Source organism: Sturnira hondurensis, unplaced genomic scaffold (genome assembly GCF_014824575.4).
Source record: "Sturnira hondurensis isolate 20B ecotype Veracruz unplaced genomic scaffold, ASM1482457v3 Scaffold0006220, whole genome shotgun sequence".
Lineage (NCBI taxonomy): Eukaryota > Metazoa > Chordata > Mammalia > Chiroptera > Phyllostomidae > Sturnira > Sturnira hondurensis.
Genome location: NW_028078851.1, coordinates 48396 through 120484, shown reverse-complemented (window position 1 = coordinate 120484; position 72089 = coordinate 48396). Strand labels below are relative to the sequence as shown.

Sequence of the window (72089 nt, the reverse complement as noted above, 5' to 3'; positions counted from 1 at the left end):
TGCACCCCAACTTTTTCCCAGTCGTGGCCTGAGCCCCCAGAGGTGAGGATTCTGTGTCTGGATCCACAACATCTGGGCAGGCTTTCATCTCCTCAGCCCCAGCCAGCCCAGCCTACATGAGTTGTATTTGGGACCAGCTTGGCTTTTGGGCCTTCGCAGTCACTCCTTCTTGAATTTTTTGAGGCTCGTTTTGTGTGCTATCATGTGGTATATCTTTGAAAATGTTTCATGTGCATTTGAAAAGAATGTGTATTTTGCTGATAAAATCAGCAAAGAATGTGTATTTTGGGCATGAAAGGTTTTATATATATCACTTATGTCTATTTGATCTAGTGAGTCATTGAGTTCCATAATATCTTTGTTGATATTTTGTTTGGAAGACCCATCCGTTGTTGACATTAGTGTGTTAAAATTTCCTACTATAAGTATGTTGCTGTCTAAATCTTTCTTGAAGTCCTCCAACATTTTGTTATATATTTGGGTGTTCCTATGTTGGGTGCATATTTCTTTGCAGTTTATGTCTTCTTGATGGATTCTTCCCTTGGGTATTTTGAAGTGTCCTTCTGTGTCTCTTTATATGGCCTTTGTTTTGAAGTCTATTTTGACTGATATAAGCATTATTACCCCAGCTTTTTTCCCCCGTCTGTTTGCTTAGAATATTTGTTTCCAGCCCTTCATTTTCAGTCTGTGTAGGTCTTTTGTTTTGAGGTGGATCTCTTGTAGGCAGCACATGTGTGGATCATGCTTTCTTATCCATTCAGCTATTCTATGTCTTTTGATTGGAGCATTTAATCCATTTATGTTTAAGGCTATTATTGGTAGGTATTTATTCATTGTCATTTTCCTCCTTTGTACCTGTGTTCCTCTCTCTCACTGTTTTCTTCCTCTCCTTAAAGCATTCTCTTTAGCATATCTTGCAATGCTGCTTTGATGGAGGTGTATTCTTTTGTTTAGCCTACTTTTTTCTGGGAACTCATTATCTGCCTTCCATTTTAATTGACAGCCCAGTTGGGTAGAGTAGTCTTGGTTATAGGCCTTTGGTTTTCAGTACATGGGATATTTCCTATTATTCCTTTTTGGCTTGTAGTTTCTTTGTTGATAAATGAGCTTACAAGCTTTAGCAGAGCTCCCTTATCTGTTACTATCTGCTTTGCCATTGCTTCCTTTAAGATTCTCTCTTGGTCTTTGAATTTTCTAATTTTAATTATGATGTGTCTTGGAGTGAGCCTCTTTGGGTTCCTAATGATTGGGATCCTCTGTGCTTCCTGGATTAGTATGACTTTCCCTCATCAAATTAGGGAAGTTTTCCATCATTAATTTTTCAAACAGGTTTTCTATCCCTTGCTCCTCTTCTCCTTCTGTATCCCTATTATACAGATATTATTACATTTCATGTTGTCATGCAGTTACCTTAACCCCTCTTCATTCTTTTTGAGTCTTTTTTCCTTTTCATGCTCTTTCTGGATATTTTTTTCCACCTTGTCCTCCAGCTTGCTGATTTGTCCTGTGCTTCACCTAGCCTGCTTTCGATTCCTTCTACTATGTTCTTTAGTCCAGAAATTGTATTCTTCATTTCCTTTTGGCTCTAGTTGATAGATTCTATGTCCCTTTTTCATGCTAATATAGTTTGTAGCAAGTTTCCCTGTAGTTTTTGGCAATTGTCAATGAGTTCATGGAGCTTCCTTATAACAGTTGTGTTGAACTCAATATCATCTGATAGGTAACTTACCTCTACTTACCTCTTCATTTAGCACTCTTTCTGAGGATTCCTCCTTTCCTTTTGATTGGGGGTTGTTTCTCTGGCTTCCCATTTTTTGTGAGACTCTTCTTGTTTTGTTCTGCTTCTTAAATTGTTGTGTTTTGACTCCCCAATTTTGTGGTATGAACTTCTATGGTAGGAGACCTGCAAGATTTAGTGGTGCAGTTTCCTTGATCTCCAGAACTTGATGCTCTTGGGATGCCCTTCATGATGTCTACATTGGCTCTCTGAATGTAATTGGGTTTTGGTTGTTGCTTAGTCCTTCTTTGCTGGTTCCTTCCCTCCAGTTGGTTGACTGAGGTTCATTCCATCCACTATATTTTGTATGCTGTTGTGCAGGCACTGCCAGAACAAAATCACAAAGCCCAAGAAACAAACCCACACCCACAAAAATAACTCCCCTCCTGCCTTCAATCCCACTATCACCAGCAATTTCACCTGTATTAATAAGGGTGAAAAGGGATTAATAGTATTATAACAAAATAAGACTAAATATGACATGACCTACTGAAAGAAAAATTATTTTGAGAGGGTAGAGGAAGGAGCACTAGTAAGAGTTGGGAGTAGGAGCAATGTTAAGGGAGAAAGTAAAATTTACATCATGAATAAAGTAGGGAATGAAGAAGGCTAATAGAGTATAAGAAGGAAAGCATATAGTATTAGGTTTAAACAGAAATTAAAATAAAATAAGATAAAGTGAGAGAGAAGAAGAAAAAGTAAGGAAAAAGCAAAAAATAAAAATAAAAATATAGGAGCCAAATTGGAAAGAAAGATCCACCAGAGCAACACCAACAACAAATGAGTTAAAATTAATTTAGATGGAATGGGAATAGGAAGGGAAAAGAGAAACAAAGAAAAGTCTAAGAGTGGGAAATAATTGCCTAGAATGGTAAGTGATTTTGAAATGATAGAGGGAGATGTAATACTAAGAATGAGGAATGAAAACCATGCTAGGGCAGGAAAAAATTATCATTTGAGAAAAAAAGAAAAAATTAAATAAAGAAGGAGAAAAGGGAAAGGTGAAAGGGAAAAAAGAAAGAAAAACATGCTAAGACTGGGCAAAATTAAAAATTTGAGAGAAATAAAAAGGATAGGAGAGGGGACCGGTAAAATTTGAGATGGGAAATAAAAAATTAGTGAAGATCCAGAGATAAAATTTAAATAATGCAACAACAGTTATCCTATTCACAATGAACAAGCAAATATTGCTAAAGGTGTGGAGAGAATGTGGGTATTTTAAGAGCCAGGGTGCATGAATATGAGATGACCATTGACAAGAAAATCGGTTTTGCGAGGCTGGATAGGGGAGAAATAGTAAAAGTCTGGCATGTAAATTAGTTGTAGCAGGGGTGAAAACAAAATTTAAAATGAAAATAATGAGCAGGAAGAAGGTAAAATGGGGTAAGAGAAGGGAGGGGCAAAGTATGTGAATTGAAATAAACTATAGTATAAAATCTAGTGACTTAATATGCACAAACTTGATGGACCAGATATGAATGTTAAAAAGCTATGCAGGAAAGAAAATATCGCAGTGTGGAGAAGACTACAGTAGATCTTGTGTCGGTAGCCTCTAGCATTTACCACTGTTTTTGTTTCTGGATCTGCCTCTGGTGATGTCAGATGTTGACCCCTTAGGCAGTCTAACCTTAGATGTCAGATGTTGACTGACCTTAGGCAGTCTGTTGGAGACTACTGGGGATCTACTGTCTGTGGCTGTCTTCTTCAGTTGTTAATCTAGTCACTCTGTACTCAGCAGTGAGGCTTAAGCCACATAGGGTGGTGCAGAATCCCTTCTGGGGTCTGGGCTATTGTTTCCACTAGGTTGCTCAGACTGCTGCTGCTCAGAGGGGAGTGATCTGCCTAAGCAGGATGGCTGCTTCAGAATGAGGGATGACTCAGCACTGGGATCCTGGTGGCTACTCTGTCAGTTCTCTCCCTAAAGTTTCTGTCCCCAGTCTCTCCTCAGGTGTCTCTGGCCCACTCTGTCCACCCACCTCCCCCCTTTGCCAGATCCCAGGATAAGTACCTACAAATGAAACTTTTTATGTTGGCCCTTTAAATGGCACTTTGTATCTCCAGCCATCCATCTCTGGCAGAGAGCAACCAGCCACTTTTCACCACTGGTTGTTATCTGTATACTTTTTGGGCTCTGGTACTCTAGGCTGGTGATCCCAGCCTAGGGTTTGGATCCCACTCTTCTCAGGGGGATCCAACTGGTTGCTTAATTATTTCTCTGGTGCTGCCACCTATGGGTGTCCAGAAAGCCTTCTTGAGTCTCCACTGCATTCCTTACTAGTGAGGTTATGCTGAAGCTGATTATTGTGTCTGTCCAAGGTTATACATCTTCTCTCTCACTATCGTTCAGTTGTTATTTCCAGGTGATTTCTCCACAATTTAGTTGTAATTCCAGATTGGTCCTGGGAGGAGGTTAGTGTGACTTCCATTTATTCCTCCACCATTTTGCCAGTCCACTAATAATTCTTTTCTATGTCAATGGGCAGCAACCTCTCCATGGCCCTGGCAATGCTGAAGGTGATGACCTGGCATGCACCTGCTGGTTGGAAAAGGCTCTAGCAGAAAACACAGTTGAGTGGTTCCACCAAGAGATGTGCCATGTGGGACAGAAGACTTTCTGGGAAGTGGTAAAAGCCTGAGTCCTACTTCTTCACTACTTCAATACAGTCAGAGCCTGTGAGCAATGTACCAACTATGCAGAGAAATATCCTCACTGGCTACCCCAAGATCTGGGAGGCCTGTGATGAGAGGACACTCCACTGACCTGTTGGTAGGTCAACTACATTGTCCCCCTGTCACTATCTGAAGGCTCATGCTGTGCCTTGGCATGTGTGGACATAACTACTCTCTTGTTGCAAGCAGACCTATGCCAGCAGGTCACAGAGAGAGCCACCATCTGAGGTCTAAAGCTACTCTGTGCTGCCTATGGGAGCCCGGATGTCATCGAAAGCCACCAATGTACCCATTTCATGGGACATCAAGTACAAGAATGGGCAGACACCCTCAATATAGATTTGAGATTTTATCTGCCATACAATCCCTCTGGAGCCTGTCTTACTGAAAGGTACAACTGTCTTTTTGAAAGATGCCCTAAACACTGACACTAGCTCAATCCAGGGGTGGATGACCCACCTTTCTCACTGCCTGTGAACCTTGAACAAATGACCTGGAGTAGGAAAAGGATCTCCTGTCACCACCCTCACTAAACCTTGGGTGGCCCTGAGCTGAGACAACAAAAATAACATGCTCTTGCCAGTGCCCCAAAACATACCCCCAGGGAAAAGCACCCTCACCTGGTAGGCGCAGGTAGAGTCCTGCTGGTGTTCCTTGGTGGCTGCTTGAAGGGAGGGCCTTTTCATGAGGTTGCAGCTGGCACCTGTGGTAACAGCCTCTTGGCCCCTTACCCTTGTTTGTTACCATGCACAGCAGACCTCAGTTCCTAAGGGAACCTACATAGCCTCAGTTTGGCAGGTATACACACATCTCCCTTGGCCCTTTGAGTACAGGAGACCCTTTGCCCAGGGCCAGATAGGACATGGTACCAACCAACAGCCAGGACATCCACCAGTCATTGTAGCCATATTAACCAAAGACTGGACTGTAGCATGTGTATTCCCAGACTGCCAAGACCTACCTTTGTTAGTTCCTATTAAACATCTTTCTTATCACTCTTAGGCTCTGCTTTGGAAACTCCTTTTGACAGTGGGCTGGTAGGCTAGTAGCCATCAGCAACTTTTCTGATTGCTGGGTCTGCAATGAATTTCCCACTGCTGCCTCCTCCGGCCTACCATGGTGGATCTGCCCTATGAACCACACACCTTGGGATTGGTGGCAAACCTGGAAGGCTCCTGACCCCTCTTTGAGCAGATACATGAAAAGGTGTTTTCCCTCATGAGAGAACAACAGGCCAACTGCACCAAGCCATGGGTTTTGTGTGCAGTCTGGGACATTGTTGGGTGGCTGTCAGCATTACATGTAGAGGTATTACCACCTGTGCGCATATGTATTGAATGTAGAAACAGTACTATAAATGAGACTATTCAGCTCATGGGGTGGATGTCAGCAGCCTTATGCAAGAAGACAACAGTAATGACTGCTACTGACCAGTGGGGACAGTATACTAGCAGGGCAAAGGCCCACCCAGTCCCACGGGGAGCTCTGTGGGCCTGTGGCCAATACGGTTGGCATACCTCCCATTTAAGTGGACTGGGTGTTGCACCTGGGGTAAACCATACATCCCCAGGCAAGTGTTACTCTTCCAAATGTCCCTATAAATTGGGACTCATTTTAGGCATACTGTTAAGTCAAGCACTTTGACTGGTGGTTGTGTCCTCTAGCCACTTTTGTGCCCCCTGCAGGTACTATTCTAACCCATGAAGCCATTAAAACCCTAGCAAATCACACTGCAATAGCTCTTAATCACACTAGATACACTGTAGTCCTGGTTGCTGATGAGGTAAATCAAATGAGGAAAGTTGTACTGCAGAATGGAATGGCATTAGACTTATTCACTGCTGCCCAGGCTGGTACCTGTGCCATTCTGCACACAGACTGTTGCATACACACCACTGATGATCCTCACAATGTATACCAGGCCTTAACTGCCCTAGGAGCTGAGATTAAACATATATCAGCCATAGCCTCTGATCACTTTACAACTTGGTGGAATTCTCTAGGTTCCTGGTGACATTCCCTTCTCCTAGGTCTCTTTGGGTTTTGTCTTACATTGTTGGTCTTGGAGTGCAGCCTTTACTATATTTGTGGTATATGGATGCCATGTGCCAACAGGCTCACCACACAGATCCCCTATTGGAAGAATGTAACATGAAAAATGTGAGGTGGAAGAGCAATGTTGGGCTGGACTGTACAGTTGTGCTGGGCACGGCTCCTCCAAACCCCATAATGGAAGGCTGGCTGGAGGGTCCTTGGCCAGAAGGAATGGGTATTGCTTTGGAAATGGACTGTAACTTCCTCATTTCCTTTTGGGAGTGGCTTCTTGTCTTTTGTGACTGCTTTTTGACCTTTCCCCTCTGCATGTATACACTGAGGTAATGTACTTTAGAGTCATGTGTAAGACACATGTCCTGTTTGTGTGGGACCCCCTAGAACAGGGGTGTCCAACCTTTTGGTGTCTCTGATCCACACCAGAAGAAGAGGAGTTGTCTTGGGCCACACAGTAAATACATTGTGACACATAATCACACACACACACACACACACACACACACACACACCCCTCAATATTTTAAGTAAATTTACAGTTTTGTGTTAACCTGCATTCATAGCCATCCTGGACTTCATTCAGCCCTCAATCTGAAGGTTGGACACCGCTGCCTTAAAACAAGTCTCAGACTCAGGGAGGTGTAGTCCTACTTTGCCACCATCAGTGCTCCCTCTAATGTGAGTAGTAAAGGCTATGTCTGTTCCACGTGGTCCTCCTCGTGATTTTTTTGGCCTATGTGAATTAGCAGTCGAGACCCTCAGGCTTGACCTCCTGTGTTACATGTAGTATGGACTTTATTATTTTTTCTATTTTGAAAAGTAATTTGACATTCGATTAAATATGAGTATTTGCTGGCATTGTAGAAATTCAGGATTCTTCTCCCTGTAAATTTAACAATCTCATCTTACCAGCCCCTTTAAATCTAACAGTCTTCAAGGAGTATTTTCTATGTCCTGAATTTCATTGACTTTCACACAATTTTTTTAGGTGTTGTTGGCACACTTAGCTTTATTGTCAAACACTTTTATCCCTCCAACTGATCCCTTTAATTTTCCTAACCACTGCCCATACCTAGAGTCCTCATGATGTCAGAGCTGAGTGCTGGTCCACATTTTAAAGCCATGTTGGAGAGGAGGATGTTTTCCTCTCTTTAGGCTGCACTTTTGTAAATGGAATTTGCACACCACAATATAACAGAGTTTATTTGAAAACAGTACTTTCTGAGATACTTTATGAATTTGACTTTGTTATGACAGACATACAGTTGAGGGTGTATGTAGAACAGACAAAAATTGGAGTCTTAATCCCAGGGCTGCAATTAGAATAACTATACTCCCCTAATGACAAGACATTGCTTCTGGGCTGAGGTCATCGTGCCCAGTTTTGTTTTCCCTCAGGATTCATTCTCTTAAAACAGAATCCACCCCAAATTCAGAATAACCTGAAAATATTCTTGGGGCAAGCCTACCCACAAATTCTCCAGATGTGCCTTGTCTCAAGTAGTAGACACAGGCTGAGAGGCTCTTTAGCCTCTACTGAAACTACACATCTGTTGAGACAATTTTATCAGAAGAACCCAACCTGGTTTGTTTGGTTCCAACTGCAAGAGACTTGAGTTCCGTGTAAAGCTCCTGAAACTCAGGGATAGAATAATGGACACATTCTAAGAATGCACAGGGTTTGACTCAACCTTGGACAAAAGGGAGACCACAGGAGAGTTTGCCTGAAGCATATGAAGGAGAGAAGAGAGGTAAGTTAAACTAAGTGGCCATAAACAAGTCCATGACCACTACAACTGAAAGGGACAAGTGATAATCTGAGCTGCAGAGGCAAGTGATATTCTAATGTGAAATTTCACATGAATGCTATGTGGGAGGTGAGCAGGGGTGTAGGCAGAGCTGTAGATATGATGAAGCATCATAGCTGTTTCTATATCCTGAACTAATGCTTGGGAGAATATTTACTTCTGAAAATATTCCATAGGTCTTTAGACTATTGATGGTAGCACCCTCAGTTAGGAATGCCTGGGGTGGGCAAAGGGGAGAAACAACAAATCTGGGGCTCTGGCTTTATTAGGGTCCGAGGGTGGGGAGCCTAGGGTTCAACAGGCTTTACTGTTGGCTAATTTAAAGTATAAGAGAAAGAAGGAAGGTGCGGGAAGGATAAAGTGGAGTCATTCAATGGCTCAGTTATGGAGGTTACTCAGGACTTTTTGAAAAAGAAATCTTTTATAGGGTGGCCTCATTCCTTATCCAGTTGTTTTGCTAGTAGCTGTGTCATACAGCTGTTGATGTCTATTCAAGATGGATGTCTTTTGAAATGGATACCTTGGAAATCTAAAGATTAATGTCAGGCACTTACAATATGATAAAAAAGGTATAATGTCAGGTACTAATAAGGCAGGAGACAACATAGGAAGAACTCTGAGACTGCAATACTGTGACTGGCCAGCATCTAGCACCTTGGTTGCCAGGAAACACCTTTTACCAATTAGGTCAAATAAATAGTAAACCAAGGCAGGGAGGAGGAAGGAGACAAGTCTCACATGCTAACTCAGCAGTCCTGAGCCTGGTCTGATAATATTGCCAAGGTGTTCCAACGTCACAAGAAACACTATGCTAGCAAGAAAGAAAGGAAGTCCTTGAAATTCTATGTAGCATCTCCACTATCTGGGAGAGAAAGCCTTGAAACTGTGCTTTCATCCCAAGGCCCAGAATGCAGGACAGAGTCTACAGTGCCCAAAGAAGTGCATAAAACAACTTCAGTTAGTTGTCTACCTCTGGTCACTATCTGTTTTATGAGGGAGTCCCTGGTGCTTACAGAAAGAACCCATAACTAACTTTGGAAAGTGCCCCAATTTTAATTAACTGCCTCCAGTCACATATTTGTTTTACAAGATGAACAAATGGAGTCTGGAGCAAGATAAGGATTCAGGCTAACAGACCCCTACACATACCTAACTTTGGGTAGTCACATTCCCCCAGGAAAGCTGGTACCGCATTTACCTGTTAATCAATATGTAACTTTTTTCCTCCTATCCCACCAACTACTTAAGTCCTCAGAACAAAGGACTCACCCTCTCCCTTGAGGACTCGGGGTGCTCTTGGCTCCTGGGCCACTGGGCCTCTGGCCACTGGGCCTTAGGCTGCCTGGGGATTTGCCACCCTAATCTTCAGCCACTCTTACTTTTGCTGCCCTGCTCTGCCCTGAAACTTTGCCTTTCACCCCCTGCTCTACCCAATCCCGTTCTCTTCCATGGGAATGGGTCACTAATAAACTGATTTGCTAATAGATTTGCTTATTTGTAATTCTTTTTTAAAAAGATTTTATTTATTTATCTTTAGAGGGGAAGGGAAGGAGAGAGGGAGAGAAATATCAATGTATGGTTGCCTCTCATGCGTTCCCTGCTGGGAACTGGCCTGCAACCCAGGCAAGTGCCCCAACTGGGAATCGGACCACAGTTGCTTGGTTCACAGGCCTGTGCTCAATCCACTGAGCTACACCAGCCAGTGCTGATCTGTAATTCTTTACATGCATCAGCATGCTATTAGAGACAATAGGGAGTGGAACAATGTCTGTTGCAATCACACGGGAATCCATTTTTAGGAAGAAATCAATAGAATATTCATTAGCAGTCAGACCCACTTCAGTCACTTGCATCCTGTTTCCATCTTTTCTTTGCTTTCTGATTTTAAAGATGATAATTAATTTACCTGGTATATACACATAAAGAGCTAACACATAAAGAGATTAAAATAGGACTTTTCTCAGTTCAATGAATGTTAATCAGCATAGAATGCCTGTTCTATAAATGAACTGAGAACAAATTTCACAAGATATATTTTGAAGTCTCACAGTGAAATCATTTTTTTTCAGATCCACTCCCCTGTCAATAAATGTCTTGGAATCAATATTCTAGCACCTTGAGAATTACCTGAGACATTATGCTGGTATGATTGTAAACATTTAGTTATAGAAACCACAATTGAATGTAAGCTCAGTAAGAACTGGAATTTCTTTTGGTAAAAGGCAAAAGATTTATACGATCTGAAGAGAAACCAGAGTATGGAATTTCTTTTGGTTTTGTTCACACTGCATCCCCAGTGTCTAGAACAAGGTATATACTCAATATATAATTGTAGAATGAATGAAAGACAAAATTAACTTTAAGAAAGAGATGGAGCAGTTCAGGGAGTCAAAGAAATTCACACACACCCACAGATCCCAGCAGTGCTTAAATCATCAGAAAGGAACCCAGACCAAGGTGGGTCTGCCCCCAGCACAGTCGGGAATGTGTAAATCATTCACTCCTAATTATCCTTAGTTAGGGAAGATAAGACTGTGCAATTTATTATCTGGCTGTAAATTGATCAGCTGTTTAACTATCTGTCTCAGTTTCCCCATTCCACTTGCTGAGGAATTTTCTTAGCTTCTTACTAACCTGCCTCACTAAGACTGCCTTCTTAGAGCCTTGTATTCACCAAGAGAGTATGCTTCGGAACAAAGAAAAATCCACAATTCACCTAAAGCCATTTAAACTGCACGGTAAAAGTTAAAGGGTCAGGCCAGTTTTCCAATCCCTCTGGACTGCTCATGACTCAGTTATCCCAACTCAACTGATAGCCCGAGGCTTAATCAAAACTGTCTCCAACCTCTCACAATAGACATCTGGCACCAGCCACAATGGCTGGTGGTCAGACTGACCCTCCTGTACCTGGGAACAGCCCGCCCTTTACCTAACCCATTGTCCTGGCTCACTTCCTGAAATGCCCAAGGGACCTCTCCCATGAAGAACAAGAGACTAACCCCTCCCCTATCCCCTCACAAACACAGCCCTTTTTCTTTCAAAAACCCCACTCCTGCCTTCCCCTGGTGCCGGAGTAGATCCTGACTCAGCCCCACTATGCCATAAGCATAGCATCAAATAAAGGCACTTGGATCAGATCACCAGGCTCCTCCTGCCTATATTTCTTGAGCATTTGTAACAAAAAGTGGCTGTCCTCTGATAATTCACATCCATTGTCTCCAAATACTATATATACAATCATCTCCAGATTTTTTCTGCTGTTAACTAAACATTGCAGTTATAATAAATATCTAAAAACAAGGGGACTTCCGCGAAGATGGAGGCATAGGTGGAAACACTGTGCCTTCTCCCACAACCAAGTTTGAACACAACAAAGGTCTGGAGAACTAGGACACACCCAAAGACCAGAAAACGGAATTATACGGAAGTCCGACAACTACAAACCGTTCAACCGGGATGGTAAGAGAGGCGGAGCCAACATCGGAGCAGGGTGGGCAGGACAGATGCCCCGACCTACGCGCACAGGCAGCCCGGACCCAGTCGGGGTGTGGGGCAGACTGACCGCGGTCGCACATTCGCGCACACTGAGACGGACCACACAGGCCACAGGGGGCGAACCCAGTGGTGGAGGGCTGACGGCGGTGGCACATTCGCATGCAGTGGAACGAAACACGTGGGCCTGGTGACGGTGGTGGCTGTAGCGCCAGGGCTGCGGCGGCAGGCGGCAGACAGGAAGCCATTGTCCCTCTTGACCCCGCCCCCACATACAACGTCACAACACAGCGACTTAGTTGCCCTGTTCTAGTGAACACTTTAGGGCTCTGATCCTGCTACAGAACAGGCACGAACAGCCCAAAAGATGGTGCAAGAAGAACTCAAAGTCCCAGAGCCAATAACTCTAAGCGACCAAGAAATTGCCAGCCTCTCAGAAGCACAATTCAAGACACTATTTATCAGGATGCCCACAGAACTGGTAGATTATAGTCACAAATTAAAGGAACACAGTCACAAATTAGAGGAACATATGAAGGCTAAACTAATTGAAATGAAGGGAGATGCACAGGAAACCAATAGTGATGGAAAGGAAACTGGGACTCAAATCAATGGAATGGACCAGAAGGAAGAACAAAACATCCCACCAGAAAGGAATGAAGAAATGAGAATTCAAAAAAATGAGGAGAGGCTTAGGAACCTCCAGGACATCTTTAAACGTTCCAACATCCGGATTATAGGGGTACCAGAAGGGGGAAAGAAACAGCCACGAGTGGAAAACGTATTTGAACAAATAATAAAGGAGAACTTCCCCAGTCTGGCAAAGGAAATAGACTTCCAGGAAATCCAGGAAGCTCAGAGAGTGCCAAAGAAGTTGGACCCAAGAAGGAACACACCAAGGCACATCATAATTACATTAGCCAAGACCAAAATGAAGGAGAGAATCCTAGAAGCATCAAGGGATAAGGGGACAGTCACCTACAAAGGAGTACCCATCAGACTGTCAGCGGATTTCTCAAAAGAGACCTTACAGGCAAGAAGGGGCTGGAAAGAAGTATTCCAAGTCATGAAATCCAAAGACCTACAGCCAAGATTGCTTTATCCAGCAAAACTTTCATTTAGAATGGAAGGACAGATAAAGTGCTTCTCAGATAAGGTCAAGTTCAAGGAGTTCATCATCACCAAGCCCTTATTATATGAAATGCTAAAGGGACTTATATAAGAAAAAGAAGATGAAAAATATGAACAGTGAAAGGACAGCAAACACACAGTTATTAACAACCACACCTAAAACAAAAGCAAACCAAGAGGACAGCTAGATCAGGAGTGGAACCATAGAAATGAAGAACACATGGAGGGTTAGAAATAGGGGGGTGGGAGGGGGAGAAGGGGGGAGAAGGCACAGAAAATAGCATAGATGGTAGGTAGAAAATAGGGGGAGGGCGAGAATAGTGGGGGAAATATAGAATCTAAAGAACTTGAGACACGTGGTTATAAACTAAGAGGGGGAGAATGGTGGGGGAGGGAGTATGCGGGTGGAGGGGAATGAAGGGGGGGAATAGAACAACTGTAATGGTATAATCAATAAAATATATTAAAAATAAAAAATAAAAACAAATAAAAGCTGCTATGAAGTTTCATGGTAAGAATATACTTCCCTTTTCATCCCAGGAAACATCACTAATTTTTAGCAAACAGGAATTGTCTGCAACATGAGCCTCAAAAACCCCTGCAAAAATATATCTTTTTTAGAAAACAAAATGGAAGGAATTGCTGGAGAGGGTAGTTACAGTGGTAAGAGGTGAACCTCAATACTGATCCTCCCGAGGCTGAGGCCCAAGAAAAGAAAGTCAAGGGAAATAGGTTTTATCAGGATGGTCAGTGAATTTGGCTCCTACTGCAGCTGTATCAAATTACCACAGCCTTGGTGGCTTAAAAATAACAAAAATTCATTATCTTACAGTACTGGTGTTTGGAAATACCAAAAGGTCTTACTGGTCTAAAATAAAGGTAATGTCAGGGTTCATTCCTCCAAGAGGTTATAGGGAGAATCTGTCTCCTTGCTTTTCCATCTTACGGGAGCTACCTGCATTCCTTGGCCCCTGGCTTCTTTCCATCTTCAAAACCAGCAAGGGCTTGTTGGACTGTAGTCTTTCTCCTGCTACTTCCCTGTGACACTGACTCTTCTACATTTAAAGTACCTTTGCAATTGTTACAGAGCAGAGGCCCAAGACGGGGGCAATATTTGGCCCACCCAGGGATGCCAAAGAACAGATACACTGGGGCCCTGGACTCCAGAGGATGGTATACTAATACTGTCCGGACCCCCCTACTGGGCCCGATCATTGGTCATTGGTCGCCAATTGGAAAGACATCTCTCAATGCCAGAGATTTGTGAAAAGGAAATGAAATGTTTATTTAATGCTATTCAGACCTAATGTCTTCATTAAAATATCAAAGTCCTTTAGGGTATCTACCTATGCTCACAGCGCACCCTTCTCCCCCTGTCCTAACTCCAGGTACTGTAAATAAGGAAAAGAGCACACATCCGTTCTTTCCAGGCCACTGGTACTGTCAGCTGTGTTGACGTGCAGGCAGGATCTCCAATTAATCCAAAGTCATGTGGCACCTTGCACTGGCAAGAGTTCTTTGCACCAGTTTTTCCAGTCAAAGTCTCTCCTGCTTTCCAGGCCACGCGGCCAAAGGGAGAACCCCAAAGCCCCGTGGGCCTCTTCTACCAAAGTTGCAGGGGTCCGCACTCCACCAAAAGCGTGTGTCTTTCTTCTTCACTTGGCTGCAGGGATCTCCATTCTGGCAAAGCTTCGTGGTTTTCCCTTTCACCTGGGAAAGAGGGGGTCTGCACTCTGCCAAAACCAAGTGGCTCCCTCTTTCACCTCGCCAAGAGGGGGTCTTCACTCTGCCAAAAACCACATGACTCTCTCCAATGGCTGTCGTGTCCAGGTTTAAATCCCTGCACCAATCTTCCTCTGTACCCCTATTTCCGACTCCTCCCAGGATCAGTTACACCTGCCAGTATTTCTGTATTATTGCAAGTTTACTGGGCTTCGCTTGTGAGTCTGGGCAGGTATCGCCCCACGTCATGGAGCCAATCTTCTCCAAGCTCCCACACAGGTGCTATAACTTGGGGGACCTGCCCCCCAGTTATATCCTGGGGGGGAAGTGACTTCATCCCCTTAGCTCTAAACCTGGTCACAGCCATTTAACATATCCAAGTGACCCCCCAAAGGCTATAGATATGTTAAATGACCATGCCATGGATTAGCTGCAAGGCTGTGGCTGTACAAAACAGCCCTGCACGTTCCTGCTTGGTGTGTCCCTTCCCCCAACTCACACCTGTGGGGAAAGGGGTGAGGACATCTTATATGTCTCTCCAATATTCCTACACACTTTGAGTTCCGGACACCATTCCAAATCTTTTTGGGGGCCTCCCTCTTGGCTGCACCCAGTATCACAATCACATTGGCCAGGATAATCCAGCCTATTCTTAATCTTAAAATTTGACTATATAGCAATCTTAATTCCCTTAGCAACCTTAACTGTCCTCTGCATTGTGACATCATATATTTACAGGTTCTAGAGAATTAGATGTGGACACCTTTGGAGGACCTTCATTCAACTTATCACAGTGGGGGGGGGCACTGTTTAATTGGGTTTTAAAAGGAGAACAATGCCAACAGGTTTGTGTTCAACCACAGGTGTGCCTAACCACGATTGTGCTGTTTGCTCATGGCACAGTAGGACTCAAGACTAGAGGAAGACTGTGGGGGTGAAGGAACCAAAGGATCCAAGAACTGCCAGGTTTCTCTCTTGGGACGTGTGCTCACGCTGGGACCTTCCTCAAAGAATGACTGGGCAAACTAGACAGGTGTGTATGGGAAGCACTGCGGTCCAAGCTGGTTCAAATCCCTGCCACATTTCCAGACAGCCAGACATCATGAGACCTTGGATGTGACTGCAGGAAACTTGACAGAACACGGAGGAAGAGAAGCCAGGACATGCCCTGTCTGCTGTTTGACACTTGGCTGTGGGGCCACAAGACAAGGAGGACTGCAGGACCAGTGTGGGTCCTGACAGGGAAAGGAACTCTTGGACAACTGTGCGGACCGCAAAACGGCAACAGACGTAACTAACCATTGGGAATGAGAGAAAAAGCAGTGCGACAGAAAGAATGACTCTGGGCGCAGAGCAGTGGATTATTTTCCAGAGTTAGAGAGCTAGGTCTGCCCTCCATGGGGTCTGATGGCAGCCCCCTCCAGACTTCCTTCCCTCCCTCACCCGTGAACAACAGAGGAAAACCTTGGGGGCTATCCCAGGACGNTTCAAATTGTTATTAAAATGTTTCAAAATATCAGTAACATTATAAGAAATGGAACAATGGCCTCAGTTGATGATGATTTCAGTCTTGAGCCACTTATTTCTGCATTCCACGAATTTGAGAGCTTGGCTAAGGAACTACAAACCCAAATAGACAATCAAAACAATCCTGAGGGGGGGCAACCAAACTAATATGTTTGGCCCGTCTGTGATCAGCCTTATGTTCCCCAAAAGCCCTCAGTAGTGCTTTGGTTTTCAGTCTGATGGTATGTTGTAACTTATATTTTTATGCTGTTAACTTTGTCCAATTCTTGGCTTGAGCTGGATCATTTTGTGGATGCCAAATGAATATTAGAGCTGAAAACATCATTTGTTCATATTTGTCTTACTGTCCAGATTGCAGTGTTTTTCAGTATTGAGCATCCAATGAACTCAGTCTCCTATGTAAACTACACTGCTTTTTGTTGTTTAAACATGTGGTTCTGTATTTGAGTGTATTTTCAATAAAGTTCTGTGTGAAGATTGGCAGAAGTGACCCTTCAGTTTAAAATCCAGGTGCAGATTGTGCACACTTACCAACATAGATAATTAGAAGTATCGTAGACATATCCTCATTGGAAAATTCCATTCCTGGAGTTTAAAGAGATTACTGAGGGCTGTGGTACTTAGAAAATGTTTCAGAGAAAAGGGACCCACTTAAATTGGTCATTGAAGGGTAGGATAAGACAAAGCATCAGATCATTCTTGTAAGTGAGCAGCGGTGGTATGAAGAAAAGTGTGTGATTGGAAAATCTGTTTTAGTAACCTGGATGTATCCTGTCTGTCTGGAATAGGTGAAACAAGTTTATTGAGGGATGTGGTTAGAATGAGGGCAGTTTGGATAACTAAATCAGCCAATTTTATAACTCAAAGTGCAGTTGTTGCTTCAGTGCCACAAAAAAAAAAAAAAGAAATAATAGGGTAGCACACCAATTAAATGCAGTCAGAAGTAAGATTTTTTTGTGTGATCCTAGTCCAAGGCAAGTAAGTATTAAAGAAATACTATGCATCTATTTAAAAGTGATCTATGTATTGGCATGAAATGGCACATGGTTTTATGTCTGGTAAAATAGAGAAGAATATTATCATCTATGGGAAAATTGAGCCCTGGCTGATGTGGCCTAGGGACTGAGTGCCAGTCTGTGAACTATAGGATCACTTGTTCTATTCCCGGTCATGGGCCAGGTCTCCAGTATGGGGTGCTTGAGAGGCAACTGTACGTTGATGTTTCTCTCCCTTTCTCCCTCTCTCCCCCTTTCTCTAAAAATAAAATATTTTTTTAAAGAAAAAATTGATACCATTTTAAAATTTGTGTGTGAGTAAAAAACTTCTATGCAATTTCAAAATGACTTTTTAAGAAATTTCATATATTCCATAGTCGAATAAAATCTACAATGCAAAAAAACATTTCAGAGACAAACATCAGGGAAACAAGACAGGAATTTTTAAAGTAAAATATTTTTCTAAAACCTTAAGTTACAGGTAGACATGTTGGAAAAGATAGTTATATAAATGAATAAACTATATGTGTTACAAGAAATTTCTAGAGATAAAATCAGAATAAGTCAGAAAGCAAAGTAGGCCTCCATGAGATTTAAGAAAAACTAGCTTTTTAATTGAAATGCTTTAAAGAAAAATAAGTTATGAAGGTTGCTAAGTTTATATTAGTCTCTTGACTATACAAAGATTGCAACATTTAAAAAAAGATTTTATTTATTTTTAAAGGGGAAAAGGGAGGGAGAAAGGGAGAGAAACAACAGTGTGTTTCTGGTGCGCCCCCTACTGGGGACCTGGCCCACAACCCAGGCATGTGCCCTAGACTGGGAATCAAACCCGGAACCCATTACTTGGCAGTCCCGCTCAATCCACTGAGCCACGCCAGTCAGGGAGGATTGCAACTTTTTTACATAACTTACATTCAAAAGAACGTTTCCTTTTGAAGTGACAGCAAAGTTCTGGAAGTAGATTGCAGTGATGGTTGCACAATATTGTGAATATACTTAATGCCACTGAGTTGTTCACTGAAAGGTGATTTTATGTTATGTGTATTTTCCACAATAATAAGTAAAAAAAAAGATCATACCATACTTTCAGGTAGAACTTGTAGAAGTCAGGGATAGAATTGGTTTGGACAGGGAGTCCAGATGTGTGAGAAATATATTTTATTATCTTTAGTTATGGTGGAAATGTTTGTTTTGTCTGAGGAAGATGTTAATTTTTGAAAAGGTTAAATTATGACTTATAAGTTAGAAATGAACACACGAAAGATTTTTCAACACAACGAACTGCTAAGAGTATGTAAATGAGATGAGTATGTTATTTAAAATATAAAAACAAAGTATAATAAAAAAATATAGTATGTTAAGTTTCATACATGCACAGAAAAAAATTAGGATAACATTGCTGGATTAAATACAAAATGATAGTATCTTAAGGGCAATAAATTATAGCCATTGATGTTATCTGTTTCATTGGATGGAAATCATTTTCATATCTATTGGACAAAATATAGGTTAACATCAGCCTTTCAGAATGGAGAACATGCTCAATCAAAAGAAAGTGAAGCCTAGCCTTGCACTGAAATAATATCCAATAACCTATGTTGTCTTTACTCAAGTTTTGAGTAATTTTCCTAACAGTGCAACATGCTTTTTTCTCGTTATAATATGGAAGGTTTATGACAGTGATTTCAACCTTTTTCATCTCATGGCACACATAAACTAATTATTAAAATTCTGCAGCACACCAAAAATATCTTTTTTGCTGATCTGACAAAAAATAAGTATAATTTTGATTCATTCACACCAGGCAGCTATTGTGTTGGCTGTTGTTGCAGACCCTGACCAGCAGGGTCCGCCTGTTGTGGCTGACGACGAGAATCAATGCACAGGCGACAACAATCCTGTGTGGAAAAGGGGAATAGGCACGACTGACTACTCTCAAGGGGAGAGTGCCTATGGGTGCCTCGGCCACTCCCTCAAGAGGGGAGTGCCCAGACCCTTGCCTAGACAGGCTTTTATTGTTTTCCTGGGGTCTTACATCATCGAAAGATTTATTATCTATCACATAGAACATTATTGTCTACATTTTAGGTACAATCAAGGAAATAAAAATAACATGCAGAGGTGGGTGGCAATGAGCTGATTAGCTCTGTCCTTGGGAGAGCTCACACAGGCTTTGGAAATTACCTTGAAGATAAACAATACACATTTGTTGCTTTAGACCAGGGTGAGGGAGTTTTAGCAAGAGCAAGCCATAATAATCTGTAAGCATTTTCTAGGCCTGATTCCCACGGGAAAACTCGGTTTGAAGGTCAGGTTCCTGCCCACCACTTCACTTCTGTAGGTTTTCCATACAGAGCTGAGTCACATTTGCCAGTCCAAGACAAACTGGTCCCCTACAGGCTGTTGTCATTTTTTTTATTTGACAATCTAAGGGAAAATAGGTCAGTGCCCCTATTTAGTCAGATATCGTATGCTTTAAAAATTCTTGCGGGATGCCAGTTGAAATCACTGGTTTATGGAAATAAGGCAAAGTGGCAGTTTTGCCTCCCTTCAAAAACCAACCACAAGTGTTAACAGGAATCACACTTGTAGTGGAAACTGGAGTTTGAATATTTATTTTGCCTAGCAATATTTTTCAGGACAGATCCTGTGTGTCTGTTTAACATGTCACTGAGTTTTAGACAGAATATGCAATATCACTTCATCTCCAAACTCCTGATTCACTGTTTCTTGTCAGCCCCGAACTCCCATAGAACAAGGCCCAGGACTTGGGCTGGAAGCTTTGGCTCCAAATCCAGCCTTCCTTCAGCTCTCTATCTTCACCTTGGTCAGGAGCTGTAGGTTCTGCTAGCAAGCAACTCAACCCCAGAGGCAGAAAATTATGCTCTTTGGTGCTTCAGGGATGTAGCCAACACACTGACTGCATGGTCATGTGCAGGCAGATAGGGGGTCATGTGAGCTGACAGTGGGTCACCTGACCATGCTTACCCTTGGGCTGGCCCAGAGGTGTATCCCGTGGAAAAGGGACAAAAAGAGACAAAGAGATGGGGAAGTACATGCACACCTGCTGATCCACAGACTGCTGAGGAATGAATGGTAGGATGTTAAGAGTGGGTGTGTGGCTGTTACCCTGTGCCACACTAGCCTGAAAACTAGTCTCAGGTGACCAGAATTACAGCATTTATTGGTAGAAGAAACAATACTGCAGGCAATCACAAGCATCTTAGCTGGGTGTATCTTTTGCCCAGAAGCTCAAGAAGCAGAAAGTCATCCTGTGGGAGGCACACTTGGAGAGAAATGGTGGTTGCTGGCAGAGGATATGGGTAAGGAGGAAGTGGGTGTGAGGCTCAGAAATGGCTTCTGCAGGTGGTGGCTGAGACTGGATCCTGGTACAGGAAGTGCCTGGGACCTTCCTGCCTTCCCCTGCCTCCTGAACACCAGTCCCCTCTCCCCAAGCTCCCTGTCCAATGCTGTGTGATTCAGTGTTTCTTTGTGTGGGTGGGGGAAGTGGACACATGGAAGGAGTTGGCATCAGGGGATCTCAGAGAAAGGAAACTGAAGTGACAGTTTTTGAGCACGCAGTTCATATAATCTATTGATGCTGGCTCTGGAAAAGCAGGTGATAGGATGGGAACTCTGTCCTCCCACCTATTTGCCACTTACTCTATTTTCTGTGTGTATTTTCCAGAGGATGGGAATTGCTGAGACCAGCTCAAAATTGGGAGGGGGTGGGAGAGAAGGAGTGGGGAAACATGTACCTAATGCTTCGAGGCTCCAGGTGCCTGGAGATGCAAGAGAATGAATCTTAATTTGAGCAGCTCTAGGGAAGGGGGTTGGGAGACAGACTCAAGAGGAGGGAACCTAGGTACTGTTGGCCCCTGACAGAGGATTTTTCATTGGGATAATGCCAAGCTTCTCAACTCCCTAGAGAATCTCTGGATCTCAGCCCCAGGCAGCAGGTCCATCCCATCAGGGAATATAAAAGTTGCTACTCCATCTGAGGTTCCCTCCATTTACAGTCGTGGGCCTCAGAGTAGGATCATCCTGGGAAACATCTGCAGAAACTGCTTAGTGGATGGTCCCATGGGTTCCCCTCTGCAGACACTTTGATGTTTTCTATGTGTTCCACTCTCTGTCCACTTACTTCTTAGGACTTGTTCCTTTGGTCTCACTCATCCCAGGTAGCATCCCTTTGTCACAGGTGGGCACAGGTAACCAGGTTCTTGGTGATTGCGGACAAAGAACCAAACACACAGAGAGTTTATAGCAGAAAGACAGAGAGCAGATTTATTAAGTGATAGTACACTCCACAGAACATGGGAGCAAGCCAACTCTGAGCAGAGACTGCCCTCTGGTGCTGGCGGAATTCTATTCTTATAGGGCAGATATTTCTTCGCTAGTTTGGGCAGGCTTTTATTGCACATGTACAAGTATTTATATTACTTTAAAGCTACTGTGCATGTGGCCTCCCATAATTTACCTTGATTGGCCACCCAAGAAGGGGGCTCACACAATGTTAATTTATTATAATGCTATTATAATGAAGCAGAATTCATTATATATCTTCTGCTCAGGTGTATTCACGATTCACCATGATTCAGTGCTTTTCCAGAAAGCAGGAACAACTGGTCTTAGAAAAAAGTCTCTGTCCTTTATTGGTGTCCTTTATCTTAGCCCTAGGGCACCTCCAGAGTTTCCTCCTTCCTGACTATCTTCTGCCTCACCTTGATAAGTTTGTGTCCTCTTTCTAACAGAATATTCCCAAACCTGAGGGGCTCCTGGGAATCCCTGCTGCCCCAAGGCTGGATACTATGGCAGTTTAGGAAAGTGTCTGTAGGAAGTAATTAATTTCCCTAAGCCTACACACATCCTTATATTTATTGTCAGTATACAGTTGAAATTATGCTGTAATACTACTTCTGGCCCTTTTGTTTACATTTAAAAGCTAGGATTGAGCAGTGGGCATGTGGGGTAAAATTACAGAGATTTGAAGCCTAGGACTACATCCTTCTCTCTTACCCTGCCACCTTTGTTATCCTCTTTCCTCCACTCTCCAGCAATATGGTAACATAAGTATTGGAGCCAATTTTCAGATCATGGTCTTTCTGCTTAAACTCTTGTCTCTGGCATGTGTCTTTGTTTTTAGAGTTTGAAAAAAGAGAGTACCTCAAACATGGTGTGGTACAGAAAGAATATATCTAAACTATGTCTCTGGTTTCTGGCACAGACCTTCAAAAAACCTTTGGAATTCTTTGGTGATAGGAGTATCTCTGTAATGCTAATGCACTGACTTATGGTGGGCCCTGAAATACCTTCATGATGTGGGCTGGTCACTAGAAGGACTAATCATAATAGCAGTTGGAACTTTAGGCCACAGAGGGAAGGAGAGCTGGATTTTTTGTAAAATCAGGTGGCCAATGATTTAATCATGCATATGTAAGGAATCCTCAACAAAACTCAGGGTTTTGTGTGATGTGGACACTGGCCCACAGTGTCCACGGTGTTATGGATGAGATGAGACATTCACGTGGACTACAGAGTCCTGTGGAGGAAAAGGGATGGCACAACTACTCTCTCAAGGGGAGATCATGCCAACCCTTGCCTTGACAGACTTTTACTGGGTTCAATTTGCACAGGAATATAGGTAAAGCTCATTAATCATTGTCAGGCAGTAAAAATCAAACAATAGATAGCATTCAAAGAACTACGAGGGCTTATTCTGAGTCAGGGTCTGTTAACTAAAGGGCTACAAAACTTTGGGAAACAAACTCATTTCCTGCTTGGACCCTTATCATTTAATTGAGAGCATTCTTAGCAAAGCAGGTTTCACAGGATATTATGTATTCTTTTTTAGGCCTGACCACCCTGGGGAACCCGCCCTTTCCAGCACATGGCTGCACCACCCTCTGTCATTGTTTCAGGCTTAAGTCAGGCAGGGAAAGTAAGGTATCCTAGAGATTAGGAGACTTCAAGCATGCAGAATAAGAACTGAGGCTATGTCAAAGCCAAGGGGCAAGGGTCCATCACCCCCTTTTGCTATAGCCCCGCAAATCCTTCCCTGGGGGCTCCCGGTGATCGTGCCTGTCTTAGGTCGTTCCTCCCTTGAGGAATCTTACCTGTCATTGGCTATTTGATCAAGCTTTGGGAGCCAGGCAGGGTGAAGTAAAAGGAACAGAGGTGGCACTTCTGACAGGGAGATAAACTTTGTCTCCTTAGTGGCTTATGGTCCAAAGGTTGCTCACTCAGCCTTAGCATGGATGGAGGGGGGTTACAGCTTCTGAAACAAGGCAGGGCAGTTCCCAACATTTGTGGAGCTTCCTAGTTAGTAAACACACTGATATCCATGCAGGGTTATTTGCCCTGAACCCAGGGGAAGAAGGCATGGAAGCTGCAAGTCTAATATCCCTCCAGATCTTTTCCTATGTGTAGCCCTTATAATAAAAACTACAGGTAATAATTCATGGTGGCAGAGTAGGTGGGAGTAGAGCCCACTTCCCCCTGCACCATGCTGGAACATCTAGCCAATCTTCTGAGGAACAGAGTGAACAGCCAACAGAACCCCATTTTATATGAAGGTTGGAGGCCAAAATTATAGAGGACATTGAAAAACAGAGAGTAAGGAGATTGTGTTGGGATGGAAAGGTCCCTGGGACCTATGCAGGGACCAAGGCTGCTGTGGCCACTGGCCTGGTGCCTGCCACCATGGTCAGCGGTGGCTGCAGGATCTTTGGAGGAGAGCCAATTCAGCAGCTCCCTCCCCTACCAAAGCAGGAAAGACAGCCTGGCACTAGGAGTGACCTGTATGCCTAAACTCACTGAGGGTAATAAAGATGAAGTGAGAGATGCACAGAGGCAGTGTTCACCTGCTGGGACTGTGGACACCAGCTAAGTCATTACCAGAGAAATTAGGTGACAGCTGGAAAAGGCAGAAGTGTTGGCCTGTGTGGCAACTTTTCCCACAAGTCCCCCCATCCGCCACAGATGAAAGTAACACTACCAAGACATGATCTGCTTAAGGAGGAGAGGTGGCCAGTTTCTCTAAGGAAAAAGAGGCCAGGAGCGATGGCCAGTTTCTCAGAGGAAAAAGGACTTAAGCCCCTTCCTCAAGGGGCTTTTATTTGGTTGTAATACACAGGAATATAGGGCAGCAAGGATCAAACAGTAGATAACATTTCAAAGAAATCTGAGGGCTTAGTCTGAGTCAATGTCTGTCAGGAAGGGGGTTTTGCAGAAACTTTAAGGTTTCCTGCTTGGACCCTTAACATATGAATGAAAGCACTCTTAGCAGAGCAGGTTTCATAGGTTTATCAGGAAGTCTTTGTGATGCCAGATTTTTTTCCCGGGATACGGTCTAGCAAGGCAAGGAGCTGCACCCCTCCCCATCAGGTTTTCAGGCTTAAGTGGATTAGAGCCAGGAAGTGCTTCTCCCAGAGTACATGGGGACTCGGGCTATATCACATAGCTGGGGGTGGGGGCAAGGATCCATTGCTCACTCTTTGTTGCAGCCCCCACCCCCGAGTCCTTCCATGAAGGCCTCCCAAGTGATTGAGTCTGGCTTAGCTTGCTCTTCACTGTGAGGAGACCTACTTGTCATGGACTTCTGAACATGCTTTGGGGACAGGGAGGAAACTGAGATAGCATTTGCTATCAGAGACAAGCTTTGTCTCCTGTGGCTGGCATTCCAGAGGTCACTCGCTCATCCTTAGCCATAGGAGGTAGTTACAATTCCTAAAACCAGGCAGAGTGGTCCCCAACATTGGGCTGTGCCAGACCCTGACCAGGATAGTCTTTAGTCTAGTTAGAAAGTTGGGCTGTGTGAAAAGCTCGGCACTTGTTAAGAATTATGCACTTAAACAAGAGAATTTTACTAAAGAAAAAAGAGGCTCTCAGGCACTGTTCAAGGAACTTTTGCAGCAGCTGACTAGTGAAGAGGAAGGAAGAGGCACACTGCACAGAGCGTTCAGAGGAGGGCGTCAGGGCTCAGTGAGTAGCAATCCCCAGAAAGACTTAATTTGTGAGGGAGCTGAACTGCCCTGAAGAGACACTGAGTGCACAACACTCAGGCCAGCAAAGAGGGAGGTGTGTGAGTTGCCCCTAATCAGTGCAACTCACAGGCTGCACAACTGGTAGATTAAAGGCACTGGCCTGGCACAGATTGACAGTGGGGGCCCGGCAGCACACCAAGGATCTGGACTGGAGACTGGGCAACTGTGAATATTGTAGCCCAGATCTGGCTCCCACCTTACCAAATCACAGGAAGGGAGAGAAACAAAGCACAAACCTCCTCTGCCCGCAGCATCCAGGAAGACCAGCAGAACTGGCTTAGCTGGTAGAAAGTCAGCAGAAGGCTTTTTTTTCTTTCCCTTTTTTTCCCTCCCAAGTGAGACAATAAGACCTGGAGCTGTGAAAGTTCCAGAGACAGACCCAAAAAGGGAGCACAAGGCTAACCCCCAAAACTGAGAAGCTGAGACAAATTTCACTTTCCTTTCCAATAGAACTTGCATTTCATTGTTTATTTGTATTATTATGTTTACTTTTTAATTTCATTAGTATTTTTTATTTCTCATCTTTGTGTTTAGGTTACTTCATTTTGTTTGTTTAATTGCATTGTTCAAGTGGTTTTCCTTGTACTCTGATATTTTTTAAATTTTCCTTCTTTCACTTCACTCTTTTTCCAATAACACTCTACTCTTGGGAATGTACTTACTAGTCCTGTTATTCAGATCATATATTTCTTGGCATATTGTTGTTCCAGTATTATTGTAAATAATTGTTGTTCCATATAATTGTATATACTATATAGCACTCCTCCCTGATCTTAGTCCATTTCACTATCTTCTTGAGCTTTATTTCTGTTGTGGTGAACTCTATTCTATCACACACTATGCCTACTTTCTATCCTTTACTCTCACTATATCTCATCATCTAACCTCACACAAGCACCCTGTCTTCTGGATTCAACTCACAATCCTCCCCAATAACAAGAATCTTATCTCTTTTTCACCTTTCATAAAAAGTGGCTAGTTGGGTGAAATATCATAGGAAAATGCTTACAGATTATTATGGCTTGCTCTTGCTAAAACTCCCTCACCCTGGTCTAAAGCAACAAATGTGTATTGTTTATCTTCAAGGTAATTTCCAAAGCTTGTGTGAGCTCTCCCAAGGACAGAGCTAATCAGTATAACACTATACTTATCCGAGGGATCTCCTATCTGTTCTCTACTTGTTGGTGCTTCAAATCCCGTAGAATACTCTCCCACTGTCTTAATCCATTTTTGCCTCCCCCCTCCAACTGATCACATACAAGAGTAGATGGGAGCTGTGAATGCCAATATACCTGTTGGAAGAGAGAACCCACCAGCAAAGGAACCACCAACAGGTAAAAACCCAAATACAACAAGAAATCCCACACAAACAGAAAAAAGAACAACCCTAGAGCATCCAGACAAGGAAATCAAAGAGACCACACCACTGAATCCCATAGAACTCCTACCATAGAAGCTCACCCTACAAAGACAGCTAGCAAAGCAAAATATCAGGAAGCACAGAAACAAACAAAAAGAGTATCTAAAATGGGGAGACAAAAAAAGAACCTGCAATCAAAAGGAGTGGAAAACTCCCCACTAAAAGAGCTGAATGAAATGGAGGTGAGCAAACTATCAGATACAGAATTGAAAATAATGCTTATAAGGATGCCCAAGGAACTCACAGACAAGGAACTGAGAGAGAACTACAATGGTATGAAAAAGGAAATAGAAACTATAAACAAAACCAAGGAGGAATGAAAAATACAATTTCTGAAATAAAAAAAAAAACACTACATAGAATTACAAGCAGGTTGGAGGAAGCAGAGGACCAAATTAGTGATCTGGAAGACAAAGTGGAAAGAAAAACTTGGGTAAAGCAGCTACACACAAAAAAGACTAAAAAAATATAAAGATAGCTTAAGTAAACTCCAAGATAATATGAAACAGAACAACATTTAAAGCATAGAAATACCAGAAGGAGAAGAAAAGGAAAAAGGGATAGAAGCCCTATTTGAAAGTATAATGACAGAAAACTTTCCAAACCTGGAGAGGGAAAAACCATGCAAGTTCAGGAAACACAGAGTACCAATAAAGATAAACTTAAAGCAGCCTACTCCAAGACACATCAGAATTAAAATGTGAAGTTTTAAAGACAAAGAGCAAATCTTAAAAAGGGGCAAGGAAGAAACAACAAGTAACATACAAAGGGGTTCCAATAAGGCTAGTAGCTGGTATTTCAATAGAAACATTCCAATCTAGGAAAAAATGGCTAGAAATATTCCAAGTAATGAAAGACAAAGGCCTACAACAAAGACTACTATACCCAGAAAGACTCTCCATTATAATGGAAGGGGAAAGAAGGACTTTCCCAGACAAAAGAAGGCTGAAAGAATACACCTCCACCAAATCATCACTTCAAGATATGCTAAAGGGAGTACTATAAAAAGAGGGAAAAATGAGAGAGAGAGGAACAAAGGTACAAGGGGAGAAAAACAAATAAATACCTACCAATAATAGCCTTAAATGTTAACAGATCAAATGCTCCAAACTAAAGACATAGAGTAGCTGAATGGATGAGGAAACATGACCCACACATATGCTGCCTATAAGAGACCCACCTCAGAGCAGAAGACCTAAACAGACTGAAAGGGAAGAGGTGGAAAACAGTATTTCAAGCAAATGGACAGGCAAGACAGCCATGGTAGCAATACTTGTATCAGACAAAATAGACTTCATAACAAGGTCCATAAAAAGAGACCCAGAAAGACACTTCATAATACTCAAGGAAAGAATCCATCAAGAAGACATAAACATAAACATATATGCATCCAACATAAGAGCACTCAAATATATAAGAAAAATCCTGGAGGACTTCAAGAAAGATATTGATGGCAACACAATTATAGTGTGGGGTTTTAATACCCCTCTCTCAAAAATGGATAGATCTTCTAAACAAAATATCAACAAAGATATTGCAGCATTGAACAATGCCCTACATCAAATGGACTTAATGGATATATATGGAAACGTTCATCCCAAAGAAGCAAAGTACACATTGTTTTCAAATGCACATGGACCATTTTCAAAGATAGACAACATAGCAGAACACAAAACATACCTCATCAAATTCAAGAAAATCCAAATCATATCAAGCATTTTCTGTGACTACAAGAGACTGAAACTAGAAACCAACTTCAAGGAAAAAAACTCAAAAAGACTCAAACTCATGAAGATTGAATAGCATACTATTAAACAATGAATGGGTCAAGAATGAGATCAGGGAAGAAATCAAAATGTTTTAGAAACAAATGAAAATGAACTCAAAACAATCCAAAACTTGTGGGAAACAGTGAAGGCACTCTTCAAAGGGAAGTTCATAGTGATACAGGCCTACCTAAAAAAGACAGAAACATTTCAAATAAACAACCTAACCCTAAATCGACAAGAATTGGAGAAACCACAAATAAAGTCCAGAGTGAGTAGAAGGAAAGAAAAAAAACAAGATCAGAGTAGAATTAAACAACATAGAGACTAAAACAACTATCCAGAGGATCGATAAATCCAGGAGCTGGTTCTTTGAAAAGATAAACAAAATCAACAAGCCTTTAAGCAGACTTATCAAGGCAGAAAGAGAAAGTACCCAAATAAACAAAATCAGAAATGAAAGAACAGTGATTACAACTGAGAACAAGATACACAAAGGATTATAAGAAATTACTACAAAAAACTATATGCCAAGAAATTTGAAAAACAGGGTGAAATTTACAAATTTCTAGAAAAATATAATTTCCCAAAACTGAATGAAGAGGAAGCAGAAAGCCTGAATAGACCAATAACAGCTGATGAAATCGAAGCAGGAATCAAAATACTCCTGGCACACAAAGCCCTGGACCAGATGGTTTCACAGGAGAATTTTACAAAACATTTAAGGAAGAGCTAGCTCTTACACTTCTCAGACTATTCCAAAAACTCCAAGAAGAAGGAAGACTCCCAACTTATTTTATGAAGCCAGCATCACCCTAATTAGAAAACCAGATAAAGATACAACAAAAAAAGGAAGCAATAGGCCAATGTCACTGATAAACATAGGTGCCAAAATCCTCAGTAAAATATTGGCAAATTGCATAAGAAATACAATGAAAAGATCATAAACCATAATCAAGTGGGATTTATCCCAGGGATGTAAGGATGGTACAACATTTACAAATCAATAAATGTGATACATCGCATAAACAAAAGGAAAGATAAAAAATCACATGATTGTATCAATAGATGCAGAAAAAGCATTTGATAAGGTATAGCACCCATTTATGATAAAAAAAAGCCACTCAGCAAAGTGGTAGTAGAGGGAGTATTCCTCAACATCATATAGGCCATATACCAGAAACCTACAGCCAGCATCATACTCAACAGGCAAAATTTAAAAGCTTTCCCACTAAGATCAGGAACAAGACAAAAATGTCTTTCACCACTTCTATTTAATATAGTATTAGGAGTCATAGCCACAGGGATAAGACAAGAAAGAGAAATAAAAGGCATCCAAATTGGAAAGGAGGAAGGAAAATTGTCACTATTTGCAGATTTCATTATGGTGCACAAAGAAAACCCTATAGATTTCACCCCAAAAGTACTTGACCTAATAAGTGAATTTGGCAAAACAGCAGGGTTCAAAGTCAATATTGAGAAATCAAACACATTTTTTTAAAAAATGCTTTAAAGACTTTATTTATTTATCTTTAGAGGGGAAGGAAAGGAGAGAGGGAGAGAAATATCAATGTATGGTTGCCTCTCGTGCATCCCCTGCTGGGAGCTACCCTGCAACCCAGGCACGTGTCTTGACTGGGAATCGAACCTGTGACCCTTTGGTTTGCAGGCCTGCACTCAATCCACTGAGCTACACCAGCCAGAGCAAAGGCATTTTTATATACCAACAATGAAAATCAGAATCAGAAATCAAGAAAAAATCCCCTTTGCTATAGCAAGAAAAAAAATAAAGTGTCTAGGAATAAAGCGTACCAAGGAGGTGAAAGACTTGTACTCAGAAAACTACACAACACTGAAGAAAGAAATTAAGGAAGACACAAATAAATACAACTGTATACCATGTTCAAGGACTGGAAGAAACAACATCATCAAAATGTCCATATTACCCAAAGCAATTTATAGATCCAATGCAATGCCTATTAAAATACCAATGACATATTTCACAGATACATAAGAAACATTTCAAAAATTTATATGGAACTGTAACCAACCCTAATATAGATGAAGCAATTTTTAGAAAGAGGACTAAAGTAGGAGGGATCACAACACCTGATATCAAACTATATTACAAGGCCACTGTAATCGAAACAGTCTGGTCCTGGCATAAGAAGAGTCATACAGTCCAATGGAACAGAACAGAGAGCCCATATATAAACCAAAATTTTTATGGTCAATTAATATTTGTCAATGGGGGCAGCAATATAAAATGGAGTAAAATAGCCTCTTCAACAAATGGTGTTGGGCAATCTGGACAGCTACATGCAAAAAAATGAAACTCGACCACCAACTTACACCATACACAAAAATAAATTCCAGATTGGATAAAAGACTTAAACATAATCACAATGCCATAAAAAAGTCCTAGAGGAGAATATAGTCAGGAAAATTTCAGATATTCCACACAGCAATATTTTCACCAATACGTCCCCTACAGGAAGGGACGTAAAAAAAGAATAAACAACTGAAACTTCATGAAAATAAAAAACTTCTGCATGGCTAATCAAAACATCAGCAAAATGAAAAGAGAACCAATCATATAGGAGAATATATTTGCCAATGATATCTTGGACAAGGGTTTGATCTCCAAAATATATGATGAATTCACATGACTCCACTCCCAGAAGACAAACAATCCAATTCGAAAATGGACAAAGGACTTGAACAGTCACTTCTCAAGAGAGGATATACAGAGGGCCCAGAGACATATGAAAAGATGCTCAACACCACCAGCCATTAGAGAGATGCAAATTAAATCCACTATAAGATACCACTTCACACTGGTGAGAATGGCCATCATAAACGAATCAACACAAAACAAGTATTGGAGAGGTTGTGGAGAAAAGAGAACCCTAGTGCATTGTTGGTGGAAATGCAGGCTGGAGAAGCCACAGTGGAGAGCACTATGGAATTTCCTCAGAGAACTAAAATGGAACTGCCTTTTGACCCAGTAATACCACTGTTTTGATTATGCCCTAAAGATACTAGAATACCAATTCATAAAAACCTATGCACCCCAATGTCCATAGCAGCACAATTCACAATAGTCAAGTGCTGGAAGCAACCTAAGTGCCCAGCAATAAATGAGTGGATCAAAAAACAATGGTACATTTACACAATGGAATAGTAAGCAGCAGAAAGAAAGGAGCTCCTACCCATCATGACAGCATGGATGGAAGTGGAGAGCATTGTGCTAAGAGAAATATGCCAGGCAGTGAAAGACAAATACCATATGGTGTCACCTATAAGTGGAACCTAATCAACAAAACAAATGAGCAAGTAAAATATAACCCGAGAAATTGAAATAAAGAACAATCTGAGAGTAAACAGAGAGGAGGAGGGAGAGGGATAATAGGGCATTATGGAGAGGGGGCCATCAAGGAACATGTATGAAGGACACATGGACAAAGACAAAGGGGGTGGGTTCCAGGTTGGGAGGTGGGGTTGGGTGGGGTGGAGGTGCATGGTGGGGTGAAAATGGAGACCATTGTACTTGAATAAAAATATATTTAAAAAATCAATAAAACTATAATGTGAAGTATAGCACTTTTAGTGATATCTGTGTTTTTCTAGTAAATTATCAAACCTGAGGGGGTCATCGGAATTCCAGACTGTATAACTGGTCAGTCAGAAGTATGGTTGCCCCCCACAAGACTTGTAACCAGCATCATATGGGGGGACTGTACCTTTAAATCTGTGGAGTCTATTGCTAATTCCCAGTAGTTGGTGTCAAAAATTGATGTCAGAACAATGGTGCCAGTCTTTCAGCAGGCACCCCTGGATTAATATCTGTAAACCTACCTTTGATCCTATGTATCATACATAAATAAGTTAAAATGAAGGGTGCAGCCCTGGCTGGTGTGTCTCAGTGGATTGAGCACTGGCCTGTGAACCAAAATGTCAGTGGTTCTATTCCTGGCCAGGGCACATGCCTGGGTTACGGGCCAGGTCTCAATGGGGGTATGCAGGAGGCAACCACACACTGATGTTTCTCTTCCTCTCTTTCTCCTTCCCTTCCCCTCTCTAAGAAATAAATTGAATCTTAAAAAAAAATGCCCTGGCTGGTGTGGCTCAGTGGATTGAGCGAGGGCCTGCGAACCACACCATCGTGGTTCAATTACCAGTCGGGGCACATGCCTGGGTTGCAGGCCAGTTCCCAGTGGGGGATGCATGAGAGGCAACCACACATTGATGTTTCTCTCCTTCTCTCCATCCCTTCCCCTCTAAAGATAAATAAAATTTTAAAAAATAAAATATAAAAAATGAAGGATACAGAGCCCACTAGTATATTAGAAAGGAGGAGCAGCACATGATTTTGTGACACCCACCTGCATAAAAATGATTTTTAAAGTTATCTAAAACTTTTATTTCTTATCAGATCTCTCTCAGCCTTGAATTCCTATTGGGGGTACTATATTTGTATTTTAGCAGCTTCACATTATGGCTGGCCAGATACCTCTTAGTCTCACATGCACAGGAAGTAGATACTTAAGCAGTTTTCACCTGTGGATTTTTTCAATATCAGCCAAAGGGCAGGGTAAGTAGTGTGTGTGTGTCCAAGAATGAAGATGATTGGCTATATTCTGATCACTTGTTTGTCAGGATCATTCCTCTTTTTTTTATGGGATATAGTTGAAGTAAAAACCTCATCACTCATGTGGCCTTTTTGTTTCCACCCCTTTTCTGGATAAATATTATGGGCCATCTCATGTAATAAGATAAGGGTTCATTCAGATGTCATTTGACCTAAAATGTTGCCTGGAGATAAAATTAGAGTGGATATGTCATTTCTCCAGTCGTGAGTGAAAAGAAAGGTACCTTCTTACAGTACAGCTGGACTCTTAGCCAATTTGACACTCTCTGCCCCCAACTTCAAAAGAGCAACCCTCACTGGGATTTCATCTATAAAATACTATCAGGTTCCCTATGGAGGGTTTCAAGGCCCTGCACCCTTTCATACGTTTCCACCTTTTATGTCCATCTCCCAACATATTCTTCCAAGTCAGGGTGAGGACTGGAATGAAATAAGGACACAGTTTTCAGAGGCCCTCACTCTCAGGTGCTCTACCCTAATCCAAACCCTGCTCCACTTTGACTGCACTCAAGCCACATTGAGCTGTCTGCTATTTCCCAAACCAATTATACTGTGGTTTACTACTTCTGTGCCTTTTCCTGCTGTTCACTTGATCGTCACTACTCTCACAGTCGTTTCTCTGCTGGGGAAACACATTCATCCTTTTAGGCTCAGCTCAAATGTTAGGGTCTGTTTGAAGTACTTCTGATATCCTCACCTTTACTCTTCACCCCTCAGTAGGAAGTAATTCGTAATTCCTCTGTCCTGTGTACTTAGTCTTTTATTTTCTCCTATTTTAGTATTTGTTTCTTTATACTAATCACTGGAATCTTTTTGTTTTATGAATAAGACAGAACTATATAGAGGGGCAGGTAGCATGGAGGACAAAACTTGGACTCTGGAAGTATGAATCTGACCCATCTGTCTGAATGCAAAACCTGAGCCTTTTATCTCTTATAATAGTAATTTTTATTAAGATATATTGGGTGTTTGATATGTACCAGATACTCTTCTAAGGGTTCTAAATGTATTAATGTGTTTAATCCCCCAAACAACATATGGAATAGATGCTGTTGTTGTCTCCATTTTACATATGAGGAAGCTGAGGCACAGACTGGTCAGTAACTTGGCCAAGCTCACTGAGCTGGTTAACAGAAGAAATGAGATCCAAACCTTTCTAGGTTGAATCTGGAGCTGGTGTGCATTACCATGCTATGTCTATGTCACTCTAGTGCTAATTATCACTAAAAGCTGCTATCATCCTGCATATCTTCAACCTCAGATTTTCTGTAACTTACAGTTTGTACTAAAGTACTCTATTCATCATAAAGCTGCTTAAACCTGTGTGTTGTTCGATCTTCTGTTCTTTTATCCCTTTCTTCCTGTGTATCAGTTTATTCTAGCTTTTCCTTCCTTTCCAACTTAATGGTTAATTATAGTCCATCATTTTTATGACTCTTCTACCCTATCATTTAGTGCCTGGATCCACTGTCCTAGCAAAATCCCAACTCTTAATCAATCCCAAATATTCACCTGTTTTTATACTTGTGTTGCTTAGTGCAGTGTTCCTGGGAAAACTTAGTATCTTTCTGACTGTTGGAGCCATGAATTTATCTTTCTCAAACTCAGTATAGCCCTCTAAATTGAATACATAATGGACATTTTATAAGGGTGCACTTTTATATAGTACCTCTAAATTGAAACCAGTTTTCTCTATAAGCTCAAGTATTTAATGTACCTATGAACCCCCTAGATAAGTAAGGGTTTAAGTTTTCTGCTTGAGGCTTTCCCTTTAAATCTAGAACAGAAGGCAATCACAGTTGTCAAACCTCTCGCAATTATTAGGCAAGGCATTCAGAATCTACAGCGTTCCTCTTCACATGGAAACCGAAGTTCTGCCACTGGTTTGAAGGGGTAGATGCTCAGTGACAGACAAAAGTCAGAAACTATTACTGAAGAGTTCTGTGCCTGAGCCTACATATCAGTTAAGATTGTTCCATTTTCACAAAACAAGTAACTCAACTAAAACTAAATAAGGACATTTATGATCCACAGATTCGAAGTATTGAGGCCTTGATGGCTGTTTGATTCTGGCAGGAACTCAGTTTTTTAACATCTCCTGCCAGTCACAATATCAGCTTTCATCCTAAGGCTGGACGCTCGATGGCTGCAATGATTGTAGGAGTCAAGCAATTTCCTGAAAAAGCAAAGGAGACAGTTATTCCTGATGGCATTTTCTTATGAGCGAGGATACTTTCCTTACTTTTTCTGCATACCTTCTCCTAATATTTCATTGAGCAGAGTTAGATCAATACTTCCTAAACCAGAGTACCAAGGGGATGGATTACTCCTAGACTTTGCAGACTCACTCCTGAAGCTGAGATCAGCCTCCCTGTGGTACATGACCATGAGGAAAATGGAAGCATACTTATGAAAAAATAATGTTCTTTTAGTGAGGGGTTAGTTATGGTAGGCACAACAGAGTATTATGAAGCACTGAGGTTATATTAACACAGAGCACAGGGCAATGTCTTAGCAATTAAGACCACTATAAGCCACCACAGAGTTCTTATCAACTCTTTTCTAATTAGCTCAGCCTACCCCACAATGTGACTAGATCACATTTTTTAAAGGTAGAAAGACTTGATACATGAGGTATTTCAGAATACCATAAATTTTCTCATTTAGTGTACACAGGAATCCTGTGAGGTAGTTATTATCAGCTCCCATTGAGGGATGAATTAACTGACTTACAGAAACATGAAATACCTTTTCCAAAGTGAAACAAATAGTTAGTGGCAAAGTCTCTGTTCAGACTTTGGACTCAAACTTTTGGACTTGAGTCCAAAGTTTGAATAGAGAATTGCTTGGCTCTGAAGTCTGGTCAAGTCCCAGAGCAGACAGAGTCCAGAGGAGAAAATCCCGACTCCACCATGCAGCCTCCTTTTAGAGTTTCCAGGGCTCAGAAACTGGTTACTCTAGTCTAAGAGAGCCCCCAGTAGTATAGTGCACTGACTCTTGGTGGAGGTGGTGGTGGTGGTGGTGGTGGTGGTGGTGGTGGTGGCGGCGGCGGTCACAACAGAGATTTTCTGCTCCTAGGGTTAAATTACTGTTGCTCAGACCTCATGACCTGGAGCTTTGATTCAGGAAGTCTGAATTCTAATCTGCACTCCAGTTTAAGAATCTGGAGACTGCAATAACAAGTTTAGGGAGCCATGTAAATTTCCAATATCTAGGAGAGAAAAGAACTAATATTTATGGAGAGGCTAGGTTTGCAAGAGCAACTTTATTTCCACACCTGAAGTTCAGCTGAAAAGAAAAGGACCAAGCTGTTTACTGGACTTCAGCTACCCAGTTAAATTCCATAGTCCAAACTTCCAGAGTCAGTTGACATGTAAAGAGCTTGGAAGCCATTGCTCCTGTACTTAAAACCAGAAAAAAAGCTGAACAAAACTGAGAATCAATGACTTACCTTAGATGTATCAGAAAAATGAGGTCACAGGGCAAATAGCCACCCCACATTCTTGAGAAAAGACAAATCCAGAGACTCACAGCCTCTCTCTCTTTACACAGAGCACAGAGAGGCTAGAGACATAAACAAGGGAGAAGACTTAAATAGTAATTCTGACAAATTACTGGAGACTGAGTGTGAAATAGTATGAATGAGAAACCCAACCTGCAGTCTTAGAGGTTTAGTGGGCTTTAAATCCAGGAATTCTAGCAGGTTCTTACAAGGGAGATCCCAGAAAGATTTCCTCATGGCTCTGGCAGTGGGAGGAGCAGTGTGCTCATATGAAACATATCCAGAGCCTTCTCCACGGAAAGACCTACTCTGCAGTGGGAAACTTTCCCAGGGCATCAGGCCTGCTGAGAGAAAGGCATTGCTCATAACCAGCCCACTCTAGTTTTCCATTTTCACATAAGGTGGAGAAAGAAGCTAAGAAATATTTGTGGAGTACACAGCCTAGGGACACAGGCCCACAAAAGACTGGAATTTAATTTTAAGATTATAGAGCATGCTCTCCACACATTTTTACCACATCGCAAACCTGCAGTATAATAGGAGGGAAATACAGCTAAAAGAGCTGTAACATGCAGACTCTCTACATGGAGTACTTAGGGAAGCCCCCAAATAAGAGGTAAGACAGGAGGAAAAAAGGATAATAAGGGAATTTGAAGACTCTGGTACCTACAGCTACAGCAAACATTACACACAGCTCAACAGCTAACCAGCCTAACATACAAATTCTTGCTAGTTGTCTATTCAATTCAGTTCCTGTTGCCCAATGGATTATATCCAGCTTTCAACCACAAATTAAAAGGTATGCCAAAAGGCAAGAAAAAGCAGTTTGAAAATACAAAGCAAATGAGAACCAGATTGAAATATCATGCAGATAGTGTAATTATCAGTGAATCAAAAATGTATGATTACTGTTAATAGTTCTAATGGATAAACTAAACAGGCATGTATGGGAAGTGCTGAGGTTCAAGCTGGTTCAAATCCCTGCCACATTTCCAGACAGCCAGACATCATGAGACCTTGGATGTGACTGCAGGAAACTTGACAGAACACGGAGGAAGAGAAGCCAGGACATGCCCTGTCTGCTGTTTGACACTTGGCTGTGGGGCCACAAGACAAGGAGGACTGCAGGACCAGTGTGGGTCCTGACAGGGAAAGGAACTCTTGGACAACTGTGCGGACCGCAAAACGGCAACAGACGTAACTAACCATTGGGAATGAGAGAAAAAGCAGTGCGACAGAAAGAATGACTCTGGGCGCAGAGCAGTGGATTATTTTCCAGAGTTAGAGAGCTAGGTCTGCCCTCCATGGGGTCTGATGGCAGCCCCCTCCAGACTTCCTTCCCTCCCTCACCCGTGAACAACAGAGGAAAACCTTGGGGGCTATCCCAGGACGCCTGGGGTGGTCTGGCTTCGGATGGCCTCTGCTCTCCTAGCCGACATCCCTCGCAGCCCCTCCCCCATCTGCGTCCAGGAAGGATGGCTGGTGGGATGGGGGAGGGGTGGTAGGCAGAGGGAGAAGTCTGGCGATTCACAGGAACCCAGGGGCGGTTTGTATCCATCCGCTGCCGCCGCCAGCGCAGCTGCTTCTGACCTCCCGATCCCGCACCCGGAACCCAGCCCGCCGGTCCCATAGATTGTAACGCCGAGAATGTGAGGGTGACGGCCAGGTAGAGTGTTGCGTCGGTCCACAAAGACAGGCTGGAGATCCTTTCGCCCCCGGCCTGGGTCCCGGCCCCGCCTCCTCCGGGTCGGAACTACAGTGGGCTGGGAGGGGGCGTCGGCCCACTTCTGCCATATCCCTCCGCCCCTCTTCCCGACACCCTCGCTGCCAGAGGTTTGTGTCGCATCCTGCGCAACCTCTACCCAACACCTGCCTGCTTTGGTGCAGTGGCCTGCTGGAGAGGTTGGTGGCGGGGCGGGAGGCCTCTTTGCAGTTCGGAGCCCACGGAGGGCGGCGGAAAGCTGTGTGAGGAGCTTCGAGAGGAGCTCCGAGAGGAGGGAAGACGACCATTCGAGCTGTGAGCCTGTAAAGGCAAGTGGGGGTATGGTGGGGGCGGGGAGCGGAGGGTGGTGCCCCACCCCCCACCAGTTTACAGCCTGCGCCCAGGCCCTGGCAGCCTGGCGAGGAGGAGAGGACCCCGCCGGTCGGAGCTGGTTCGCTAGAGAGGTGCGCAGCGCTGCGGGAGCCTGGTGAGGAGGAGGAGGTGGCGACTGGCGGGGGCCGGGCCCAGGGTGCTGGGGTAGCCAGAGAGGCTCCCCATGGTCCGTGGGAAGCGAATCACGCTGGCTTCTCCCAGCCATCTTCCGTGGCGCCCGCATCCCGCCTTCGACCGTGTCTGTACTGGGAGAGGGCTGTGGGGGAGGGAGGCTGCTGCGGGAGAAATGGCGGAGCGGGAGCTGCGCTGGAGGGGGATGCCGAGGAGGGGGCATTGGCGTTGGCTACTCCGGCCTCTGATTCTGGAAAGGGGGCCTGATGGACCCCTCATCCTGGGTACTCTCCCTTCCAACAGGCGCCTCGTCGATGCCCAAGTCTCCTGTGTGCGCAGTAGGTCTGGCGATTTCAGGCGGCAGGATGCACCTGTAGAGGAGCGGCTTGAGAAAAAGTTGGAGCAGGAAAATAGCGTGGAACTCTGGAGGTGTGAGGGGTTGGGGGTTGGTGGGCAGCAGCCATTGACTGGAGCCCCCAATAGGGGGGTGACTGAGACCATAACATGTCAAGCATCCAGGAATCTTAAAATTTCCCTGTGTCCCAGCTTCTAGGCAATCCCCTGCCTTGTCAACACAAGGGGGACCGAATACGGAGATTAAGAAGACACCAAAATGAAATGTTTACCTGCTTCTTAATACAACAGTTTTGTTACCTTCCATGTTTATGTTTTGCACCCAATTAAATGCAAGCAAATGACGGGGTGAGGAGTCCATGTCAATAAATAGTGTGTTATTAATCCATCTTTCTCATTCAGGATCTGATTAGTCAACATCCCAGCCCACTTTAATAAGTTAAGGTAATGGCAATTCAGAATAGAGGGCACAGTCCATTTTGAAATCATGAAGTCACTCTGGTTATTTAATTTCTAATCCAGGAAACCTAAACTCCGTGTCCAGCTACCCCTCACATCTCATTTTGGTAGTGACAGTCTCACAAAATATTTTGTAGAGAGTTGGGCCGGGATGGGAGTAAAAGGCAGAAAACTGTACTTGAACAACAATTAAAATAAAAGATTCTGTAGAGTTTATGAGAGTGGATACCTGAAGAACCATGGGAATTGAGAGACATTTATTTGCTTATGTCCTGATTCTTGAAAAGGAGGTGTTGGGACCTGAACTCTGGGTATCTATCCATTAACCTGAAATTTTTATATCATTGTCAACATATTTTCTTGGTGTTTTGCTGAATACTCCCCCCTTTTCTGTGTGATGTGACTGTTCTCCAGTAGAGGATTGGTCTCTGGCGGGAAGGATAGCATCTCCCGAGATCTGCCGTGTGGGTTGGCCACCATAGGTGGTGAATAAGGGAGGGTCTCTGTATACAATGGAAAAGGGGAAAGGGCAGCAGCTTGCAAAATTCTATTGAAATAACAGTCCCCATTATTTTTACTGCCTACTTTCTAAATATAGTTGGCTATTTTCTACTACCCACTCTTGCATCTCATACTTCTGTTCAAGGAAAGAAGTGTGGCTTCTGCTTGGAAAATGACTGACTTCAGAGTTGGTGGGTGTAATTAGACAAGCTGCAGGTCTTAGAGGAATGGATGGGGAATCATTTGACAGGGGCAGACAGGTGGGAGACATTTAACATGACCTTCAGTATTAAAAAAAACACGTTATAATGCTTGTCATGGGTGTTGGCCCATTTCAGTCTCTTTTCTCTGCCTTTTTGTGTATATGTACGTTTGTTTCTTTATAGGTTCCTACAGAAATCTGGAGGTAGCTGTTGACTTTGAATTTCATTAAGAAAGAGGACCAAAACTGTTAATCTGGATCCAAGGTGAGTGTGAGCATGAACACCCTTATTGACTAGATATGGGAATTGGCTGTTGGTAAGTAGATGAGACCAGATTATAGCTTGGAGTTATTGTCTGCTGTCATTCTAGAGATGGCTCTGCCCTCACATTTGTGTATAGGAAATGGGGATGCGGTGAACCAAGATTGTGCATATAGGGTTATTGGTAGACACCTAGGATATAGGAAAGGAAGCCATGAGGAGGACCAAGGAGGTGAGAAACATTTAGTTGACCCTTGAACAAACATGAGTTTGCACTGTGTGGGTCCACTTATATGTGGATTTTTTTCCCAACTAGCTGTAGTTCAGTTGACCCACACAGTTCTACTGACTGCAGTTCAAACTTGCATTGTACTAGATTCAACTTTTTGGTTGGAGATCCGTATGTGTGAAGAGCATATTTTAGGTGTACATGGATTTTCAGCTGTGGAGGAGGTCATTGCTGGTAACCTCCACATTGTTCAAGGGTCAACTGTATAACCAAAGCCCCAGGTTTGGAAATGTAGGTATTGGGTTTAAAAACTGAAGTACATGTCTATCTATCAGAACTCTTATTTCCATTTCCTCCTGTGTTTTTGACCATAGGTCTGCCTGTGATTTCAGCTGTATGGCTCATTAACACTGGAAGCAAGAAAGGAAGGAGGGAAACCAGTGCAGGTTGGTTTGAGGCCCACCTGGATAGATCTATATAGTGGTATATATCAAAGGGACTGGATACTCTGTATCCTCTCTTACTTTCAGCAAGCTTTCCCATCATCCCTGCTCTTATTTAATGCAGAGAAGAGTGTGGTAGTGCCTGGGCAGGACTTTGTTGGGCATTAGTGGGAGTGTGGAAGGGATAAAGTGAGGTAAGAGTCATCTACAATTCCACTTCCTATCACCCAGTCCATCTCTATTCTCTCACATCCTTTGTGTCTCTCTACGTAGATAAGCACACTTGGAAGAAGCTCAAAGTCCATTTCCTTCTTCCACCTCAGGTGTATCTCCAGCGGTGGCTGTACTGGCCTTGGAGTGGCAGAAGATTACCACTTTTAACAGGTCTGCACTTAGGAATCATCATCTTTCCTCAGTCTTGAGTGCCTCTGCCTCTTGCCTGTATCATTGAAGGAGGCTTTGTGTTTAGAAAGGGGACTGTGTGACTACTAAACCTGCAATTGACTCTAACTCTTGCTACAAAGTTTATCTCTGACTGAATGAAAGTGTGTCAAGATACATCTGGGACACATTGAGAACAAAAGCCCTGACTCTATAGGGTTATTGATATAACTGGGCTTTAACCATGACTAGGAATAGAAACAAGGCCAAAACTGAAAAAACGACTGGTGTAGAAGCTAAAACAAAGAGGGAGGCTACTGGCATAGTTAGACCTGTAGCCAAGACCCAGGCTAAAGCAGTAGCCTATCCAGGGTTTCAGGCAAATAGAGTGGCAGAGATGAAGGCAGTGTCTAAGAAGAAGATTGTTACTGAGATGAAAGAAGGAGCCCTGGAAGATTTCAGTCCCAAAGTTGAAGATGAGGCCACTCAAGTGTCTCAGTGTTCTATGGCTGGGGCTAGTGCCAACTCCAGGTCCACATGTAAAGATAAGGCTGGTAGTGATGCCTGGTTCTGGGCTGGGGAAGATACTAGTGTTGGTCCCTGGTTCTGGAATGAAGAAGAGACTAGTAATCATTCCAGTGCCAAGGATGAAGGTAAAGTTGCTGTTGCTCTTCCACTTTGTACTGAGAAATTAGAGCCTATGGCTGGGGCTACCTGTGAGGCTAGGCCAGGGGCTGAAGAGGAAGAAGAGATTGTTATTGGGAACTGGTTTTGGGATGGAGATGAAACTAGTTTTGACCCTAATCCTAAACCTGTGAGCAGGATAGTTAGGCCCCAGCCTGTGATAGAAATTAATGAAAAAAATAGGCCCAAGGACTGGTCTGAGGTAACTGTCTGGCCCAAAGGCCCTGCTGTAACTCCAGCAGTGTTAGGATTTAGATCCCAAGTCCTATCTGAGACAAGGCCTCCTTCATATATTGTCCTGGCCTCAGCTGAGGAAAATACTCAGTCTTTGCCTGAAGCAACACAGTGTCTGTCTAAGAGCACACCCTCATGCTTACAGTCTGTCCAGGAGTACCCATTTGGTTCTGATCCTTGTGTTCAGACCATAGAGGAGATTAGACGCCAAATCAGGATCAGGGAGATGAATGGGATTAAGCCATTTGCTTGTCCTTGCAAAATAGAATGCTACATGAATTCTGAGGAATTTGAAAAACTTGTTACCTTACTTAAGTCAACTACTGATCCTCTCATTCATAAAATAGCTCAAATTGCAATGGGGATTATTAATATTAATCCGTTTGTCCGAGAGTTTATTAATGAGGTAGGTGTAGTAACGCTTATTGAAAGCTTGCTCAGTTTTCCTTCCTCTGAAGTGAGAAAAACAGCTGTAATTACTCTGAATCCCCCTTCTGGGAATGATAGACACCACAAGATTGAATTACATGTCAAACATATGTGTAAGGAAACCATGTCTTTTCCCTTGAACTCACCTGGACAGCAGTCTGGCTTAAAAATACTAGGGCAACTGACTGCAGATTCTAACCATCACCATATTGTGGCCAGTTACTTTTCAGAACTTTTTAATTTGCTTTCCCAGGGTAATTCTAAAACCAGAAATCTTGTTTTGAAAGTACTTTTGAATATGTCTGAAAACCCAGTTGCAGCCAGAGACATGATCAATACAAAGGCATTAGCAGCATTAAAACTGATCTTTAACCAGAAAGAAGCAAAAGCCAATCTTGTTAGTGCCGTGGCCATATTTATTAACATAAAGGAGCATTTCAGAAAGGGCTCAATCGTGGTTGTCAATCACTTGAGTTATAGCACACTCATGGCCATTTTCCGTGATGTTAAAGTGATTATTGAAACAATGTAGAATGAGCCAGAAACAAAAACAGAACAATCTCCAAAATCCAATTTTCTTTTCTCAAAGAGCTGTGTATAATGCTTTGTTTATTTCACTGTGTCCATTAAAAATTACATCTTTAACAGCATTACCTGTGATAATCACTGGGTTTCAGATAGACCATTTGGGGGGTCAAATAAATGCTACATCATGAGCTAAAAATGCCTGTTGATTTTTATCTTGTGTAGATGGGGCACTACTCAACATTGTACTTAAGAATTAATGAACCTGTTTATCCTGAGTAAGCTAACTTGTTCATTTATATCTGCTTAGATCGATTTGTGGCTTCAAATGGCAAAAAAAAAAAAAAAACCCAGAAAGCATTAAGCTTACAATCTAGTTGTAGAAATAAGGCATATATACGCAAAAAGATAACTGATTATACATACACATATATTCACACTCTCGCACTCTCCATATGTAAAGAAGGTAGGGGTTTCTATAAGCTGTTTAATGTAAGAATTGCTATTTCTCTTAATCTCCCTGCATTGCATAACTTGTTCTTCAACACAGAAATGGCCTGACTCCTAGATAAATGTAATACTCACTTTCAAATGTTGCTATTATATGGATAACTCATTGTTAGGGTATTTAATTTATGTCACAGTCATCTCACAGAAGAGAAGGGAGGTAGGTATAGGGAGGAAACATTTCCTGAGTGCCTGCTCTTATATTCCTTTCTTCCCACAGTGTTCCTGTGAGCTAGGTAATGACACACACACACACACCACACCACCACCACCACCACCACCACCACCACCACCACCACCACCACCACCCCCCATTGTATTGGATCACCTCTAATGAGAATTAGGGAGGTTAAATACTTTAGATTCTCAGAGCAGGCAGGTGGCATATCTGTTTTGTATGAAAATAAAACCCATTCACTATGCTACCTTACAGTTCTAACACTTTATTAGGTAGTGGCCTTGGAGACTCAGGTTCTGGATTTAATGAGTGAGTTTGCTGTAGATAATGTCCCTTCCAGTCTTGCAATTCTTCACTTCTTCCAGATGCACATGTCCATTACGCATTTGGCTATATGTGTTTGGGTTCAGGAGAAAAGTCTGGGTTGAGTGTGTGGATATGAATTGACAAGTGTCTGGAAAACAGTATGTACCCAAAATTGTTGAATAAGATGTAAGTTTGGAGTCATCAAGTGAAATATGTTATATATCCATACCTTTGTCAGTCCGATTATACTTTTTTCAAAGAACTGGAATAATTCTGTATATTGTTTCATATATTACATTTAAAAAGGATAATTGCTTTCTTCCTTGGAAAATCAATCTTTTTACCATTTATAATTTTTATTTCATATATGTATCATGAAATGTCAAAATGCTCTATCTTTTACTAGTAGTCTCGTCTAATTTCTGCTTTTGTACCAATTAAAACTATAAGGTAAACTTAACTGGAAAATTATAGACCCAGAATTGGAGCTTTGGGTCCAATTGCAGCTTTATCAACACAACAGGAAAACCAGGAGACTAGCTGCTGTCTCGTCTGACATAATAGTGATTCCTGCAAGTCTTTATGGTTCAGAAAACATCCCCAGGACTTTTGGATTATTGGATGTATTATCCAAGGCTCATGGTAGGAATTACAATCCCTGGCCTGAGCTGAAGAGAATGTCTGTGAAAATAATGGGCTATATGTTTTGAACAGTTTAGAAACTAACACAAGATCATACTGTAAATATTGTTTGTAACTTGCTTCCCCCTGCCACCATCTGTGTATCGTGAACATCTTTCCATGTCAATAAAGATGCTTCTGCAACGTATTTTTGAATCACTCAATGTTTTTTGCGTGTGTCCACAGTTGATGCATAGTGCCTAATCTTCTATTGCACATCTTCTTAAACCATATGCACAAATTCTTTTGCAAAAATACGGCTATAGTGATCACAACTTGCTAAAGCATTTTCAACTTAGTATTATACAGATCTGCCACATGCCTTTCATTTAATAGCTTTTTAAAAAAGATTTCATTTATTTATCTTTAGAGGGGAAGGGAAGGAGAGAGGGAGAGAAGTATCAATGTATGGTTGCCTCTTGTGCGTCACCTGCTGGGAACTGGCCTGCAACCCAGGTATGTGCCCTGACTGGGAATCAAACTGATCTTTTGGTTCGTAGGCCTGTGCTCAATCCACTGAACTACACCAGCCAGGGCTCATTTAATAGCTTTATTGAGATATAATTGACATACATTAAACTGTGCATATTGAAAAGATACCGTTTAATGTTTTGATACATGTATACACATGTGAAATCATCATAGGCAAGATAGTGAACATATCTAATACCCCTAAAAGTTTCTTTGTAATCCCTCTCCCACCCCTCCCTGTGCCTCTGCCTTAGACAACCAGTAATCTGCTTTATGACAACGTAGAATCATTCTCATTTTCTGTAATTTTATATAAATGGGATCAGTATATATATACTTTTGGGGGGTCTGTTTTCTGTCACTGTAATTTAAAATCCATCCATGTTACACATATCAAGAGAGCATTGCTTTTTATTACCAAGTAATATTCCACTATATGACTAAACCATAGTTTCTTATTAGTTTACTTTTTGGTAGATATTGGTAGTAGTGCTCTGACTTCATTATTTTTCATTTTTGTTGTTGTTCTATTACAGTTGTCCTAATTCTTCCCCATTGCTCTCCCCTGCCCTGCCCAATCCCCTGTTTACACAGTCAGTCCCCACTCTGTTGTCCTTATCCATGGGTCACTAACACTTGTTCTTTAAGTAGGCCCTACCCCTTCTTTCCTCGCTTATCCTGCTCCCCCCACCTCTCTGATTCCTAATAGTTTGTTCCTTGTTTCCATGCCTCTGGTTCTGTTTTGTTCCGTATTTTATTTTTGTTCATTAGGTTCCTGTTAGAGGTGAGATTATAATGGTATTTCTTTCACCACCTGTTTATTTCACTTAGCATAATACTATCTAGTTCCATCCATACTGTGGTGAACTGTTGGGAGTTCCTTAGTTTTTTCCTGCTGAATAGTATTCCATTATATAAATGTACCACATTTTTTGATCCACTCATTTACTGATGGATGCATAGGCTGTTTTTAGCACTTGATTATTATAAATAATGCTGCTATGAGAATAAGAGTGCATAGGTTCTTTTGAATTGGTGTTTCAGGATTCTTAGGGTATGTTTCCAGTAGTGGAATCTCTGGGTCAAAAGGCAGTTCCATTTTTAGTTTTTTGAGGAAATTCCATATTGTTCTCCACAGTGGCTACACCCATCTGCATTCTGACCAACGGGACTACTGTTGCCTTTTCTCCACATCCTTACCAGTGCTTGTTGTTTGTTGACTTGTTAATGATAGCCATTCTGACAGTTGTGAGATGATATCTCATTGTTTAATTTGCATCTCTCTGATGGCTAGTGATGAGCATTTTTTTCATTTGTCTATGAGCCATCTGTATGATCCCCTTGGAGAACTATGTTCAGGGCCTTTGCTCATTTATTAATTGGATTGTTTTTCTAATGTTGAGTCCTGTAAGTTTTTTATATATTTTGGAGATCAAACCCTTGTCTGAGGTATCATTGACAAATATGTTTTTTCATACAGTTGGTTCTTTTTTCACTTTGATAATGTCTTTAGTGGTACAGAAGCTTTTTAATTTGATACAGTCTCATTTGTTTATTTTTTACTTTATTGCCCTTGCCCTACAGGGTGTATCAGCAAAGTGTTGCTGTGTGGGATACCTTAAATTTTACTATGTTTTTCTTTAGGACTCTTATAGTGTGGCTTATGTTTAAGTCTTTTATTTATTTTGAGTTTATTCTGGTGTATGGTGTTAAGTGGCTGGTATAGTTTCATTTGTTTACGTGTACCATTGCAGACCTCCTAGCACCTTATTGAAGAAGCAATTTTTACTCCACTTTATGCTTCTGTCTCCTTTGTCAAATGTTATTTGACCATAGAGACATGGGTTTATTCCTGGGCTCTCTTTTCTGTTCCATTAATCTGTGTGTCTGTTCTTATGCCCGCACCAGACTGTTTTGATTACAGTGGCCTCATAATATAGTTTGATATCAGGTATTGTGATCCCTCCTACTTTGTTCTTTTTCAAGATTGCTGTGGCTATTTAGGGTTGTTTTTGGTTCCATATAAAATTTTGAAATATTTGCTCTAACTCTGTGAAATGCATCATTGGTATTTTAATAGAGATGGTGTTGAATCTATAGATTGCTGTGGTCACGGTGGGCATTTTAATGATGTTTCTGCACATTCATGTGCATGGTATATGCTTCCATTTCTTATATCTTCATTATTTCTTTCTTCAGTGTTGTATATGTAGTACAGGTCTTTTCCCTCCTTGGTCAAGTTTATTCCTAGGTACTTTATTTTTGTTGTTGCTGCACTAAAGGAGATTTACTTCCTAGTTTTTGTTTCTGATATTTAATTGTTGGTGCACAGAAATACCTTAGATTTCTGCATATTGACTTTGTATCCTGCTGCTTTGCCAATTCACTTATTAGGTCAAGTATTATTTTTTTTTGGTGGATCTATAGGGTTTTCTATGTACTCTCTCATGTCATCTACAATGACAGTTTTACTTTCTGCTTTCAGTTTGTATGCCTTTTATTTATTTTCCTTGTCTGATGGCTCTGGCTAGGACTTCTAATACTGTGTTGAATAAGAGAGGTGAAAGTGGACATCCTTGTCTTGTTCCTGATCTTACTGGGAAAGTTTTTAGTTTTTGCCTGTTGAGTATGATATTGGCTGTAGGTTCTCATATATGGCCTTTATTATGTTGAGGTATGCTCCTTCTATTCCCAGTTTGCCCAGAGTTTTTAACACATGGTTTCTGTACTTTATCAAATGCGTTTTTAGCATCTATTGATATTATCATGTGATTTTTGTTTTTCATTTTGTTTATGTGGTGTTATATTTATTATTATATTTATTGATTTGTGAATATTGTATCATCCTTATGTCACTGGATGAATCTCACTCGGTCATGGTTTATGGTCTTTGTCATGTATTGCTGGATGCAGTTTGCTAGTATTTTGTTGAAGACTTTAGCATCTATGTTCATCAGTGATATTCGCCTGCAGTTTTCTTTTTTTTGTTGACTCTTAACTTGGTTTTGGGATTAGGATAATACTGTCCTCATAAAAAGAGCTTGGAAGTCTTCCCATGTCTTGAATTTTTTAGTATAGTTTGAGAAGGATAGGAGTCAGCCCTTCCCTAATTTGGTAAAATTCACCTGTGAAGCCATCAGTCCAGGGGGTTTGTGTTTTGGGAGTTTTTATTATTTTTAATATTATATTGCTTCAATTTCACTAATTGTTATCGATCTATTCATGCTTCCTGCTTCTTCCTGATTCAGTTTTGTAAGGTTATATGTTTCTAGAGATATGTCCATTGTGCCCAGGACGTCTTGTGGTTCTTAGTAGTAATTTCTTAGCAATCCTTTGTTTTTCTGTTATCAGTTGTAATCTCTCCTCTTTCTTTTCTAATTTTATTTATTTGGGTCCTCTCTTAATCTTGATGAATCTGCATAAAGACTTGCCAATTTTGTTTGTCTTTTCAAAGAACCAGCTCCTGGATTTATCTATCCTTTGATTTGTTCTTTTAGTCTCTATGTTATTTCATTCGGCTCTAATCTTGATTATTTCCTTTCTTCTATTTGCTCTAGACTTGTCTGTTGTTGTTCCTCCTGTTCTTGTAGGTGTAGGGTTATGTTATTTATTTCAAATGTTTCTGTCTTTTTTAGGTAGGCCTGTATTACAATGACATTCCCTCTCAGGACTGCCTTTGCTGTGTCCCATAAGTTTTAGACTGTTGTGAGTTCATTTTCATTTGTTTCCAGAAACATTTTGATTTCTCCCTTGATCTGTTTGATAGCCCATTTATTGTTTACTATCATGTTATTCAGTTTCCATGAATTCGATTATTTTCCTTGAGGTTGGTTTCTAGTTTAAAGCCATTGTGATCCAAGAAGAAGGTTGATACAATTTCACTTTTCTTGAATTTGTTGAGGCTTGTTTCGTGACCTACCCTATCCTAGAGAACGTTCAACATCACTTGAGAAGAATGTATAGTCTGCTGCTTTGAGATACATTGTTCTGCAAATATCAATTAAACCCATCAATTGAAGTGTGCCCTTTAAGATCTCTTCTGCCTTGTAGATTTTTTTGTTACAAAATCTATCCTTTGATGCCAGTGGGTTGTTAATGCTCCCTATTATGAATGTGTTACTGTCCATCTCTCCTTTTATATTCACCAAGATTTTCTTTATCTATTCAGGTGCTCCTATTTTGGGTGCATATATGTTTACAAGGGTTATATCCTCTTGTGTTATTGATCCCTTTTATATTATATAATGTCCTTTGTCTTTTGTTATGGCCTGTGTTTTGAAGTCCATTTTGTCTGATAAAAATATTCTTATTCCAGGATTTTTAAAATTTATTTTATTGATTATGCTATTACAGTTGTTCCATTTCCCCCCCTTCACTCCCCTCCACTCTGTACACCCTCTCCCACCCACATTTCCCTTTAGTTCATGTCCATGTGTCATACTTACAGGTTCTTTAGCTTCTCCGTTTCCATACTATTCTTACCCTTCCCCATCTATTTTCTACCTACAATCTGTGATACTTATTCTCTGTACCTTTCCCCCCCCTTCCTCCTCCCACTCCCCTGTTGCTAACCCTCCATGTGATCTCCATTTCTGTGGTTCTGTTCTTATTCTAGTTGTTTGCTTAGTTTGTTTCTGTTTTTTTTTTAGGCGTGGTTGTTAATAATTGTAAATTTGTTGTCATTTTACTGTACATGGTTTTTGTCTTTTTTCTTAGATAAGTCCCTTTAACATTTCATATAATAAGGGCTTGGTGATGATGAACTCCTTTAACTTCAACTTATCTGGGAAGCACTTCACCTGCCCTTCCATTCTAAATGATAGCTTTGCTGGGTAGAATAATCTTGGTTGTAGGTCCTTGCCTTTCATCACTTGGAATACTTCTTTGCAGCCCCTTCTTGCCTATAAGGTCTCCTTTGAGAAATCAACTGGCAGTCTGATGGGAATTCTTTTGTAGGTAACTCTCTTTATTTGTCTTGTTGCTTTTAAGATTCTCCTTCATTTTAATCTTGGGTAGTGTAATTATGATGTGCTTTGGTGTGTTCCTCCTTGGGTCCAACTTCTTTGGGACTCTCTGAGCTTCCTGGGCTTCATGGAAATCTATTTCCTTTCCCAGGCTAGGGAAGTTCTCCTTTATTATTTATTTAAATGACTTTTCCACTTGCTGGTATTCCTCTTCTCCTTCTAGTAACCCTATAATTTGGACGTTGGAACATTTAAAGATGTCCTGGAGGTTCCTGAGCCTCTTCTTATTTTTTTGAATTATTATTTCTTCATTCTTTTCTTTTTTTAAAAGATTTTATTTACTTATTTATTTACCTTTAGAGAGGAAGGATAGAGGGAGAGAAACATCAATGTGTGGTTGCCTTTTGTGCATCCCCTGCTGGGGGTTGGCCTACAGGGAACTGGCCTGCATCCCAGGCATGTGCCCTGACTGGGAATTGAACCACGATCATGTGGTTCACAGGCCTGTGCTCAATCCACTGAGCTACACCATCCAGGGCCTCTTCATTCTTTTCTGATTAGATGTTTCTTTCTTCCTTGTGGTCCACTCCATTGATTTGAGTCCCAGTTTCCTTCCCATCACCATTGGTTCCCTGTGCATTTTCCTTTTTTTCACTTAGCGTAGCCTTCATTTTTTTCATCTAATTTTCAACCAAATTCAACCAATTCTGTGAGCATCCTGATCACAAGTGCTTTGAACTGGGCATCTGATAGGTTGGCTATCTCTTTGTCGTTTAGTTGTATTTTTTCTGGAGCTTTGATCTGTTCTCTTGTTTGGGCCATTTTTTTTTGTCTCGACGCACCTGTTATGTAGTGAGGGGAAGAGTCTTAGGTGTTCGGACGGGCAGGGTAACCCACATTGCTGTGTTGTGATGTTGTATGTTGGGCCGGGGTCTGAGAGGAAACAATGATGCTTGCTCCGCTCTCTGCCAGATTTCAGTCACTTCTGCTGCTTCCCCCAAGCAAACTGGCGTCTTCTGGTGCTGATTACCATGTGGGTGGGCTTGTGTATGTTCTAGGACCCTGTGGGTCTCTCCAACGAACTCTTCTGTGAGGCTGGGAGTCTCTCCCTGCACCTCAATCCCTGAAGGTGTTTTCAGTTGGTGTTTTGCGGCTTTATTTCCCAATGCTGGAACCCTGGGTTGCATGGTCTGTCTCGCTCCCCAGGTTCACTTGGTTTATCTGTGCATGAATGTGGGACTGCCCAGTCCACCAGCTACCTTGTGTGTCAGGCTCCTCCACAGTCCTCCACCAGCTGGGGCCTTACCCACCCAGGGTATGCCAGCTGCTGCCTTGTGCGCCCAGGGTACACCAGCCATTGCTTTTTTTTTTTTTTTTTGCTGCAACCCCTCTCTGCCTTGCTGCCCAACTCCACCCCTCCTGCCAGTCTGGATGAATTTGTCTACTTTAACTCTTTGGTTGTCAGACTTCCATACAGTTCAATTTTCTGTCAGTACTGGTTGTTTTTCTGTTTCTAAGTTTTTGTTGTCCTTATTTTGGTTGTGCCAGGAGGCACAGTGTGTCTACCTATGCCTGCCTCCATCTTGGCCGGAATTCCCTTTTTTTTTTGTTTCCATATTTATTGAATATCTTTTTCCATCCCATCACTTTTAGTATGTATCTATCTTTTGTTCTAAGGTGAGTCTCTTATAGGCAGCCTATATATGAGTCATGTTTTCTTACCCATTTATCTGCCCTATGCCTTTTGATTGGAGCATTTATTTAAACCATTTACACTTGAAGTTATTATTTTCAGGTACTTATTCATTGCCATTTTATTCTTTATACCTATGTTCTTCATCCTATTTCTTTTATCCTTTCTTTTTCTTAAGAAATTGCTTTAATATTTCTTGCATAGAACACTAGTTTGGTGGTAATATAATCCTTTAGCTTTTTCTTCCTCTAGGAAGGTCTTTATTCACTTTCAGTTTTAAATCATAACCTTGCTGGATAAAGTAGTCTTGGTTGTAGGTCCTTGCTTTTCATCACCTTGAATATTTCATGCCATTCCCTTCTGGCTCAAAGTGGTTCTGTTGAGGAATCAGCTGATAGCCTTATTGGAACTCCCTGTAGATAACTGTCTTTCTCTTTGTGTTCTTAAGATGTCTTTATCTTTAAACTTTGGCATTTTAATTATGATGTTTTGGTGTGAGCATCATTGGGTTCTTCTTGATTGGGACTCTGTACTCCTGGACTTGTGTGTCTTTTTGTTTCACTGGGTTTGTAAAGTTTTCAGCCATTATTTTTTCATACAGTTTCTCAGTCCCTTTCTCCTCTTTCTGGTACCTCTAGGATGTGGATGTTGTTGCACTTCATGTTGTCTCTGTGGTCGCTTAGAATTTCCTTATTTTTAAAAATTCTTTTTTCTTTTTGTTGCTCTACTTGGGTGTTTTCTGTTTGCTTTTCTAAATTTAAATATTAAAATCTTAATATATGACTTTAAATAATATCTGCCTTCTTTGCTATTATATCCTATTTAATATGCTGTGAATAAGGACATCTAACTTTATTTTTATTTTATTTTATTTATTTTTGGATGGAAGAAGGGAGGGAGAAAGAGAGGGAGAGAAATATCAATGTTGGTTGCCTCTTGTGCTCCCCCTCCTGGGGACCTGGCCTGCAATCCAGGCAAGTGCAGGAAATTCAGGACATCTAACTTTATTTTTAATATTTAATAAAAATAACTTTTATTTTCTTTGAGATTTGAAAATTTTAATTTCATCATAACAAGCACTTATAAATTTGTCTCTTCCTCAGGTTTTAAAATTATATATACTTGTATTGGTTTTAATTATGCTTGCCTGGTAGTTATTTTAGTATAGAATATATCAAGTGTCTCTTTATTATGTTTTTTCTAGATGGCCGTCAGAGCTAGGTGGTATCTTTACTCTTTCTGATGAATGTCAGGATGGGTGGAATGATTTACTCAATGTCATAAAGTGAGAATGTGGTGTATAGAGCCCTGGGACCCAGATTTCCTTTCTTTTACTGTAGTGTTCTGCTTGGCAGAATCATGATTTTGCTTTGTTCTTTTGTGGGATGGTGTATCTCTGTAACTTTAATGATACAACCAACACCATGTTCTCTTGTTTCTCTGCTGCTGGTGGAGAGAATAAGGAAATGGGAAGCAGGAATGTACACATATCACTTACATGAAGATTGGTGATATTTTCATTCCTATATCAATTATATCATCCTAGGCATTCTACAACACAAAAACGGTCATTTGTAATATAAACGTGCTTATTTTCCTTCCTAACTCTATAAAATTTCTGATGTATTTATTGTTGTTCTTATTTGATAGATGGAGAAACTAAGGCTGAGGAAAGTTAAGAAATCTTTTACAGGTTGTATTGCTAATTAATGACAGAGCCAGAATTCCCATATAGTTAGTCTAATTTTAATGGCCATGCTCTTAACACTCAATTAATCCTCCTTATACATAGCAGTTTCTTGTGGCCAGATCCTGACTTGTTTAAACCTTAACTGGTATGGTGTCTATGCTGTACCATTAACGTAGATACTCACACAGCACCCCAGGAGAATGACAACACTGGTAGTGTGCTTATTCTTTTCACAATAGAACTCAATCTGGGAGACATTTTTTATTTTCATCAAGTACCAGGAGGTGTAGTGATAAGGGTATAAAAACCAAGGTTGATGGGGAGGACAGGTTTTCTTGATTATGTCTCATATGCAGACACTACACTAAGTACTTTATGAATGGCATCTCATTTTATCATTTTCATTTATGTTCCCCAAAGGAAATTATTTCAGAGATAATGTCACTTGTCTGATGCTACACAGTTGTGTCAGCCTAAATGCTACATCATTATTTTCATGACCCTCAAACATTTTGTGTCACATTTATCATGTTATCTTTCACTGTCCTTTTGTCATTTGTGGGTGCTCAGTAGATAACTACTGGTGAATGAGTGGATAAAAATGGGAAAGTTTATTTGTTGAGTGCAAAGAATGGGCTAGAAGTTAAATGCTGCCATTAAAAGAGAAAATAGGCTTAGATTATTTTCTCCTGATTGTGTCCAAAATGGGCACAAAATTGAAATGGAAACATTTTTACCAATTACATTCATATTTACTTTCCCTCCTAACTTAAAAACAACTCCTCCATGGGCAGTGACTAAAAATAACCTCAGGCTAAGGTTAAAACAGTGACCAGAGGGGAGGGGGAAGGGTATAATGGGGGAAAGAATGGGAAGGATCATCAAGGAACATGTATAAAGGACCCATGGGAAAAGACAACAGGGGGCAGGGAAGATGGGATTGAATGTGGGAGATGGAGTAGGTAGGATGGAGGGGAGTAATGGGGGGGATAATGGGGACAGCTGTTATCGAATAACAATAAAAAATTAGCTCTTTATTGAATGAGAATTGTCAGATCAAAATTTTCTTCTCAGACCCTAGTTGTGTTAAAGTAGGAAAGTCACAGAAAGGATGTTTTAGGACACTGGTGATTTTTCCTAGTATAAGGGGACTCTTATTTTAGATGACCTTCATATTCTACCAGCATCAATGAATTAACTTCAATAAATAATATTAATAATAAAAGTTAATTTTGACCTTCTACTCAACAGAGACCCTTTCTTTCTATGAATATTTCAGAGTAAGCAATAGAATGCAAGTTTCCTTTTGTTAAACTTTTCAGTCACATTAAAATAATTCCTTGGCCTTTATGGAGTTCCTTCCATCCTTCCTACACTGCTGAAACTCCAGAGTGCTTGCCCACCTGGGATCTTATAGGTCTGTAGGGCAGTTGGGAAGGCTCCCCAGTTTCACCCTGGTGAGCAGTTTGGGCCTGCAGAAGGGAATTAACTCACCCAATGCTTTATCATTAGCAATGCCTGTGACTAGAGGACCCAGGAAACTCCTGACCTTTACCCCAGCATGTTGCACAGATAATTTTGTCATTGTACTTCTTTAATATATTGCTTTCTGGGGCTCCAAGAATATCACAAACACCTAGTTTATGTTCATACTATAATTGGCAGTGGCTGGGATACTGGATCCTATATAGAACTCCTGAGACTCATTACTCCTTGCACATTAATATTATGGATCTTGTCTAGGATCTTGTTTTTCTAAGGCTTAAAGAACAACAAAGGCACCTAGCTCATGTGTGACATCAACTATAGCAGCAGTTTTTAAACTTTTTGCTTCAAGAAACCTTTGTACTTTTAAAATTATTGAGGACACAAAAAGCTTTAGTTTTTATGTGAGGTATATTGATTGATATTTACCATGTTATTAAGTAAAACTGAGAAAAATTAAATATTTATTTATTTATTAGAGTACAGAATACTAAAGGATCTTTTTATTTATTTTATTGTTATTGTTCAAGTACAGTTGTTTCCATTTTACCTCCATCACTGTCCCCCAACTCACCCACCCTCACCTCCCACCCTCTATCCTACTACCCTTTGGCTTTGTCTATGGGTCCTTTTTACATGTTCCTTGATGGCCTTTCCCCTTCTTTCCTCTGTTACCTCCTCCCCCTGCCCCTCTGGTTACTGTAAGTTTGTTCTTTATTTCAATGTCTCTGGTTGTATTGTGTTTGCCTATTTGTTTTCTTGATTAGGTTCCACTTATAGGTGACAACATGGTATTTTATCATTTTCTATACTAAAAAATCTGGAAAAAACATAATAAAGAGACACTTGATATATTCTATACTAAAATAACTACCAGACAAGCATAATTAAAACCAATACAAGTATATATAATTTTAAAAGCCTAGGAAGAGACAAACAAATTTATAAATGCTTGTTATGAAGAAATTAGAATTTTCAAATCTCTAAAGAAAATAAAGGTTATTTTTATTAAATATTAAAAATAATGATCGTATTTTTCCCTCACTGCCTGGCTTATTTTACTCAGCATAAAGCTCCCCAGTTCCACCCATTGCAAAGGGTAGGAGATCCGTCTTTCTTTTTATTGTTTTAAAGATTTTATTTATTTCTTTATTGACAGAGGGGAACGGAGGAAGAGAGGGAGAGAAACATCAATGTGTGCTTGCCTCTCATGCACCCACTGCTGGGGACCTGGCTTGCAACCCAGCCATGTTCCCTGATTGGGAATCAAACCAGCAACCCTTTGGTTTGCAGGCCAGTGCTTAATCCACTGGGCTACACCAGCCAAGACTCATCCTTTCTGCTGCATAGTGTTGCATTCTGTAAATGTGCCATTGTTTTTTGACCCACTGATTTACTGATGGGCACTTACACTGCTTCCAGCACTTGGCCAAATTGTAAATTGTGCTGCTATGAACACTGGAATGCATTGGTTCTTCTGAATTGCTGTTTCAGGATTCTTAAGGCATAATTCAAAAAGTAGAGTTTCCAGGGCAAAAGACAGTTCCATTTTTATATTTTTTAGGAAATTCCATACTGTTCTTCATAGTGGCTGCACCAACTGCATTCCCACCAACTGTACTAAGGTTCCCTTTTCTCCATAACCTTGCCAGTACTTGTTGTTTGTTGATTTGTTTATGATGGTCATTCTGACTGGTGTGAAGTGGTATCTCATTGTGGTTTTAATTTTCATCTCTCTGGTGGTGAGTGATACTGAGTGTCTCTTTGTATATGTCTGGGCCCTCTGTATGTCCTTCTTGGAGAATTGTCTGTTTAGGTCCTTGCTCATGTTTTAACTGGATTGTTTGTCTTCCTGGAGTGGAGTCGTGTGAGTACATTATACATTTTGGAGATCAGACCCTTGTCCAAGGTACCATTGGCAAATATATTTTCCTATACACTTGGTTCCTTTTTCATTTTGCTGATGTTTTCTTTAGCCATGCAGAGGTTTTTATTTTGATCAAATCTCATTTGTTTATTCTTTCCTTTATGTTTATTGTTCTAGGGTACATATAGGTGAAAATACTGCTCAATGGAATATCTAAGATTTTCCTGCCAGTGTTCTCCTCTAGGACTTTATGGTATCATTTTTCTGTTCTGACACCAGATGTGGCAGACTCTGGCCCATAGATTCTGCATGTTGTGACTGAAAACAAAAACAAATGCACAGGCTACAGCACTCCTATGAAAAAAAAGGGACGACATGGCTACTCTCTCAAGGGGAGGGTGTCTCTAAGTGCCTCGACCACTCTCTCCAGAGGAGAGTACACCGACCCTTGCCTAGACAGGCTTTTAATGTTTTTCTTGGGTCTTACATCAAAGAAAGACTTATTATCTATCACATAGAACATTATTGTCTACATTCTGGGTACAATCAAGGAAATAAAAATAACATGCAGAGGGGGATGGCAATGAGCTGATTAGCTCTGTCCTTGGGAGAGCTCACACAGGCTTTGGAAATTATCTTGAAGATAGGCAATAAACAATCCTGTTTCAGACCAGGATGAGGGAGTTTTAGTGAGAGCAAGCCATAACAGTCTGTATGCATTTTCTAGGCCTGATTCTCACGGGAAAACCCAGTTTGAGGGTCTGGCTCCTGCCCACCACTTTGCTCCTATAGGTTTTCCATACATAACTGAGTCACATTTGCCAGATTCAAAACAAATTGGTTCCCTTTAAATAACCATAACTAAAATTATTTGTTATTGGATAAACAATATGAAAACAGGTATGTTGTAATATTAATAACCTAAAATGTGAGGGAGGAAGTAAAAGTGTGAAGTTTAGTAATGCTATGACTGTTAGGTTGTTATCAGCTTAAAGTAGGGTGTTATAAGATATTTTATGTAAGCATCATGGTAACTACAAAGGAAAAACCTGTAGTATAATAGTTACCCAAAAGGTTTTGATAAAGGAGTTAAAACACAAAGCTATAAAAAGTCATCAAATCACAAAAGAATACAGCAATATCAGAAGAAAGGAACAACTGACCAAACAGTCAAAAAACAATAAGCAAAATGAGCAATAGTAAGTCCTTACCTAAAAATAATTATTTTATAGGTAAATAAATTATCCAATCAAACTTATAGGACAGCTGAATGGATAAAAAAGATCCAACAACATGCTACCTGGAAAAAATGCACTTTAGCTTTAAGGACACACATAAAGTGAGAGTGAAGGGATGGAAAAAGATATTTCAAGAAAATAGTAACCAAAAGTAAGCAGAATAGCTTTACCTTTATGGAACAAACTAAAGGTTAAGCTAAAAATTGTCAAAAGAGACAAAGGAGGTCTCTTTATATTTAATATCTTTATTAATTATAAAAGTATTAATCCGTTAAGATATAAGAATTGTTTTAATGTCCATCTCTCTGATAGCTAGTGATATCGAGCACCTTTTCATGTGTCTCTGGATCCTCTGTATGTCCTCCTTGGAGAACCACTTTACACCAGTCAGAATGGCCATCATAAACAAAGAAACAAACAAGTGCTGGAGAGGTTGTGGGGAAAAGGGGACCCTAGTTCACTGTTGGTGGGATTGCAGACTGGTACAACCACTATGGAAAACAGTATGGAATTTTCTAAGAAAAGTAAAAATGAGCGTGCCTTTTGACCCAGCAATTCCACTCTTAGGAGTATATCCTAAGAATCCTGAAACACCAATCCAAAAGAACCTATGCACCCCAATGTTCATAGCAGCACAATTCACAATAGCCAAGAGTTGGAAGCAACCTAGATGCCCATTGGTCAATGACTGGATCAAAAAACTATGGTACATTTACACAATGGAATTCTATGCTGCAGAAAGGAAGAAGGAACTACTACCCTTTGCAACATCATGGATGGAACTGGAAAGCATTATACTGAGCGAAATAAGCCAGATGGTGAAAGACAAATACCATAGGATATCACCGTTAACAGGAATGTAAACAACAAAACAAACAAGCAAGCAAAAAATGTAACCAAAGACACTGAAATACAGAACGTGCTGACAGGTTCCAGAGGGGAGATGGGAGAGGGGAGAGAATCGCAGGGGAAAAGGGGAAGGACTCACATGAAGAAGTATAAAGGACACATGGACAATAACTAAGGTGGGGGGTGGAGATGGGAGGGAGGTGGGGAGCACTGGGGGGTGCAAGGCTGGGAATACAAGACAGAAAACTCTACTTGAACAAGAATTAAATACAAATAAAAAAAACCAATAGTGTGGGGGTTGCCTTAGGGAGTAAGGGATGCCGGGCAGAGAGGGGCAAAGGGGAGAAAATTGGGACAACTATAATTTATAATCAATAAAATATCATTATAAATCAATAAAATGTTTACTCCTCTTCAGTTTTTTGGAAGAGCTTGAGAAGGCTGAATGTTATTGTTCTTTAAATATTTGGTAGAATTCACCAGTGAAGATATGTGGTAACCCATGGGTTTTCTTTGTTTGGAATTTTTTGATTATTGATTCAATTCTTATTCTTACTGATCATTGTTAGTATTAATAAATAACTCAGTATTGTGTTACTTATTTTCCACGTACTTGTGAACTTTTCAGTTTTCCTTCCATTATTGAGTTCTAGTTTCATACCATTGAGGTTAAAAATATATTTGGTATGATTTCAATCTTCTTAAATTTACTAAAACTGGTTTTGTGATCTAACCTATGATCTACCTTAGAAAATGTTCCCCATGTGTGCTTGTGGAGTATGCGTACTCTGCTGTTATTGGATGGAATGTTCTATAGATGCCTGTTAGGATGATTGGTTTTTGTTTTTGAAATCAGCCATTCCCTTATTTATTCTCTGCCTGGATGACCTATCCGAGAGTGGGTGATTAAAGTCCCTGATTATTATTGTATTGCTGTTTATTTTTTCCTTTAAGTTTTGTTAGTGTTTTATTTATATATTTTGGTGCTCTGATATTAGGTGCATAAATATAGAGGTGGACAAAGTAGGTCTACAGTTGTGATTATATGGAACACAGAGTTTGTTCTTTTATTATTCTAATCATAACCTGCATGTCTTTTTTCATATGAAAAATTATAAACCTACTTCTGCCCACTCCTATATTTACAATTCTTATGTCTTTTTAAAAAAATTTATTTTTTATTTTATTTAATTCTTGTTCAAGTAGATTTCTGTCTTATATTCCCAGCCCTGCCCGCCCCCCGCCCAGTGTTCCCCACCTTCCCTCCCATTTCTGCCTCCCCCCTTAGTTATTGTCCATGTGTCCTTTATACTTGTTCATGTAAGTCCATCCACTTTTCCCCTATGATTCTCTCCCCTCTCCCCTCTGGACCCTGTCAGCCTGTTCTGTATTTGAGTGTCATTGGTCATATTTTGCTTGCTTGTTTGTTTTGTTGTTTACATTCCTGTTAACGGTGATATCCTATGGTATTTGTCTTTCACCATCTGGCTTATTTCGCTCAGTATAATGCTTTCCAGTTCCATCCATGATGTTGCAAAGGGTAGTAGTTCCTTCTTCCTTTCTGCAGCATAGAATTCCATTGTGTAAATGTACCATAGCTTTTTGATCCAGTCATTGACCAATGGGCATCTAGGTTGCTTCCAACTCTTGGCTATCGTGAATTGTGCTGCTATGAACATTGGGGTGCATAGGTTCTTTTGGATTGGTGTTTCAGGATTCTTAGGATATACTCCTAAGAGTGGAATTGCTGGGTCAAAAGGCACGCTCATTTTTACTTTTCTTAGAAAATTCCATACTGTTTTCCATAGTGGTTGTACCAGTCTGCAATCCCACCAACAGTGAACTAGGGTCCCCTTTTCCCCACAACCTCTCCAGCACTTGTTGTTTGTTTCTTTGTTTATGATAGCCATTCTGACTGGTGTTAAGTGGTATCTCATTGTGGTTTTAACTTGCATCTCTCTGATAGCTAGCGATATCGAGCATCTTTTCATGTGTCTCTGGATCTTCTGTATGTCCTTCTTGGAGAAATGCCTGTTTAAGTCCTCTGCCCATTTTTTAATCGGATTGCTTGTCTTCTTTGAGTGGAGTCGTGTGAGTTCTTTGTATATTTTGGAGATTAAACCTTTGTCTCAGGTTTCATTGGCAAATACGTTTTCCCAAACAGTTGCTTCTCTTTTTATCTTGATACTGTTTTCCTTAGCCATGCAGAAGCTTTTAATTTTGATGAGATCCCATTTGTGTATTCTTTCCTTTATATCCCTTGCTCTAGGGGACGTATCAGTAGAAATATTGCTGCGTGGAATATTTGAGATTTTCCTGCCAATGCTCTCCTCTAGGGCTTTAATGATTTCCTGGCTTATATTTAAGTCTTTTATCCACCTTGAATTTATTTTGGTGTATGGTGTAAGTTGGTGCTCAAGTTTCCTTTTTTTACACATACCTGTCCAGTTCTCCCAACACTATTTGTTGAAGAGGCTATCACTCCCCATTTTATGTTACTGCCCCCTTTGTCAAATATTAATTGACTGTAGAGATTTGGGTTCATTTCTGGGCTCTCTGTACTATTCCATTGTCTACGTGCCTGTTTTTATGCCAGTACCAGGCTGTTTTGATTACAGTGGCCTTGTAATACAGTTTGATATCAGGTATTGTGATCCCTCCTACTTTGTTTTTCTTTCTCAAAATTGCAGCTGCTATTCGGGGTTGTTTGTGGTTCCATATAAATGTTTGAAGTGTTTGTTCTATGTCTGTGAAATATGCCATTGGTACTTTAATAGATATTGCATTAAATCTGTAAATTGCTTTGGGTAGTATGGACATTTTGATGATGTTAATTCTTCCAATCCATGAACACGGTATATGTTTCCATTTGTTTGTATCTTCCCTGATTTCTTTCTTCAGTGTTGTGTAGTTTTCTGCATACAGGTCTTTTACCTCCTTGGTTAGGTTTATTCCCAGATATTTTGTTTTTGTTTTTGCTGTATTGAATGGGATTTTTTTCTTGATTTCTGCTTCTGCTTTTTCATGGTTGATATACAAAAATGCCTTTGATTTCTGGATATTGACTTTGTATCCCGCTGTTTTGCCAAAATCATTTATTAGTTCCAGCAGTTTTTTGGTAGAGGCTATAGGATTTTCCATGTACACTATCATGTCATCTGCAAACAATGCCAGTTTTGTTTCCTCCTTTCCAATTTGAATGTCTTTTATTTCCTTTTCTTGCCTGATCGCTGAGGATAAAATTTCCAATACTATCTTGAATAGAAGTGGTGAAAGTGGGCAACCTTGTCTTGTTCCTGACCTTAGTGGAAAAGCTTTTACTTTTTGCCCATTGAGTATGATTTTGGCTGTAAGTCTTTCATATATGGCCTTTATTATATTGAGGAATGCTCCCTCTATTCCCATTTTTCTGAGTACCTTTATCATAAATGGTATTGTACCTTATCAAAAGCTTTCTCCACATCTATTGATATCATCATGTGGTTTTTGTCTTTGCTTTTGTTTATGTCCCACACTATTGTTCATGTCCATAGAGTCATGTGCATAAAGTCTGATGCTACTCCATTTCCTATATTGTACTTTACATCCCCATGGCTATTTTGTAACTACCTATTTGTACTTCTTAATCCCATCACCTCTTCTCCCATTCCTTCACACTCCCTCCCATCTAGCAACTATAAAAGTGCTCTCTATATCCAGGATAATGTCTTTGTTCTTGTTTGCTTAGCTGCTTTTTAAGATTTAATTGTTGATAGATATGTATTTATTGCCATTTTATTGTTCATAGTTTTGATTTGCTTTTCCTTAAGTCCCTTTCACATTTCATATAATAATGGTTTGGTGATGATGAACTCTTTTAGCTTTTTCTTGTCTGGGAAGGTCTTTATCTGCCCTTTGACTTTCAATTATATCTTTGCTGAATATGAAAGGACAACTTCTGGCCAAGATGGAGGCATAGGTAGGTACACTGTTCCTCCTCACACAACCAAAAGAAGGACAACAACAAATTTAAAAATGAAAAAGAAGCAGAACTTACAGAAAATTAAACTGTATGGAAGTCTGACAACCAGGGACTTAAAGAAGAAACATTCATCCAGACCAGTAGGAGGGTTGGAGATGGCCAGCCAGGGCAGAGAGGACTCTCAGCAAGGTGGCTGCTGAAGGACTGGGCAAGGTGGCAGTTGGGGGAGTGGGGGGTCCCACTGGTACATACAGATAAACTGGGAGGAACAGCTGAGGAGCGAGACAGAGTGCACAACCCAGGATTACAGCATGGGTAAATAAAGTCTCAAAACCTCTGACTGAAAAAACTGTGGGGATTGAGGCAGTGGAAGAAACTCCTAGCCTCACAGGAATGTTTGTTGGAGAGGCCCACAGGGTCCACAAACCCAGCCACTCGGGAATCAGCCCCAGAAGGGCCCAGTTTGCTTGTGGGTAGTGGCAGGAGTGACTGAAAACCAGCAGAGAGATGAACAAGAGGAATTGTTCCCTCTCAGACTCTTTCCCCACATACAGTGTCACAATGCAAGTGACATGGGTTACCCAGCTCTGGCAAATACCTATGGCTCCACCCCTTAGTACTTAACAGGTACACTGAGACAAAAAAAAAAGTCCAAATGAAAGAACAGATCAAAGCTCCAGAAAAAATACAACTGAGTGATGAAGAGATAGCTAACCTATCAGATGCAGAATTCAAAACACTGGTCATCAGGATGCTCACAGAAATGGTTGAGTATGGTCACAAAATAGAGGAAAAAGTGAAGGCTATGAAAAGTGAGATAAGTGAAAATGTACAGGGAACCAAAAGTGACAGGAAGGAAAGCAGGACTCAGATAAACAGTTTGGACCAGAAGGAAGAAAAAAACATTCAACCAGAACAGAATGAAGAAACAAGAATTCAAAAATATGAGGAGAGGCTTAGGAACCTCCACGACAACTTGAAGTGTTCCAACATCCAAATCATAGGGATGCCAGTAGGAGAAGAGAAAGAACAAGAAATTGAAAACTTATTTGAAAAGCTAATGAAGAAGAGCTTCCCAAATCTGGTGAAGGAAATAGACTTCCAGGAAGTCCAGGAAGCTGAGAGAGTCCCAAAGAAGTTGGACCCAAGGAGGAACACACCAAGGCATATCAAAATTACCCAGGATTAAAGAGAAGGAGGGACTCTTAAAAGCAACAAGATAAAAGAAGACAGTTACCTACAAGGGAGTTCCCATCAGTCTGTCAGCTGTTTTCTCCAAAGAAACCTTACAGTCAAGAAGGGGCTGGAAAGAAGTATTCCACGACATGAAAGGCAAGGACCTACATCCAAGATTACTCTACCCAACAAAGCTATCATTTAGAATGGAAGGGCAGATAAAGTGCTTCTCAGATAAGGTCAAGTCAAAGGAGTTCATCATCACCAAGCCCTTATTATATGAAATGTTAAAGGGACTTATCTATGAAAAAAGATAAAACTATGAACAATAAAATGATAACAAACTGACAACTATCAACAACTGAACCCAAAAGAACCAAAAACAAAAGAAAATTAAGTAAACAACTAGAACAGGAACAGAATCACAGAAATGGAAATCACATGGAGGGTTATCAGTGCACAAGGGAGGGGGTAATAGGGAAAAAGGTATAGGAATAAATTGGATTAATTGTAGGTAGAAAATAAGGGGAGGTTAAGAATTGTATACGAAATGTAGAAGCCAAAGAACTTATATGTATGACCCATAGACATGAACTAAAGTTGAGTGGGGACAGTGTGGGTAGGAGAGGGTGTGCAGGGAGGAGGGTCATAAAGAGGTGGGAAATGGGACAATTATAATAGCATAATCAATGAAATATATGAAAATATAAATTATATCTTTGCTTGGTAGAGAAATCTTGGCTGTAGGTCCCTGCATTGCATGACTCTGAATATTTCTTGCCAATCTCTTCTAGCCTGCAAAGTTCCCTTGAGAAATCAGCTGATAATCTTATGGGAGCACCCCTGTACACAACTATATTCTTTTCTCTTTCTGCTTTTAAGATTCCCTCCTTATCTTTAACCTTTGGTATTTTAATTTTGATGTGTCTTTGAGTGGGCCTCTTTGCATCCATCTTGTTTGGGACTCTCTGTACTTCCTGGACTTGCATGTTCATTTCCTTCACCAAATTAGGGAAGTTTTCTTCATTATTTTTTAAAATATGTTTTGTATTTCTTGCTCTTTCTCTTCTCCTGGCACTCCTATGATGCAAATGTTGAAGTGCTTGAAGTTTTCCCAGAGGCTGCTTACTCTCTCTTTCTCTCTCTCTCTCTCTCTCTCTCTTTCTCTTGATTCTTTTTTTCTTCTTGTGCTTCTGATTGTATGTTTTTCTGCTTCTTGTGTTCTAAATCATTGATTTAATTCTCAGTTTCATCCTCTCTATTGTTATTTCCCTGTAAATTGTTCCTTATTTCAGTTTCTGTATTCTTCATTTTGGACAGGATCTTTTTATGCTTTTGAGGTCCTCACTAAGTTTCTCGAGCATCCTTATAACTAGTGTTTTGAACTCTTCATCTGGTAGATTGCTTTTCTCTATTTTGTTTAGTTCTTTAGTTGGAGTTTTAAACTGTTTTTTCATTTGGACCATATTTCTTTGTCTCCTCATTTTGAGAGACTCCCTGTGTTTGTTCCTATGTATTAGGTAGAGCTCCTTTGACTCCATGTCTTGGAAGCATGGCCTAATGTAGTAGGTTTCCTATAGGATCCAGTGGCACAGCCTCCCCTATCACCCAAGCTGGGTATTCCAATTTCACCCTTCATGTGGCCTGAGTTCTCTTGTAGTTGATCCTTGGTTGCTGTTGGCAGATCAGTGGGAGGGATTTAACCAGGTTATTCAGCTGCAGTGACTGGCTGTGACCATTTACCACCAACCTCTGCCCTCTGTGGATGGTCAGCTGTGCAGGGGCATATTGATGGTGCTCTAACATGGTCTGTAGCTGTCCACTGGGTGTGCAGACTTTGTGTTTCCTGGGTGCCACAGGCTGAGGTCAGCCCTCACCTGTGTTCTCCCTGGGGCCACCCTGCCTGAGCTATAAAGCAATCTGAGTTGGCTGCTACTTGTGCCAGGCTTCTCGATTTCCAGGTGAAGCCAAGCTGATAGTTTAGGCTGGCTGCTGCTAGTGCCAGGCCTGGGGCCACTTAGCAAGTGGTGTGTAGTCTGGGAGCTCACTGAGGCTGGCTGTTGCTTGAGAGGATTTCAAGCTTATCAAGCATGAGCCAAGAGCAGCCATTCATGTGGAAAAGTCATAGTTAACCGTTTGGGTGGGCCTTTAAATTGGGTGGAACAGGGTCTTGGAATCTCTAGGGCAGGGCAAACAGTGTTAGCCAGGTTGATAGAGTCTCAGACATGGCACCTGCCTGCTGGCTTCGTGGCTCTATCGGGGGAGTGCTCAGAAAAGGGACAGTGGCCTCTGCCAACCTTTCTCTCTTGGAGAAAGCTATCACACAGCTCCTGCCTTGATGCCAGACACTTCAGCTACACCCTGTGTGCCACTGGTGCCTTTCGAGCTGCCTTTCGAAATTTTAGATCTAATCAACAAATGTAGTAAAGTTGTAGGATACAAAATTAACATACAAAAACCAGTAGCATTTCTATTTATGACAACAAATTATCTGAAAAAGATGTAAACATCTTGTTTACAATAGCAAATGAACAATAAAATACTTAGGAATAAATTTTACCAATGAAGTGAAAAGTCTCTACACTGAAAACTGTAATATATTGATGAAAGAAACTGAGGAAGATACACATAAATGGAAAGATATCTCATGTTCATGGATTGGAAGAATTATGAATGCAATGTAATTCCCATCAAGATTCCAATATAAGATTTTTGGGAAGATATCACCTAGGTAAGAGGGAGCAGATTCCACTTCCCCCTACACATGGGAGAGAAACCTGGCCCATCTATGGAGCAACAGAGCAGACAGCCAATGGTACCACAGCATATATGAAAATAGGAGATCAAAAATTGTAGCGGAAATTGTAAAACCAAAAGGTAAGCAGAGTGCTTCAGGACAATAAGGGCCCAGGGATCAGGGCAGGGACCAGGGAGACTACAGCTCTAGGCCTGGCGTCCCCTGGACTGGCCACAGGGCTCTTGGGAGAGAGCTGGATTGGCGCTCCCTCCCCAGCCAAACAGGGTTTGAGCAGCACTGGGAGAGACCTAGTTGCTTGAAGTCAAAGAGAAGGGATTAAGGACTGAGTGGCAAACACATGGGGGTTGTAAGCACCCATGCATAGCCCTGGGAAGAGTGTGTGCCCAAGCCTGTGCCACTGGATGCGGCCTGGCCAGGCAAGTGGGTGCCTGCAAACCTGGGAGAGGGAGCTTTGTGTAATACCCTGGGACCACACCCAGGAACCTGGAGAGACGGAGAGAGTGTGCGCACCTTGGGAGACATGGAGACCTCACTGGTAAACCCGCCCCTCAGCTTGCTGCAGCCAGCAAGAACAGGAAAACCAGTTTGGCCAGTTTGAAAACAGCAAGAGGATTTTTTTGTGTGTGTGTTTGGTTTTTTGCTTGTTTGATATTTTATAAGTAATTTTTATTTTAAAATTTTTATTATTTTTTATCTCTCAATTCCTTTTGTTTCTCTTTCCTGATTTCTTATTTTGTCACTTCTTCCTTTCTTTCCAATTTTATCTCTTCTACCTTCCTTAGTCTGTTTTTTTTTTCCTTGGAAATACCCACAAATGAGACAAAAAAACCCCTGAACTGTGAAAAGACCAGAGTTGGACTCAAAGAGGGGGCATCCCAACAGCTGAGACAGAGAGACAAATTTCACTTTGCCATTACAAAGAACCTGCAAGTTATTGCATATTTGTATTATTATTTTTTTCATTATTCTTACATCTTTTATTTTAATAGTTTTTTGTATTCCTTTTCTTTCTGTATAGTCTTCTTTGCTTGGCTGGTTATATTATATTGTATGAAAGGTTTCCCCTGTCCTCTCATTCATAGTGTATTGCTAATTTACTGTCCTTCACTTCACATGTGTTCCATTAGCACACTACTGAAGGTCCAGTACTCCTTATTTTTGGTATCTAGATCACATAGATTCTGTCACATGACTGTTGCTCTAATATTATTGTAAATAATAGCTGTTCCATACTATTGTAACTACTAAAAAATACCCCTCCCAGATCTCAGCCTACTTCACGGTTTCCTGAACTCTAATACTGTAGTGGTTAACTCTATTCTCTCACACACTACACCTATTTACTATTCTTTACTCTCACTTTAGCTCAGAATCAGACCTCCCACAATCTCACTGTTTTCTGGATCCAACTCACAATCCTTCCCTCCACAACAAGAGTCTGGCCTTCTTTCTATCCTTTCTAAAAGCTGGCTACTTGGGAGGAATATAATGGTTAACACTATACATAAACAAAGGATCTCCTATCTCTTCCATGCCTACTGCTACTGTAAATAGCATAGAATACTCTCTTGATGTCTTAAACCATTTTGTCATACCCCTCCAACTGATCATAAAAAGGGTAGGTAGAAGCGGTGAACACCAGAATACCTGAAGGAGACTGCACCACTGAATCTCACAGGTATTCTACCACAGAAGTTCACACCGTAAACCCAAGGAGTCAGAAAAGATCAATTTAAGAAGTTGAGGCTAACAAGAAGTCTCACAAACAATGGGAAGACAAAGAAACAAACCCCAAATGAAAGAAAAGGAGGAAACCTCAGAAAGAATGCTAGATGAAATAGAAACAAGTCAACTATCAGATATTGAGTCCAAAGCAATGGTTATAAGGAAGTTCAATGAGCTCACAGCGAATTACTGGAAACTAAAATGAACTCACTGCAAACTATATCAACATGAAAAAGGAAATGGAAACTACTAACAAGGGCCAAGAGAAAAGAATAACACAATATCCAAACTGAAGAACACAGTAGAAGGTATCAAAAGCAGGACTGATGAAGCAGAAGATTGCATCAGTGACTTGGAGGACAAAGTAGAAAAAACACCCAGAAAGAGCAAGAAAAGGAAAAGAGGCTCAGAAAGAATGAAGAGGTATTAAGACAAATGCAAGAAAATATGAAACAATAATATCCAAATAATAGGGATACCAGAAGGAGAAAAAGAAGAGAAAGAAATAGAAAATCTGTTTGTAAAAGTAATGATGGCAAACTCCCCCAATTTCATGAAAGAAAAATTCACACCAATCCAGGAAACACAGAGACTCTCCATCAAGAGGAATCCAGAGAGGCCCACTTCAAGACACATCATAATAAAAATGGCAAAATTCCATAACAAAGAATCTTAAAGGCAACAAGGGAGAAAAAGGAAATAACATAGAATGGAGCCCCGATAAGGTTAGCAACTGACTTCTCAATGGAAAAACTCCAATCCAGAAAAGAATGGCAAGAAATAATCCAAGTAAGGAGAACCAGAGGCCTTCAACCAAAGCTACTTTACACAGCAAGGCTCTCAATCAAGATAGAAGGCCAGATAAAGAGTTTCCAAGAAAAAAGAAGTCTAAAAGAATACACCTCCACCAAATCAGCACAACAAGACATGCTAAAAGGGACTGCTTTAAGGAAAGGAAGGAAAAGGGAGGAAAACAGGTACAGAAATGACAATGAATAACTACCTTTCAATAATAAATTTAAAGTTCAATGGATTAAATGTTCCAATTACAAGGCATAGAGTACCTAAATGGATAAGAAACCAGAACCCACACATATGCTACCTACAAGAGACCCACATCAGGACGAAAGACCTACACATACGGAAAGTGAAGGGCTGTAAACAAATATTTTAAGCAAACAGACAGGAACAAAAAGCCGGGATAGCAATACTCATATCAGATAAAATAGACTTCAAAACAAGAGCCATAAGAGAGACCCAGAAGGTCACTTCATAATACTCAAGGGAAGAATCCACGAAGAACACATAAACATTGTAAATATATATGCATCCAACATAGGAACACCCAAATACATAAAAACACTCTTAAAGGACTTCAAGAAAACTGTTGATAGCAACACAATTATATTAGGAGATTTCAACACCCCACTGTCAAAAATGGACCGATCTTCCAAACTAAATATCAACAAAGATATTGTGACATTGAACAACACCCTAGATGAAACAGACTTAACTGATATATAGAGAGCCCTTCTCTATAAGTCCTTCTCTATATCTCAAAGAAGCTAAATACACATTCTTTTCAAATACACATGGAACATTTTCAAAGATAGATCACATGATAGGACACAAAACAAGCCTCAACAAATTCACGAAAATTGAAATCATACCAGGCATTTTCTCTGACAACAAGGGACTGAAACTAGAAACAAAACCCAAGGGTAAAAACCCAAACACTCAAAATCATGGAGATTGAATAGCATGCTATTAAACAATGAATGGGTCAAGAATGAAATTAAGGAAGAAATCAAAAAGTTTCTGGATACAAATGAAAATGAACTCAAAGCAAATCAAAATTTATGGGACACAGCAAAGGAAGCCATGAGAGGGAAGTTCATAGCAATACAGGTCTACCTAAAAAAGATCTAAACATTTCCAACAAACAACCTAACCCTACACATACAAGAACTTCAGGAACAACAAGAAAGACAGCCCAGAACTAGTAGAAGGAAGGAAATCAAGATCAGAACAGAATTAAATGACATAGAGAAAAAAGCATAATTCTAAGGATCAATGAATCCATGGGCTGGTTCTTTGCAAAGATAAAATCAACAAGCCTTTAAGTAGGCTCATCAAGAAAAAAAAGAGAAAGGACCCAAATAAACACAGTCAGAAATGAAATAGGAGAGATTACAACTGACACCACAGAAATAGAAGGGATTGTAAGAAATTACTATGAAGAACTGTATGCCAGGAAATTTGAAAATCTAGGTGAAATGGACAAATTTCTAGAAAAAATATAATCTTCCAAAACTCAATGAAGAAGAAGCAGAAAACCTGAAGAGACTAATAACAGCAGGAGAAATTGAAGCACTAATTTAAAAACTCTCACCACACAAAAGCCCTGGACCACATGGTTTCACAGGAGAATTCTAAAAAACGTTTAAGGAAGAGCTAACCCCTATCCTTCACAGACTATTCCAAAAAAATTCAAAATGATGGAAGACTCCCAAACTCTTTTTGTGAAGCCAAAATCATTCTAATTCCAAAACCCTATAAAGATGCAAGAAAAAAAGAAAACATCAGGCCAATATCGCTGATGAACATAGATGCTAAAATCCTCAACAAAATATTGGCAAACTGCATCCAACAATATATTAAAAAAATCATACACCATGACCAAGTGGGATTCATCTCAGGGATGCAAGGATGGTTCAACATTCACAAATCAGTAAATGTAACAAATCACATAAGCAAAACCAAAGGCAAAAAACACATGATCATGTCAATAGGTGTCAAAAAAGCATTTGATGAGGCACAACACCCATTTATGATAAAAAAACTCAGCAAAGTGGGAAAAGAGGGAGCATTCCTCAATATAATAAAGGCCATATATGAGAGACCACAGCCAACATCATACTCAATGAACAAAAACTAAAATTTTTTCCACTAAGATCAGTAATAAGACAAGGTTGTCCAGTCTCACCACTTCTATTCAATTATAGTATTGGATATCCTAGCCACAGTGATCAGACAAGAAAAGGAAGTAAAGGGCATCCAAATTGGAAAGGAG

General features: G+C 40.9%; 1 protein-coding gene across 7 annotated transcripts; it reads left to right on the top strand.

Annotated features, from left to right (window-relative positions):
- Positions 1-38371: 38371 nt before the first annotated feature.
- GPRASP3 (G protein-coupled receptor associated sorting protein family member 3) lies at positions 38372-45287 on the top strand. Of its 7 annotated transcripts, none has more exons than XM_037047753.1 (6): positions 38372-38460; positions 39104-39193; positions 40224-40269; positions 40465-40545; positions 41146-41217; positions 41538-45287. In XM_037047753.1, exon 6 carries the CDS (start codon positions 41840-41842, stop codon positions 43472-43474), a length of 1635 nt encoding a protein of 544 aa, XP_036903648.1. In that variant the 5' UTR covers positions 38372-38460; positions 39104-39193; positions 40224-40269; positions 40465-40545; positions 41146-41217; positions 41538-41839; the 3' UTR covers positions 43475-45287. The 7 variants fall into 7 exon arrangements, with proteins under 7 accessions (XP_036903648.1, XP_036903651.1, XP_036903646.1 ...); XM_037047751.1 differs by having other exon boundaries at positions 38393-38460; positions 39068-39193; XM_037047754.1 differs by lacking the exon at positions 38372-38460 and adding an exon at positions 38803-38891.
- Positions 45288-72089: the final 26802 nt, after the last annotated feature.

Bases quoted from the DNA above. Each gene is read 5' to 3' on its own strand.
- GPRASP3 (XM_037047753.1), top strand. From the start codon at position 41,840: ATGACTAGGAATAGAAACAAGGCCAAAACTGAAAAAACGACTGGTGTA.